Here is a 72,089-nt window from a genome sequence, read left to right as displayed (position 1 = left end):
TGTATCCCTTGGATCTTCTTATTGACGATGAAACACAGAAATTGCATCCGAATTTAATACAAATGGCACAATGTCGACTTAAGTACAAGAGGACTGACACTCTCACTTTCTATGATTTGAACCTCTCCTGTGAGTCCAGTTTTAGATTCCGATGATTTACTTAAGGTTTACTGTAACCCTTGGACATTCTTATTGACGATGAAACACAGAAATTGCATCCGAATTTAATACAAAAGGCACAATACCGAATTAGGTACAAGAGGAGAGACACTCTATTTTTCTATGATTTGAATCTCTCCTGTGAGTCCAGTTTTAGATTCCGATGCTTCACTTCAGTTTTACTGTATCGTTTGGACCTTCTTATTGACGATGAAACACAGAAATTGCATCCGAATTCAATACAAAAGGCACAATGCCGGCTTAAGTACAAGAAGACTGACATTCTAACTTTCTATGATTTGAACCTCTCCTGTGAGTCCAGTTGTAGATTCCGATGCTGCACTTCAGGTTTATTGTATCCCTTGGACCTTCTTATTGACGATGAAACACAGAAAGTGCATCCAAATTTAATACAAATGCCACAATGCCGACTTAAGTACAAGAGGACTGACACTCTCCCTTTCTATGATTTGAACCTTTCCTGTGAGTCAAGTTTTCGATTCCGATGCTTCACTTCAGGTTTACTGTACCCCTTGGACTTCTTATTGACGATGAAACCCAGAAATTGCACCCGAATTTAATACAAATGGCACAATGCCGACTTAAGTACAAGAGGACTGGCACTTCAACTTTCTATGATTTGAATCTCTCCTGTGAGTCCAGTTTTAGATTCCGATGCTTCACTTCAGGTTTACTGTATCCCTTGGACCTTCTTATTGACGATGAAACACAGAAAATGCATCCGAATTTGATACAAATGCCACAATGCCGACATAAGTACAAGGGGACTGACACACTCCCTTTCTATGATTTGTACCTTTCTTGTGAGTCCAGTTTTAGATTCCGATGCTTCACTTCAGGTATACTGTATACCTTGCACCTTCTTATTGACGATGAAACACAGAAATTGCATCCGAAATTAATACAAAAGGCACAATGCCGACTTAAGTAAAAGAGGACTGACACTCTAACGTTCTATGATTTGAACCTCTCCTGTGAGTTCAGTTTTAGATTCCGATGATTTACTTAAGGTTTACTGTATCCCTTGTACCTTCTTATCGACGATAGAACACAGAAATTACATCCGAATTTAATACAAAAGGCACAATACCGAATTAGGTACAAGAGGAGAGACACTCTAACTTTCTATGATTTGAATCTCTCCTGTAAGTACAGTTTTAGATTCCGATGCTTCACTTCAGTTTTACTGTATCCTTTGGACCTTCTTATTGACGATGAAACACAGAAATTGCATCGGAATTAAATTCAAAAGGCACAATGCCGACCTAAGTAGAAGAGAACTGACACTCTCACTTTCTATGATTTGAACCTCACCTGTGAGTCCAGTTTTAGATTCCGATGATTTACTTAAGGTTTACTGTATCCCTTGGACCTTCTTATCGACGATAAAACACAGAAATTACATCCGAATTTAATACAAAAGGCACAATGCCGACTTAAGTAAAAGAGGACTGGCACTCTAACTTTCTATGATTTGAACCTCTCCTGTGAGTCCAGTTTTGGATTCCGATGCTTCACTTCAGGTTTACTGTATCCCTTGGATCTTCTTATTGACGATGAAACACAAAAATTGCATCCGAATTTCATACAAATGGCACAATGTCGACTTAAGTACAAGAGGACTGACACTCTCACTTTCTATGATTTGAACCTCTCCTGTGAGTCCAGTTTTAGATTCCGATGATTTACTTAAGGTTTACTGTATCCCTTGGACCTTCTTATTGACGATGAAACACAGAAATTGCATCCGAATTTAATACAAAAGGCACAATACCGAATTAGGTACAAGAGGAGAGACACTCTATTTTTCTATGATTTGAATCTCTCCTGTGAGTCCAGTTTTAGATTCCGATGCTTCACTTCAGTTTTACTGTATCGTTTGGACCTACTTATTGACGATGAAACACAGAAATTGCATCCGAATTCAATACAAAAGGCACAATGCCGGCTTAAGTACAAGAGGACTGACATTCTAACTTTCTATGATTTGAACCTCTCCTGTGATTCCAGTTGTAGATTCCGATGCTGCACTTCAGGTTTATTGTATCCCTTGGACCTTCTTATTGACGATGAAACACAGAAAGTGCATCCAAATTTAATACAAATGCCACAATGCCGACTTAAGTACAAGAGGACTGACACTCTCCTTTTCTATGATTTGAACCTTTCCTGTGAGTCAAGTTTTCGATTCCGATGCTTCACTTCAGGTTTACTGTACCCCTTGGACTTCTTATTGACGATGAAACCCAGAAATTGCACCCGAATTTAATACAAATGGCACAATGCCGACTTAAGTACAAGAGGACTGACACTTCAACTTTCTATGATTTGAATCTCTCCTGTGAGTCCAGTTTTAAATTCCGATGCTTCACTTCAGGTTTACTGTATCCCTTGGACCTTCTTATTGACGATGAAACACAGAAAATGCATCCGAATTTGATACAAATGCCACAATGCCGACATAAGTACAAGGGGACTGACACACTCCCTTTCTATGATTTGTACCTTTCTCGTGAGTCCAGTTTTAGATTCCGATGCTTCACTTCAGGTTTACTGTATACCTTGCACCTTCTTATTGACGATGAAACACAGAAATTGCATCCGAATTTAATACAAAAGGCACAATGCCGACTTAAGTACAAGAGGACTGTCATTCTAACTTTCTATGATTAGAACCTCTCCTGTGAGTCCTGTTTTAGATTCCGATGCTTCACTTCAGGTTTACTGTATCCCTTGGACCTTCTTATTGACAATGAAACACAGAAATAGCATCGAAATTAAATTCAAAAGGCACAATGCCGACTTAAGTAAAAGAGGACTGACACTCTAACTTTCTATGATTTGAACCTCTCCTGTGAGTCCAGTTTTTAGACTCCGATGCTTCACTTCAGGTTTACTGTATCGCTTGGACCTTCTTATTGACGATGAAACACAGAAATTGCATCCGAATTTAATACAAATGGCACAATGTCGACTTAAGTACAAGAGGACTGACACTCTCACTTCCTATGATTTGAACCTCTCCTGTGAGTCCAGTTTTAGATTCCGATGCTTCACTTCAGGTTTACTGTATACCTTGCACTTTCTTATTGACGATGAAACACAGAGTTTGCATCCGAATTTAATACAAACGGAACAATGCCGACTTAAATACAAGAGGAATGACACTCTAATTTTCTATGATTTGAACCTCTAATGTGAGTCCAGATTTGGATTCCGATGCTTCACTTCAGGTTTATTGTATCCCTTGGACCTTCTTATTGACGATGAAACACAGAAATTGCATCTGAATTTAATACAAATGCCACAATGCCGACTTAAGTACAAGAGGACTGACACTCTCACTTTCTATGATTTGAAGCTCTCCAGTGAGTCCAGTTTTAGATTCCGATGCTTCTCTTCAGGTTTACTGTATACCTAGCACCTTCTTATTGACGATGAAACACAGAAATTGCACCCGAATTCAATACAAAAGGCACAATGCCGACCTAAGTACAAGAGGACTGACAATCTAACTTTCTATGATTTGAACCTCTCCTGTGAGTCCAGTTTTAGAGTCCGATGCTTCACTTCAGGTTTACTGTATCCCTTGGACCTTCTTATTGACGATGACACACAGAAATTGCACCCGAATTTAATACAAAAGGCACAATACCGACTCAGGTACAAGAGGGGTTACACTCTAACTTTCTATGATTTGATCCTCTCCTGTGAGTCCCGTTTTAGATTCCGATGCTTCACTTCAGGTTTATTGTATCCCTTGGACCTTCTTATTGACGATGAAACACAGAAATTGCATCCAAATTTAATACAAATGCCACAATGCCGACTTAAGTACAAGAGGACTGACACTCTCACTTTCTATGATTTGAACCTTTCCTGTGAGTCAAGTTTTTGATTCCGGTGCTTCACTTCACGTTTACTGTACCCCTTGGACCTTCTTATTGACGATGAAACCCAGAAATTGCACCCGAATTTAATATAAATGGCACAATGCCAACTTAAGTACGAGAGGACTGACACTCTCACTTACTATGATTTGAACCTCTTCTGTGAGTCCAGTTTTATATGCCGATGCTTCACTTCAGGTTTACTGTATCCCTTGGACCTTCTTATTGACGATGAAACACAGAAATTGCATCGGAATTAAATTCAAAACGCACAATGCCGACTTAAGTAAAAGAGGAATGACACTCTCACTTTCTCTGATTTGAACCTCTCCTGTGAGTCCAGTCTTAGATTCCGATGCTTCACTCCAGGTTTACTGTATCCCTTGGACCTTCTTATTGACGATGAGACACAGAAATTGCATCGGAATAAAATTCAAAAATCACAATGCCGACTTAACAACAAGAGGACTGACATGCTAACTTTCTATGATTTGAACTTCTTCTGTGAGTCCAGTTTTAGATTCCGATGCTTCACTTCAGGTTTTCTGTATCCCATGGACCTTCTTATTGACGATGAAACACAGAGTTTGCATCCGAAATTAATACAAAAGGCACAATGCCGACTTAAGTAAAAGAGGACTGACACTCTAACGTTCTATGATTTGAACCTCTCGTGTGAGTTCAGTTTTAGATTCCGATGATTTACTTAAGGTTTACTGTATCCCTTGGACCTTCTTATCGACGATAAAACACAGAAATTACATCCGAATTTAATACAAAAGGCACAATACCGAATTAGGTACAAGAGGAGAGACACTCTAACTTTCTATGATTTGAATCTCTCCTGTAAGTACAGTTTTAGATTCCGATGCTTCACTTCAGTTTTACTGTATCCTTTGGACCTTCTTATTGACGATGAAACACAGAAAGTGCATCGGAATTAAATTCAAAAGGCACAATGCCGACCTAAGTAGAAGAGAACTGACACTCTCACTTTCTGTGATTTGAACCTCACCTGTGAGTCCAGTTTTAGATTCCGATGATTTACTTAAGGTTTACTGTATCCCATGGACCTTCTTATCGACGATAAGACACAGAAATTACATCCGAATTTAATACAAAAGGCACAATGCCGACTAAAGTAAAAGAGGACTGACACTCTAACTTTCTATGATTTGAACCTCTCCTGTGAGTCCAGTTTTAGATTCCGATGCTTCACTTCAGGTTTACTGTATCCCTTGGATCTTCTTATTGACGATGAAACACAGAAATTGCATCCGAATTTAATACAAATGGCACAATGTCGACTTAAGTACAAGAGGACTGACACTCTCACTTTCTATGATTTGAACCTCTCCTGTGAGTCCAGTTTTAGATTCCGATGATTTACTTAAGGTTTACTGTATCCCTTGGACCTTCTTATTGACGATGAAACACAGAAATTGCATCCGAATTTAATACAAAAGGCACAATACCGAATTAGGTACAAGAGGAGAGACACTCTATTTTTCTATGATTTGAATCTCTCCTGTGATTCCAGTTTTAGATTCCGATGCTTCACTTCAGTTTTACTGTATCGTTTGGACCTTCTTATTGACGATGAAACACAGAAATTGCATCCGAATTCAATACAAAAGGCACAATGCCGGCTTAAGTACAAGAGGACTGACATTCTAACTTTCTATGATTTGAACCTCTCCTGTGAGTCCAGTTGTAGATTCCGATGCTGCACTTCAGGTTTATTGTATCCCTTGGACCTTCTTATTGACGATGAAACACAGAAAGTGCATCCAAATTTAATACAAATGCCACAATGCCGACTTAAGTACAAGAGGACTGACACTCTCACTTTCTATGATTTGAACCTTTCCTGTGAGTCAAGTTTTTGATTCCGATGCTTCACTTCAGGTTTACTGTACCCCTTGGACTTCTTATTGACGATGAAACCCAGAAATTGCACCCGAATTTAATACAAATGGCACAATGCCGACTTAAGTACAAGAGGACTGACACTTCAACTTTCTATGATTTGAATCTCTCCTGTGAGTCCAGTTTTAGATTCCGATGCTTCACTTCAGGTTTACTGTATCCCTTGGACCTTCTTATAGACGATGAAACACAGAAATTGGATCCGAATATAATACAAAAATCACAATGGCGACTAAAGTACAAGAGGACTGACACTCTCACTCCCTTTGATTTGAACCCCTCCGGTGAGTCCAGTTTTTGATTCCGATGCTTCACTTCAGGTTTACTGTATCCCTTGGACCTTCTTATTGACGATGAAACACAGAAATTGCATCCGAATTTAATACAAATGCCACAATGCCGACTTAAGTACAAGAGGACTGACACTCTCAATTTCTATGATTTGAACCTCTCCAGTGAGTCCAGTTTTAGATTGCGATGCTTCTCTTCAGGTTTACTGGATATCTTGCACCTTCTTATTGACAATGAATCACAGAAATTGCACCCGAATTTAATACAAATGGCACAATGCCGACTTAAGTACAAGAGGACTGACACTTCAACTTTCTATGATTTGAATCTCTGCTGTGAGTCCAGTTTTAGATTCCGATGCTTCACTTCAGGTTTACTGTATCCCTTCTACCTTCTTATTGACGATGAAACACAGAAATTGGATCCGAATATGATACAAAAATCACAATGGCGACTAAAGTACAAGAGGACTGACACTCTCACTCTCTTTGATTTGAACCCCTCCGGTGAGTCCAGTTTTTGATTCCGCTGCTTCACTTCAGGTTTACTGTATCCCTTGGACCTTCTTATTGACGATGACACACAGAAATTGCTCCCGAATGTAATACAAAAGGCACAATACCGACTCAAGTACAACGGGAGTGACATTATAACTTTCTATGATTTGAACCTCTCCTGTGAGTCCAGTTTTAGATTCCGATGCTTCACTTCAGGTTTATTGTATCCCTTGGACCTTCTTATTGACGATGAAACACAGAAATTGCATCCAAATTTAATACAAATGCCACAATGCCGACTTAAGTACAAGAGGACTGACACTCTCACTTTCTATGATTTGAACCTCTCCTGTGAGTCCAGTTTTAGATTCCGATGCTTCACTTCGGGTTTACTGTACCCCTTGGACCTTCCCATTGACGATGAAACCCAGAAATTGCACCCGAATTTAATACAAATGGCACAATGCCGACTTAAGTACAAGAGGACTGACACTCTAACTTTCTATGATTTGAATCTCTTCTGTGAGTCCATTTTTTGATTCCGAAGCTTCACTTCAGGTTTACTGTATCCCTTGGACCTTCTTATTGACGATGAAACACAGAATTTGCATCCGAATTTAATACAAAAGGCACAATACCGAATTAGGTACAAGAGGAGAGACACTCTAACATTCTATGATTTGAATCTCTCCTGTGAGTCCAGTTTTAGATTCCGATGTTTCACTTCGGTTTTACTGTATCCCTTGGACCTTCTTATTGACGATGAAACACAGAAAATGCATCCGAATTTGATACAAATGCCACAATGCCGACATAAGTACAAGGGGACTGACACACTCCCTTACTATGATTTGAACCATTCCTGTGAGTCCACTTTTAGATTCCGATGCTTCACTTCAGGTTTACTGTATACCTTGCACCTTCTTATTGACGATGAAACACAGAAATTGCATCCGAATTTAATACAAAAGGCACAATGCGACTTAAGTACAAGAGGACTGTCATTCTAACTTTCTATGATTTGAACCTCTCCTGTGAGTCCAGTTTTTAGATTCCGATGCTTCACTTCAGGTTTACTGTATCGCTTGGACCTTCTTATTGACGATGAAACACAGAAATTGCATCCGAATTTAATACAAATGGCACAATGTCGACTTAAGTACAAGAGGACTGACACTCTCACTTTCTATGATTTGAACCTCTCCTGTGAGTCCAGTTTTAGATTCCGATGCTTCACTTCAGGTTTACTGTATACCTTGCACTTTCTTATTGACGATGAAACACAGAGTTTGCATCCGAATTTAATACAAACGGAACAATGCCGACTTAAATACAAGAGGAATGACACTCTAACTTTCTATGATTTGAACCTCTAATGTGAGTCCAGATTTGGATTCCGATGCTTCACTTCAGGTTTGGTGTATCCCTTGGACCTTCTTATTGACGATGAAACACAGAAATTGCATCTGAATTTAATACAAATGCCACAATGCCGACTTAAGTACAAGAGGACTGACACTCTCACTTTCTATGATTTGAAGCTCTCCAGTGAGTCCAGTTTTAGATTCCGATGCTTCTCTTCATGTTTACTGTATACCTTGCACCTTCTTATTGACGATGAAACACAGAAATTGCACCCGAATTCAATACAAAAGGCACAATGCCGACCTAAGTACAAGAGGACTGACAATCTAACTTTCTATGATTTGAACCTCTCCTGTGAGTCCAGTTTTAGAGTCCGATGCTTCACTTCAGGTTTACTGTATCCCTTGGACCTTCTTATTGACGATGACACACAGAAATTGCACCCGAATTTAATACAAAAAGCACAATACCGACTGAGGTACAAGAGGGGTTACACTCTAACTTTCTATAATTTGATCCTCTCCTGTGAGTCCCGTTTTAGATTCCGATGCTTCACTTCAGGTTTATTGTATCCCTTGGACCTTCTTATTGACGATGAAACACAGAAATTGCATCCAAATTTAATACAAATGCCACAATGCCGACTTAAGTACAAGAGGACTGACACTCTCACTTTCTATGATTTGAACCTTACCTGTGAGTCAAGTTTTTGATTCCGATGCTTCACTTCACGTTTACTGTACCCCTTGGACCTTCTTATTGACGATGAAACCCTGAAATTGCACCCGAATTTAATATAAATGGCACAATGCCGACTTAAGTACAAGAGGACTGACACTCTCACTTTCTATGATTTGAATCTCTTCTGTGAGTCCAGTTTTATATGCCGATGCTTCACTTCAGGTTTACTGTATCCCTTGGACCTTCTTATTGACGATGAGACACAGAAATTGCATCGGAATTAAATTCAAAAATCACAATGCCGACTTAACAACGAGAGGACTGACACTCTAACTTTCTATGATTTGAACTTCTTCTGTGAGTCCAGTCTTATATTCCACTGTTTCACTTCAGGTTTTCTGTATCCCTTGGACCTTCTTATTGACGATGAACCACAGAAATTGCATCCGAATTTAATACAAAAGGCACAATGCCGACTTAAGTACAAGAGGACTGACATTCTAACTTTCTACGATTAGAACCTCTCCTGTGAGTCCTGTTTTAGATTCCGATGCTTCACTTCAGGTTTACTGTAACCCTTGGACCTTCTTATTGAAAATGAAACACAGAGATAGCATCGGAATTAAATTCAAAAGGCACAATGCCTACTTAAGTAAAAGAGGACTGACAATCTAACTTTCTATGATTTGAACCTCACCTGTGAGTCCAGTTTTAGATTCCGATGCTTCACTTCAGGTTTACTGTATCCCCTGGACCATCTCATTGACGATGAAACACAGAAATTGCATCCGAATTTAATACAAATGGCACAATGTCGACTTAAGTACAAGAGGACTGACACTCTCACTTTCTATGATTTGAACCTCTCCTGTGAGTCCAGTATTAGATTCCGATGCTTCACTTCAGGTTTACTGTATACCTTGCACTTTCTTATTGACGATGAAACACAGAGTTTGCATCCGAATTTAATACAAAAGGCACAATGCCGACTTAAATACAAGAGGACTGACACTCTAACTTTCTATGATTTGAACCTCTCCTGTGAGTCCAGTTTTGGATTCCGATGCTTCACTTCAGGTTTACTGTATCCCTTGGACGTCCTTATTGACGATGAAACACAGAAATTGCATCCGAATTTAATACAAATGCCACAATGCCGGCTTAAGTACAAGAGGACTGACATTCTAACTTTCTATGATTTGAACCTCTCCTGCGAGTCCAGTTATAGAGTCCGATGCTTCACTTCAGGTTTACTGTATCCCTTGGACCTTCTTATTGACGATGACACACAGAAATTGCATCCAAATTTAATACAAATGGCACAATGCCGACTTAAGTACAAGAGGACAGACACTCTCACTTTCTATGATTTGAACCTCTCGTGTGAGTCCAGTTTTAGATTCCGATGCTTCACTTCAGGTTTACTGCACCCCTTGGACTTCTTATTGACGATGAAACCCAGAAATTGCACCCGAATTTAATACAAATGGCACAATGCCTACTTAAGTACAAGTGGAGTGACACTCTAACTTTCTATGATTTGAACCTCTCCTGTGAGTCCAGTTTTAGATTCCGATGCTTCACTTCAGGTTTATTGTATCCCTTGGACCTCCTTATTGACGATGAAACACAGAAAGTGCATCCAAATTTAATACAAATGCCACAATGCCGACTTAAGTACAAGAGGACTGACACTCTCACTTTCTATGATTTGAACCTTTCCTGTGAGTCAAGTTTTTGATTCCGATGCTTCACTTCAGGATTACTGTACCCCTTGGACTTCTTATTGACGATGAAACCCAGAAATTGAACCCGAATTTAATACAAACGGAACAATGCCGACTTAAATACAAGAGGAATGATACTCTAACTTTCTATGATTTGAACCTCTAATGTAAGTCCAGATTTGGATTCCGATGCTTCACTTCAGGTTTACTGTATCCCTTGGACCTTCTTATTGACGATGAAACACAGAAATTGCATCTGAATTTAATACAAATGCCAAAATGCCGATTTAAGTACAAGATGACGGACACTCTCACTTTCTATGATTTGAAGCTCTCCAGTGAGTCCAGTTTTAGATTCCGATGCTTCTCTTCAGGTCTACTGTATACCTTGCACCTTCTTATTGACGATGAAACACAGAAATTGCACCTGAATTCAATACAAAAGGCACAATGCCGACCTAAGTACAAGAGGACTGACAATCTAACTTTCTATGATTTGAACCTCTCCTGTGAGGCCAGTTTTAGAGTCCGATGCTTCACTTCAGGTTTACTGTATCCCTTGGACCTTCTTATTGACGATGACGCACAGAAATTGCACCCGAATTTAATACAAAAGGCACAATACCGACTCAGGTACAAGAGGAGTTACACTCTAACTTTCTATGATTTGATCCTCTCCTGTGAGTCCCGTTTTAGATTCCGATGCTTCACTTCAGGTTTATTGTATCCCTTGGACCTTCTTATTGACGATGAAACACAGAAATTGCATCCAAATTTAATACAAATGCCACAATGCCGACTTAAGTACACGAGGACTGACACTCTCACTTTCTATGATTTGAACCTTTCCTGTGAGTCAAGTTTTTGATTCCGATGCTTCACTTCACGTTTACTGTACCCCTTGGACCTTCTTATTGACGATGAAACCCAGAAATTGCACTCGAATTTAATATAAATGGCACAATGCCGACTTAAGTACAAGAGAACTGACACTCTCACTTTCTATGATTTGAACCTCTTCTGTGAGTCCAGTTTTATATGCCGATGCTTCACTTCAGGTTTACTGTATCCCTTGGACCTTCTTATTGACAATGAAACACAGAAATTGCATCGGAATTAAATTCAAAACGCACAATGCCGACTTAAGTAAAAGAGGACTGACACTCTCACTTTCTATGATTTGAGCCTCTCCTGTGAGTCCAGTCTTAGATTCCGATGCTTCACTCCAGGTTTACTGTATCCCTTGGACCTTCTTATTGACGATGAAACACAGAAATTGCATCGGAATTAAATTCAAAAATCACAATGCCGACTTAACAACAAGAGGACTGACACTCTAACTTTCTATGATTTGAACTTCTTCTGTGAGTCCAGTTTTAGATTCCGTTTCTTCACTTCAGGTTTTCTGTATCCCTTGGACCTTCTTATTGACGATGAAACACAGAGTTTGCATCCGAAATTAATACAAAAGGCACAATGCCGACTTAAGTACAAGAGGACTGACACTCTAACTTTCTATGATTTGAACCTCTCCTGTGAGTCCAGTTTTAGATTCCGATGATTTACTTAAGGTTTAGTGTATCCCTTGGACCTTCTTATTGACGATAAAACACAGAAATTACATCCGAATTTAATACAAAAGGCACAATACCGAATTAGGTACAAGAGGAGAGACACTCTAACTTTCTATGATTTGAATCTCTCCTGTGAGTACAGTTTTAGATTCCGATGCTTCACTTCAGTTTTACTGTATCCTTTGGACCTTCTTATTGATGATGAAACACAGAAATTGCGTCGGAATAAAATTCAAAAGGCACAATGCCGACCTAAGTAGAAGAGAACTGACACTCTCGTTTTCTATGATTTGAACCTCACCTGTGAGTCCAGTTTTAGATTCCGATGCTTCACTTCAGGTTTAATGTATCCCTTGGACCTTCTTATTGATGATGAAACACAGAAAATGCATCCGAATTTGATACAAATGCCACAATGCCGACATAAGTACAAGAGGACTGACACTCTCCATTTCTGTGATTTGAACCTTTCCTGTGAGTCCAGTTTTAGATTCCGATGCTTCACTTCAGGTTTACTGTATACCTTGCACCTTCTTATTGACGATGAAACACAGAAATTGCATCCGAATTCAAAACAAAAGGCACAATGCCGGCTTAAGTACAAGAGGACTGACATTCTAACTTTCTATGATTTGAACCTCTCCGGCGAGACCAGTTTTAGAGTCCGATGCTTCACTTCAGGTATACTGTATCCCTTGGACCTTCTTATTGATGATGACACACAGAAATTGCACCCGAATTTAATACAAAAGGCTCAATACTGACTCAAGTACTAGAGGAGTGACACTCTAACTTTCTATGATTTGAACCTCTCCTGTGAGTCCAGTTTTAGATTCCGATGCTTCACTTCAGGATTATTGTATCCCTTGGACCTTCTTATTGACGATGAAACACAGAAAGTGCATCCAAATTTAATACAAATGCCACAATGCCGACTAAAGTACAAGAGGACTGACACTCTCACTTTCTATGATTTGAACCTTTCCTGTGAGTCAAGTTTTTGATTCCGATGCTTCACTTCAGGTTTCCTGCACCCCTTGGACTTCTTATTGACGATGAAATCCAGAAATTGCACCCAAATTTAATGCAAATGGCACAATGCCGACTTAAGTACAAGAGGACTGACACTCTCACTTTCTATGATTTGAATCTCTCCTGTGAGTCCAGTTTATGATTCCGATGCTTCACTTCAGGTTTACTGTATCCCTTGGACCTTCTTATTGACGATGAAACACAGAAATTTTATCCGAATATAATACAAAAATCACAATGGCGACTAAAGTACAGGAAAACTGACACTCTCACTCTCTTTGATTTGAACCTCTCCGGTGAGTCCAGTTTTTGATTCCGATGCTTCACTTCAGGTTTACTGTATCCCTTGGACCTTCTTATTGACGATGAAACACAGAAATTGCATCCGAATTTAATACAAATGCCACAATGCCGACTTAAGTGCAAGAGGACTGACACTCTCAATTTCTTTGATTTGAACCTCTCCAGTGAGTCCAGTTTTAGATTCCGATGCTTCTCTTCAGGTTTACTGGATACCTTGCACCTTCTTATTGACGATGAAACACAGAAATTGCATCCGAATTTAATACAAAAGGCACAATGCCGACTTAAGTACAAGAGGACTGACATTCTAACTTTCTATGATTTGAACCTCTCCTGTGGGTCCAGTTTTAGAGTCCGATGCTTCACTTCTGGTTTACTGTATCCCTTGGACCTCCTTATTGACGATGAAACACAGAAATTTCATCCGAATATAATACTAAAAACACAATACCGACTTAAGTACAAGAGGGGTGACACTCTAACTTTCTATGATTTGAACCTCTCCTGTGAGTCCACTTTTAGATTCCGATGTCTCACTTCAGGTGTAGTGTATCCCTTGGACCTTCTTATTGACGATGAAACACAGATATTGCATCCGAATTTAATACAAATGGCACAATGTCGACTTAAGTACAAGAGGACTGACACTCTCAATTTCTATGATTTGAACCTCTCCTGTGAGTCCAGTTTTAGATTCCGATGCTTCACTTCAGGTTTACTGTATACCTTGCACTTTCTTATTGACGATGTAACACAGAGTTTGCATCCGTATTTAATACAAAACGCACAATGCCGACTTAAATACAAGAGGACTGACACTCTAACTTTCTATGATTTGAACCTCTCCAGTGTGTCCAGTTTTGGATTCCGATGCTTCACTTCGGGTTTACTGTATAGCTTGGACCTTCTTATTGACGATGAAACACAGAAATTGCATCCGAAATTAATACAAATGCCACAATGCCAACTTAAGTACAAGAGGACTGACACTCTCACTTTCTATGATTTGAACCTCTCCAGTGAGTCCAGTTTTAGATTCCGATGCTTCTCTTCAGGTTTACTGTATACCTTGCACCTTCTTATTGACGATGAAACACAGAAATTGCACCCGAATTCAATACAATAGGCACAATGCCGACTTAAGTACAAGAGGACTGACATTCTAATTTTCTATGATTGGAACCTCTCCTGTGAGTCCAGTTTTAGATTCCGATGCTTCACTTCAGGTTTACTGCATCCCTTGGACCTTCTTATTGACGATGAAACACAGAAATTGCATCCGAAATTAATACAAATGCCACAATGCCGACTTAAGTACAAGAGGAGTGACACTCTAACTTTCTATGAATTGAACCTCTCCTGTGAGTCCAGTTTTAGATTCCGATGCTTCACTTGAGGTTTATTGTATCCCTTGGACCTTCTTATTGACGATGAACCACAGAAATTGCATCCAAATTTAATACAAATGCCACAATGCCGACTTAAGTACAAGACGACTGACACTCTCAGTTTCTATGATTTGAACCTTTCCTGTGAGTCAAGTTTTTGATTCCGTTGCTTCACTTCAGGTTTACTGTACCCCTTGGACCTTCTTATTGACGATGAAACCCAGAAATTTCACCCGAATTTAATACAAATGGCACAATGCCGACTTAAGTACAAGAGGACTGACACTCTCACTTTCTATGATTTGAACCTCTCCTGTGAGTCCAGTTTTAGATTCCAATGCTTCACTTCAGGTTTACTGCATCCCTTGTACCATCTTATTGACGATGAAACACAGAAATTGCATCGGAATTAAATTCAAAACGCACAATGCCGACTTAAGTAAAAGGGGACTGACACTCTCACTTTCTATGATTTGAACCTCTCCTGTGAGTCCAGTCTTAGATTCCGATGCTTCACTCCAGGTTTACTGTATCCCTTGGACCTTCTTTTTGACGATGAAACACAGAAATTGCAACGGAATTAAATTCAAAAATCACAATGCCGACTTAACTACAAGAGGACTGACGTTCTAACTTTCTATGATTTGAACTTCTTCTGTGAGTCCACTTTTAGATTCCGATGCTTCACTTCAGGTTTACTGTATCCCTTGGACCTTCTTATTGACGATGAAACACAGAGTTTGCATCCGAAAATAATACAAAAGGCCAATGCCGACTTAAGTACAAGAGGACTGACACTCTAACTTTCTATGATTTGAACCTCTCCTGTGAGTACAGTTTTAGATTCCGATGATTTACTTAAGGTTTACTGTATCCCTTGGACCTTCTTGTTGACGACGAAACACTGAAATTGCATCCGAATTTAATACAAAAGGCACAATACCGAATTAGGTACAAGAGGAGAGACACTCTAACTTTCTATGATTTGAATCTCTCCTGTGAGTCCAGTTTTAGATTCCGATGCTTCACTTCAGTTTTACTGTATCCTTTGGACCTTCTTATTGACGATGAAACACAGAAATTGCATCGTAATTAAATTCAAAAGGCACAATGCCGACCTAAGTAGAAGAGAACTGACACTCTCACCTTCTATGATTTGAACCTCTCCTGTGAGTCCAGTTTTCGATTCCGATGCTTCACTTCAGGTTTAATGTATCCCTTGCACCTTCTTATTGACGATGAGACACAGAAAATGCATCCGAATTTGATACAAATGCCACAATGCCGACATAAGTACAAGAGGACTGACACACTCCCTTTCTATGATTTGAACCTTTCCTGTGAGTCCAGCTTTAGATTCCGATGCTTCACTTCAGGTTTACTGTATACCTTGCTCCTTCTTATTTACGATGAAACACAGAAATTGCACCAGAATTTAATACAAAAGGCACAATGCCGACTTAAGTACAAGAGGACTGACATTCTAACTTTCTATGATTAGAACCTCTCCTGTGAGTCCTGTTTTATATTCCGATGCTTCACTTCAGGTTTACTGTATCCCTTGGACCTTCCTATTGACAATGAAACACAGAAATAGCATCGGAATTAAATTCAAAAGTCACAATGCCGACTTAAGTAAAAGAGGACTGACACTCTAACTTTCTATGATTTGAACCTCTCCTGTGAGTCCAGAGTTTAGATTCCGTTGCTTCACTTCAGATTTTCTGTATCCCTTGGACCTTCTTATTGACGATGAAACACAGAAATTGCATCCGAATTTAATACAAATGGCACAATGTCGACTTAAGTACAAGAGGACTGGCACTCTCACTTTCTATGATTTGAACCTCTCCTGTGAGTCCAGTTTTAGAGTCCGATGCTTCACTTCAGGTTTACTGTATCCCTTGGACCTTCTTATTGACGATGACACACAGAAATTGCACCCGAATTTAATACAAAAGGCACAATACCGACTCAGGTAACTCTAACTTTCTATGATTTGATCCTCTCCTGCGAGTCCCGTTTTAGATTCCGATGCTTCACTTCAGGTTTATTGTATCCCTTGGACCTTCTTATTGACGATGAAACCCAGAAATTGCACCCGAATTTAATATAAATGGCACAATGCCGACTTAAGTACAAGAGGACTGACACTCTCACTTTCTATGATTTGAACCTCTCCTGTGAGTCCAGTTTTAGATTCCGAAGCTTCACTTAAGGTTTAATGTATCCCTTGTACCTTCTTATTGACGATGAAACACAGAAAATGCATCCGAATTTGATACAAATGCCACAATGCCGACATAAGTACAAGAGGACTGACACTCTCCCTTTCTATTATTTGAACCTTTCCTGTGAGTCCAGTTTTAGATTCCGATGCTTCACTTCAGGTTTACTGTATACCTTGCACCTTCTTATTGACGATGAAACACAGAAATTGTATCCGAAGTTAATACAAAAGGCACAATGCCGCCCTAATTACAAGAGGACTGACATTCTAACTTTCTATGATTAGAACCACTCCTGTGAGTCCTGTTTCAGATTCCGATGCTTCACTTCAGGTTTACTGTATCCCTTGGCCTTCTTATTGACAATGAAACACAGAAATAGCATCGGAATTAAATTCAAAAGGCACAATGCCGACTTAAGTAAAAGAGGACTGACACTCTAACTTTCTATGATTTGAACCTCTCCAGTGAGTCCAGTTTTAGATTCCGATGCTTCACTTCAGGTTTACTGTATACCTTGCACCTTCTTATTGACGATGAAACACAGAGTTTGCATCCGAATTTAATACAAAAGGCACAATGCCGACTTAAATACAAGAGGACTGACACTCTAACTTTCTATGATTTGAACCTCTCCTGTGAGTCCAGTTTTGGATTTCAATGCTTCACTTCAGGTTAACTGTATCCCTTGGACCTTCTGATTGACGATGAAACACAGAAATTGCATCCGAATTTAATACTAAAGGCACAATGGCGACTTCAGTACGAGAGGACTGACACTCTCACTTTCTATGATTTGAACCTCTCCTGTGAGTCCAGTTTTGGATATCTATGCTTCGCTTCAGGTTTACTGTATTCCTTGGACCTTCTGATTGACGATGAAACACAGAAATTTCATCCGAATTTAATACAAATGGCACAATGGCGACTTAAGTACAAGAGGGCTGACATTCTAATTTTCTATGATTTGAACCTCTCCTGTGAGTCCAGTTTTAGATTCCGATGCTTCACTTCAGGTTTACTGTATCCCTTGGACCTTCTTATTGACGATGACACACAGAAATTGCACCCGAATTTAATACAAAAGGCACAATACCGACTCAAGTACAAGAGAAGTGACACTCTAACTTTCTATGATTTGAACCTCTCCTGTGAGTCCAGTTTTAGATTCCGATGCTTCACTTCAGGTATATTGGATCCCTTGGACCTTCTTATTGTCGATGAAACCCAGAAATTGCACCCGAATTTAATACAAATGGCACAATGCCGACTTAAGTACAAGAGGACTGACACTCTCACATTCAATGATTTGAACCTCTCCTGTGAGTCCAGTTTTAGATTCCGATGCTTCACTTCAGGATTACTGTATCCCTTGGACTTTCTTATCGACGATGAAACACAGAAATTGCATCGGAATTAAATTCAAAACGCAATATGCCGACTTAAGTAAAAGAGGACTGACACTCTCACTTTCTATGATTTGAACCTCTCCTGTGAGTCCAGTCTTAGATTCCGATGCTTCACTCCAGGTTTACTGTATCCCTTGTACCTTCTTATTGACGATGAAACACAGAAATTGCAACGGAATTAAATTCAAAAATCACAATGCCGACTTAACTACAAGAGGACTGACAATCTAACTTTCTATGATTTGAACTTCTTCTGTGAGTCCAGTTTTAGATTCCGATGCCTCACTTCAGGTTTACTGTCTTCCTTGGACCTTCTTATTGACGATGAAACACAGAAATTGCTTCCGAATTTAATACAAAAGGCACAATACCGAATTAGGTACAAGAGGAGAGACACTGTAACTTTCTATGATTTCAATCTCTCCTGTGAGTCCAGTTTTAGATTCCCATGGTTCACTTCAGTTTTACTGTATCCTTTGGACCTTCTTATTGACGATGAAACACAGAAATTGCATCGGAATTAAATTCAAATGGCACAATGCCGACCTAAGTAGAAGAGAACTGACACTCTCACTTTCTATGATTTGAACCTCTCCTGTGAGTCCAGTTTTAGATTCCGATGCTTCACTTCAGGTTTGATGTATCCCTTGGACCTTCTTATTGACGATGAAACACAGAAAATGCATCCGAATTTGATACAAATGCCACAATGCCGACATAAGTACAAGAGGACTGAGACTCTCCCTTTCTATGATTTGAACCATTCCTGTGAGTCCAGTTTTAGATTCCGATGCTTCACTTCAGGTTTACTGTATACCTTGCACCTTCTTATTGACGATGAAACACAGAAATTGTCTCCGAAGTTAATACAAAAGGCACAATGCCGCCTTAAGTACAAGAGGACTTACATTCTAAATTTCTATGATTAGAACCACTCCTGTGAGTCCTGTTTTACATTCCGATGCTTCACTTCAGGTTTACTGTATCCCTTGGCCTTCTTATTGACAATGAAACACAGAAATAGCATCGGAATGAAATTCAAAAGGCACAATGCCGACTTAAGTAAAAGAGGACTGACACTCTAACTTTCTATGATTTGAACCTATCCTGTGAGTCCAGTTTTAGATTCCGACGCTTCACTTCAGGTTTACTGTATCCCTTGGACCTTCTTATTGACGATGAAACACAGAAATTGCATCCGAATTTGATACAAATGGCACAATGTCGACTTAAGTACAAGAGGACTGACACTCTCACATTCTATGATTTGAACCTCTCCTGTGAGTCCAGTTTTAGATTCCGATGCTTCACTTCAGGTTTACTGTATACCTTGCACCTTCTTATTGACGATGAAATACAGAGTTTGCATCCGAATTTAATACAAAAGGCACAATGGCGACTTAAGTACAAGAGGGCTGACATTCTAACTTTCTATGATTTGAACCTCTCCTGTGAGTCCAGTTTTAGAGTCCGATGCTTCACTTCAGGTTTACTGTATACCTTGCACCTTCGTATTGACGATGAAACACAGAGTTTGCATACGAATTTAATACAAAAGGCACAATGCCGACTTAAATACAAGAGGACTGACACTCTAACTTTCTATGATTTGAACCTCTCCTGTGAGTCCAGTTTTGGATTTCCATGCTTCACTTCAGGTTTACTGTATCCCTTGGACCTTCTGATTGACGATGAAACACAGAGTTTGCATCCGAATTTAATACAAAAGGCACAATGGCGACTTCAGTACGAGAGGACTGACACTCTCACTTTCTATGATTTGAACCTCTCCTGTGAGTCCAGTTTTGGATTTAAATGCTTCACTTCAGGTTTACTGTATCCCTTGGACCTTCTGATTGACGATGAAACACAGAAATTGCATCCGAATGTAATACAAAAGGCACAATGGCGACTTAAGTACAAGAGGGCTGACATTCTAACTTTCTATGATTTGAACCTCTCCTGTGAGTCCAGTTTTAGAGTCCGATGCTTCACTTCAGGTTTACTTTATCCCTTGGACCTTCTTATTGACGATGACACACAGAAATTGCACCCGAATTTAATACAAAAGGCACAATACCGACTCAAGTACAAGAGGAGTGACACTCTAACTTTCTATGATCTCAACCTCTCCTGTGAGTCCAGTTTTAGATTCCGATGCTTCACTTTAGGTCTATTGGATCCCTTGGACCTTCTTATTGACGATGAAACCCAGAAATTGCACCCGAATTTAATACAAATGGCACAATGCCGACTTAAGTACAAGAGGACTGACACTCACACATTCTATGATTTGAACCTCTCCTGTGAGTCCAGTTTTAGATTCCGATGCTTCACTTAAGGATTACTGTATCCCTTGGACTTTCTTATTGACGATGAAACACAGAAATTGCATCGGAATTAAATTCAAAACGCACAATGCCGACTTAAGTAAAAGAGGACTGACACTCTCACTTTCTATGATTTGAACCTCTCCTGTGAGTCCAGTCTTAGATTCCGATGCTTCACTCCAGGTTTACTGTATCCCTTGTACCTTCTTATTGACGATGAAACACAGAAATTGCAACGGAATTAAATGCAAAAATCACAATGCCGACTTAACTAGAAGTGGACTGACACTCTAACTTTCTATGATTTGAACTTCTTCTGTGAGTCCAGTTTTAGATTCCGATGCCTCACTTCAGGTTTACTGTATCCCTTGGACCTTCATATTGACGATGAAACACAGAGTTTGCATCCGAAATTAATACAAAAGGCACAATGCCGACTTAAGTACAAGAGGACTGACACTCTAACTTTCTATGATTTGAACCTCTCCTGTGAGTCCAATTTAGATTCCGATGATTTACTTAAGGTTTACTGTATCCCTTGGACCTTCTTATTGACGATGAAACACAGAAATTGCATCCGAATTTAATACAAAAGGCACAATACCGAATTAGGTACAAGTGGAGAGACACTCTAACTTTCTATGATTTGAATCTCTCCTGTGAGTCCAGTTTTAGATTCCCATGCTTCACTTCAGTTTTACTGTATCCTTTGGACCTTCTTATTGACGATGATACACAGAAATTGCATCGGAATTCAATTCAAATGGCACAATGCCGACCTAAGTAGAAGAGAACTGACACTCTCACTTTCTATGATTTGAACCTCTCCTGTGAGTCCAGTTTTAGATTCCGATGCTTCACTTCAGGTTTGATGTATCCCTTGGACCTTCTTATTGACGATGAAACACAGAAAATGCATCCAAATTTGATACAAATGCCACAATGCCGACATAAGTACAAGAGGACTGACACTCTCCCTTTCTATGATTTGATCCTCTCCTGTGAGTCCAGTTTTAGATTCCGATGCTTCACTTCAGGTTTACTATATACCTTGCACCTTCTTATTGACGATGAAACACAGATATTGCATCCGAATTTAATACAAAGGCACAATGCCGACTTAAGTACAAGAGGACTGACATTCTAACTTTCTATGATTAGAACCTCTCCTGTGAGTCCTGTTTTAGATTCCGATGCTTCACTTCAGGTTTACTGTATTCCTTGGACCTTCTTATTGACAATGAAACACAGAAATAGCATCGGAATTAAATTCAAAAGGCACAATGCCGACTTAAGTAAAAGAGGACTGACACTCTAACTTTCTATGATTTGAACCTCTCCTGTGAGTCCAGTTTTAGATTCCGATGCTTCACTTCAGGTTTACTGTATACTTTGGACCTTCTTATTGACGATGAAACACAGAAATTGCATCCGAATTTAATACAAATGGCACAATGTCGACTTAAGTACAAGAGGACTGACACTCTCACTTTCTATGATTTGAACCTCTCCTGTGAGTCCAGTTTTTGATTCCGATGATTCACTTCAGGTTTACTGTATACCTTGCACCTTCTTATTGACGATGAAACACAGAGTTTGCATCCGAATTTAATACAAAAGGCACACTGCCGACTTAAATACAAGAGGACTGACACTCTAACTTTCTATGATTTGAACCTCTCCTGTGAGTCCAGTTTTGGATTCCGATGCTTCACTTCAGGTTTACTGTATCCCTTGGACCTTCTTATTGACGATGAAACACAGAAATAGCATCCGAACTTAATTCAAAAGGCCCAATGCCGACTTAAGTACAAGAGGACTGACACTCTTACTTTTTATGATTTGAACCTCTCCTGCGAGTCCAGTTTTAGATTCCGATGCTTCACTTCAGGTTTGCTGTATACCTTGCACCTTCTTATTGACTATGAGACACAGAAATTGCATCCGAATGTAATACAAAAGGCATAATGCCGACTTAAGTACAAGAGGAATGACATTCTAACTCTCTATGTTTAGAACCTCTCCTGTGAGTCCAGTTTTAGATTCCAATGCTTCACTTATGGTTTACTGTATCCCTTGGACCTTATTATTGACAATGAAATACAGAAATACCAACGGAATTGAATTCAAAAGGCACAATGCCGACTTAAGTAAAAGAGGACTGACACTCTAACATTCTATGATTTGAACCTCTCCTGTGAGTCCAGTTTTAGATTCCGAGGCTTCACTTCAGGTTTACTGTACCCCTTGGACCTTCTTATTGACGATGAAACCCAGAAATTGCACCCGAATTTAATACAAATGGCACAATGCCGACTTAAGTAGAAGAGGACTGACACTCTCACATTCTATGATTTGAACCTCTCCTGTGAGTCCAGTTTTAGATTCCGATGCTTCACTTCAGGATTACTGTATCCCTTGGACCTTCTTATTGACGATGAAACACAGAAATTGCATCGGAATTAAATTCAAAACGCACAATGCCGACTTAAGTAAAAGAGGACTGACACTCTCACTTTCTATGATTTGAACCCCTCCTGTGAGTCCAGTCTTAGATTCCGATGCTTCACTAAAGGTTTACTGTATCCCTTGGACCTTCTTATTGACGATGAAACACAGAAATTGCAACGGAATTAAATTCAAACATCACAATGCCGACTTAACTACAAGAGGACTGAAATTCTAACTTTCTATGATTAGTACCTCTCCTGTAAGTCCTGTTTTAGATTCCGATGATTTACGTCAGGTTTACTGTATCCCTTGGACCTTCTTATTGACGATGAAACACAGAAATTGCATCCGAATTTAATACAAAAAGCATAATACCGAATTAGGTACAAGAATAGAGACACTCTAACTTTCTATGATTTGAATCTCTCCTGTGAGTCCAGTTTTAGATTCCGATGCTTCACTTCAGTTTTACTGTATCCTTTGGAACTTCTTATTGACGATGAAACACAGAAATTGCATCGGAATTAAATTCAAATGGCACAATGCCGACCTAAGTAGAAGAGAACTGACACTCTCACTTTCTATGATTTCAACCTCTCCAGTGAGTCCAGTTTTAGATTCCGATGCTTCACTTCAGGTTTGATGTATTCCTTGGACCTTCTTATTGACGATGAAACACAGAAAATGCATCCGAATTTGATACAAATGCCACAATGCCGACATAAGTACAAGAGGACTGACACTCTCCCTTTCTATGATTTGAACCTTTCCTGTGAGACCAGTTTTAGATTCCGATGCTTCACTTCAGGTTTACTATATGCCTTGCACATTCTTATTGACGATGAAACACAGAATATGCATCCGAATTTAATACAAAAGGCACAATGCCGACTTAAGTACAGGAGGACTGACATTCTAACTTTCTATGATTAGAACCTCTCCTGTGAGTCCTGTTTTAGATTCCGATGCTTCACTTCAGGTTTACTGTATTCCTTGGACCTTCTTATTGATAAAGAAACACAGAAATAGCATCGGAATTAAATTCAGAAGGCACAACGCCGACTTAAGTAAAAGAGGACTGACACTCTAACTTTCTATGATTTGAACCTCTCCTGTGAGTCCAGTTTTAGATTCCGATGCTTCACTTCAGGTGTACTGTATCCCTTGGACCTTCTTATTGACGATGAAACACAGAAATTGCATCGGAATTAAATTCAAATGGCACAATGCCGACCTAAGTAGAAGAGAACTGACACTCTCACTTTCTATGATTTGAACCTCTCCAGTGAGTCCAGTTTTAGATTCCGATGCTTCACTTCAGGTTTGATGTATTCTTTGGACCTTCTTATTGACGATGAAACACAGAAATTGCATCCGAATTTAATACAAAAGGCAGAATGCCGACTTAAGTACAAGAGGACTGACATTCTAAATTTCTATGATTAGAACCTCTCCTGTGAGTCCTGTTTTAGATTCCGATGCTTCACTTCAGGTTTACTGTATTCCTTGGACCTTCTTATTGACAATGAAACACAGAAATAGCATCGGAATTAAATTAAAAAGGCACAATGCCGACTTAAGTAAAAGAGGACTGACACTCTAACTTTCTATGATTTGAACCCCTCCTGTGAGTCCAGTTTTAGATTCCGATGCTTCACTTCAGGTTTACTGTATCCCTTGGACCTTCTTATTGACGATGAATCACAGAAATTGCATCCGAATTTAATACAAATTGCATAATGTCGACTTAAGTACAAGAGGACTGACACTCTCACTTTTTGTGATTTGAACCTCTCCTGCGAGTCCAGTTTTAGATTCCGATGCTTCACTTCAGGTTTACTGTATACCTTGCACCTTCGTATTGACGATGATACACAGAAATTGCATCCGAATGTAATACAAAAGGCACAATACCGACTTAAGTACAAGAGGAATGACATTCTAACTTTCTATGATTAGAACCTCTCCTGTGAATCCAGTTTTAGATTCCAATGCTTCACTTCAGGTTTACTGTATCCCTTGGACCTTCTTATTGACGATGAAACACAGAAATTGCATCTGAATTTAATACAAATGCCACAATGCCGACATAAGTACAAGAGGACTGACACTCTCACTTTCTATGATTTGAACCTCTCCTGTGAGTCCAGTTTTAGATTCCGATGCTTCACTTCAGGTTTACTGTATACCTTGCACCTTCTTATTGACGATGAAACACAGAAATTGCACCCTAATTCAATACAAAAGGCACAATGCCGACCTAAGTACAAGAGGACTGACAATCTAACTTTCTATGATTTGAACCTCTCCTGTGAGTCCAGTTTTAGAGTCCGAAGCTTCACTTCAGGTTTACTGTATCCCTTGGACCTTCTTATTGACGATGACACACAGAAATTGCACCCGAATTTAATACAAAAGGCACAATACCGACACAGGTAACTCTAACTTTCTATGATTTGATCCTCTCCTGTGAGTCCCGTTTTAGATTCCGATGCTTCACTTCAGGTTTATTGTATCCCTTGGACCTTCTTATTGACGATGAAACACAGAAATTGCATCGGTATTAAATTCAAAACGCACAATGCCGACTTAAGTAAAAGAGGACTGACACTCTCACTTTCTATGATTTGAACCTCTCCTGTGAGTCCAGTCTTAGATTCCGATGCTTCACTCCAGGTTTACTGTATCCCTTGGACCTTCTTATTGACGATGAAACACAGAAATTGCATCGGAATTAAATTCAAAAATCACAATGCCGACTTAACTACAAGAGGACTGACACTCTAACTTTCTATGATTTGAACATCTTCTGTGAGTCCAGTTTTAGATTCCGATGCTTCACTTCAGGTTTTCTGTGTCCCTTGTACCTTCTTATTGACGATGAAACACAGAGTTTGCATCCGAAATTAATACAAAAGGCACAATGCCGACTTAAGTACAAGAGGACTGACACTCTAACTTTCTATGATTTGAACCTCTCCTGTGAGTCCAGTTTTAGATTCCGATGATTTACTTAAGGTTTACTGTATCCCTTGGACCTTCTCATTGACGATAAAACACAGAAATTGCATCCAAATTTAATACAAGAGGCACAATACCGAATTAGGTACATAAGGAGAGACACTCTAACTTTCTATGATTTGAATCTCTCCTGTGAGTACAGTTTTAGATTCCGATGCTTCACTTCAGTTTTACTGTATCCTTTGGACCTTTTTATTCACGATGAAAGAGAGAAATTGCATCGGAATTAAATTCAAAAGGCACAATGCCGACCTAAGTAGACGAGAACTGACACTCTCACTTTCTATGATTTGAACCTCTCCTGTGAGTCCAGTTTTAGATTCCGATGCTTCACTTCAGGTTTAATGTATCCCTTGGACCTTCTTATTGACGATGAAACCCAGAAATTGCGCCCGAATTTAATACAAATGGCACAATGCCGACTTAAGTACAAGAGGACTGACACTCTCACATTCTATGATTTGAACCTCTCCTGTGAGTCCAGTTTTAGATTCCGATGCTTCACTTCAGGATTACTGTATCCCTTGGACTTTCTTATTGACGATGAAAGACAGAAATTGCATCGGAATTAAATTCAAAACGCACAATGCCGACTTAAGTAAAAGAGGACTGACACTTTCACTTTCTATGATTTGAACCTCTCCTGTGAGTCCAGTCTTAGATTCCGATGCTTCACTCCAGGTTTACTGTAAACCTTGTACCTTCTTATTGACGATGAAACACAGAAATTGCAACGGAATTAAATTCAAAAGGCACAATGCCGACCTAAGTAGACGAGAACTGACACTCTCACTTTCTATGAATTGAACCTCTCCTGTGAGTCCAGTTTTAGATTCCGATGCTTCACTTCAGGTTTAATGTATCCCTTGGACCTTCTTATTGACGATGAAACACAGAAAATGCATCCGAATTTGATACAAATGCCACAATGCCGACATAAGTACAAGAGGACTGACACTCTCCCTTTCTATGATTAGAACCTTTCCTGTGAGTCCAGTTTTAGATTCCGATGCTTCACTTCAGGTTTACTGTATACCTTGCACCTTCTTATTGACGATGAAACACAGAAATTGTATCCGAAGTTAATACAAAAGGCACAATGCCGCCTTAAGTACAAGAGGACTGACATTCTAACTTTCTATGATTAGAACCACTCCTGCGAGCCCTGTTTCAGATTCTGATGCTTCACTTCAGGTTTACTGTATCCCTTGGCCTTCTTATTGACAATGAAACACAGAAATAGCATCGGAATTAAATTCAAAAGGCACAATGCCGACTTAAGTAAAAGAGGACTGACACTCTCACTTTCTATGATTTGAACCTCTCCTGTGAGTCCTGTCTTAGATTCCGATGCTTCACTCCAGGTTTACTGTATCCCTTGTACCTTCTTATTGACGATGAAACACAGAAATTGCAACGGAATTAAATTCAAAAATCACAATGCCGACTGAACTACAAGAGGACTGACACTCTAACTTTCTATGATTTGAACCTCTCCTGTGAGTCCAGTTTTGGATTTCGATGTTTCACTTCAGGTTTACTGTATCCCTTGGACCTTCTGATTGACGATGAAACACAGAAATTGCATCCGAATTTAATACAAAAGGCACAATGGCGACTCAAGTACAAGAGGAGTGACACTCTAACTTTCTATGATCTCAACCTCTCCTGTGAGTCCAGTTTTAGATTCCGATGCTTCACTTTAGGTTTACTGTATCCCTTGGACCTTCTTATTGACGATGAAACCCAGAAATTGCACCCGAATTTAATACAAATGGCACAATGCCGACTTAAGTACAAGAGGACTGACACTCTCACATTCTATGATTTGAACCTCTCCTATGAGTCCTGGTTTAGATTCCGATGCTTCACTTCAGGATTACTGTATCCCTTGGACTTTCTTATTGACGATGAAACACAGAAATTGCATCGGAATTAAATTCAAAAACGCACAATGCCGACTTAAGTAAAAGAGGACTGACACTCTCACTTTCTATGATTTGAACCTCTCCTGTGAGTCCTGTCTTAGATTCCGATGCTTCACTCCAGGTTTACTGTATCCCTTGTACCTTCTTATTGACGATGAAACACAGAGTTTGCATCCGAATTTAATACAAAAGGCACAATGCCGACTTAAATACAAGAGGACTGACACTCTAACTTTCTATGATTTGAACTTCTTCTGTGAGTCCAGTTTTAGATTCCGATGCCTCACTTCAGGTTTACTGTATCCCTTGGACCTTCTTATTGACGATGAAACACAGAGTTTGCATCCGAATTTAATACAAAAGGCACAATGCCGACTTAAATACAAGAGGACTGACACTCTAACTTTCTATGATTTGAACCTCTCCTGTGAGTCCAGTTTTAAATTCCGATGCTTCACTTCAGGTTTACTGTATCCCTTGGACCTTCTTATTGACGATGAAACACAGAAATAGCATCCGAATTTAATACAAAAGGCACAATGGCGACTTAAGTACAAGAGGACTGACACTCTTACTTTTTATGATTTGAACCTCTCCTGCGAGTCCAGTTTTTGATTCCGATGATTCACTTCAGGTTTACTGTATACCTTGCACCTTCTTATTGACGATGAAACACAGAGTTTGCATCCGAATTTAATACAAATGGCACAATGCCGACTTAAATACAAGAGGACTGACACTCTAACTTTCTATGATTTGAACCTCTTCTGTGAGTCCAGTTTTGGATTCCGATGCTTCACTTCAGGTTTACAGTATCCCTTGGACCTTCTTATTGACGATGAAACACAGAAATAGCATCCGAATTTAATACAAAAGGCACAATGGCGACTTAAGTACAAGAGGACTGACACTCTTACTTTTTATGATTTGAACCTCTCCTGCGAGTCCAGTTTTAGATTCCGATGCTTCACTTCAGGTTTACTGTATACCTTGCACCTTCTTATTGACGATGAAACAGAGAAATTGCATCCGAATGTAATACAAAAGGCACAATGCCGACTTAAGTAAAAGAGGACTGACACTCTAACTTTCTATGATTTCCACCACTCCTGTGAGTCCACTTTTAGATTCCGATGCTTCACTTTAGGTTTATTGTATCCCTTGGACCTTCTTATTGACGATGAAACACAGAAATTGCATTCAAATTTAATACAAATGCCACAATGCGGACCTAAGTACAAGAGGACTGACACTCTCACTTTCTTTGATTTGAACCTTTCCAGTGAGTCAAGTTTTTTATTCCGATGCTTCACTTCATATTTACTGTACCCCTTGGACCTTCTTATTGACGATGAAACACAGAAATTGCATCCGAATTTAATACAAAAAGCATAATACCGAATTAGGTACAAGAATAGAGACACTCTAACTTTCTATGATTTGAATCTCTCCTGTGAGTCCAGTTTTAGATTCCGATGCTTCACTTCAGTTTTACTGTATCCTTTGGAACTTCTTATTGACGATGAAACACAGAAATTGCATCGGAATTAAATTCAAATGGCACAATGCCGACCTAAGTAGAAGAGAACTGACACTCTCACTTTCTATGATTTCAACCTCTCCAGTGAGTCCAGTTTTAGATTCCGATGCTTCACTTCAGGTTTGATGTATTCCTTGGACCTTCTTATTGACGATGAAACACAGAAAATGCATCCGAATTTGATACAAATGCCACAATGCCGACATAAGTACAAGAGGACTGACACTCTCCCTTTCTATGATTTGAACCTTTCCTGTGAGACCAGTTTTAGATTCCGATGCTTCACTTCAGGTTTACTATATGCCTTGCACATTCTTATTGACGATGAAACACAGAAATTGCATCCGAATTTAATACAAAAGGCACAATGCCGACTTAAGTACAGGAGGACTGACATTCTAACTTTCTATGATTAGAACCTCTCCTGTGAGTCCTGTTTTAGATTCCGATGCTTCACTTCAGGTTTACTGTATTCCTTGGACCTTCTTATTGATAAAGAAACACAGAAATAGCATCGGAATTAAATTCAGAAGGCACAACGCCGACTTAAGTAAAAGAGGACTGACACTCTAACTTTCTATGATTTGAACCTCTCCTGTGAGTCCAGTTTTAGATTCCGATGCTTCACTTCAGGTGTACTGTATCCCTTGGACCTTCTTATTGACGATGAAACACAGAAATTGCATCGGAATTAAATTCAAATGGCACAATGCCGACCTAAGTAGAAGAGAACTGACACTCTCACTTTCTATGATTTGAACCTCTCCAGTGAGTCCAGTTTTAGATTCCGATGCTTCACTTCAGGTTTGATGTATTCTTTGGACCTTCTTATTGACGATGAAACACAGAAATTGCATCCGAATTTAATACAAAAGGCAGAATGCCGACTTAAGTACAAGAGGACTGACATTCTAAATTTCTATGATTAGAACCTCTCCTGTGAGTCCTGTTTTAGATTCCGATGCTTCACTTCAGGTTTACTGTATTCCTTGGACCTTCTTATTGACAATGAAACACAGAAATAGCATCGGAATTAAATTAAAAAGGCACAATGCCGACTTAAGTAAAAGAGGACTGACACTCTAACTTTCTATGATTTGAACCCCTCCTGTGAGTCCAGTTTTAGATTCCGATGCTTCACTTCAGGTTTACTGTATCCCTTGGACCTTCTTATTGACGATGAATCACAGAAATTGCATCCGAATTTAATACAAATTGCATAATGTCGACTTAAGTACAAGAGGACTGACACTCTCACTTTTTGTGATTTGAACCTCTCCTGCGAGTCCAGTTTTAGATTCCGATGCTTCACTTCAGGTTTACTGTATACCTTGCACCTTCGTATTGACGATGAAACACAGAAATTGCATCCGAATGTAATACAAAAGGCACAATACCGACTTAAGTACAAGAGGAATGACATTCTAACTTTCTATGATTAGAACCTCTCCTGTGAATCCAGTTTTAGATTCCAATGCTTCACTTCAGGTTTACTGTATCCCTTGGACCTTCTTATTGACGATGAAACACAGAAATTGCATCTGAATTTAATACAAATGCCACAATGCCGACATAAGTACAAGAGGACTGACACTCTCACTTTCTATGATTTGAACCTCTCCTGTGAGTCCAGTTTTAGATTCCGATGCTTCACTTCAGGTTTACTGTATACCTTGCACCTTCTTATTGACGATGAAACACAGAAATTGCACCCTAATTCAATACAAAAGGCACAATGCCGACCTAAGTACAAGAGGACTGACAATCTAACTTTCTATGATTTGAACCTCTCCTGTGAGTCCAGTTTTAGAGTCCGAAGCTTCACTTCAGGTTTACTGTATCCCTTGGACCTTCTTATTGACGATGACACACAGAAATTGCACCCGAATTTAATACAAAAGGCACAATACCGACACAGGTAACTCTAACTTTCTATGATTTGATCCTCTCCTGTGAGTCCCGTTTTAGATTCCGATGCTTCACTTCAGGTTTATTGTATCCCTTGGACCTTCTTATTGACGATGAAACACAGAAATTGCATCGGTATTAAATTCAAAACGCACAATGCCGACTTAAGTAAAAGAGGACTGACACTCTCACTTTCTATGATTTGAACCTCTCCTGTGAGTCCAGTCTTAGATTCCGATGCTTCACTCCCGGTTTACTGTATCCCTTGGACCTTCTTATTGACGATGAAACACAGAAATTGCATCGGAATTAAATTCAAAAATCACAATGCCGACTTAACTACAAGAGGACTGACACTCTAACTTTCTATGATTTGAACATCTTCTGTGAGTCCAGTTTTAGATTCCGATGCTTCACTTCAGGTTTTCTGTATCCCTTGTACCTTCTTATTGACGATGAAACACAGAGTTTGCATCCGAAATTAATACAAAAGGCACAATGCCGATTTAAGTACAAGAGGACTGACACTCTAACTTTCTATGATTTGAACCTCTCCTGTGAGTACAGTTTTAGATTCCGATGCTTCACTTCAGTTTTACTGTATCCTTTGGACCTTTTTATTCACGATGAAAGAGAGAAATTGCATCGGAATTAAATTCAAAAGGCACAATGCCGACCTAAGTAGACGAGAACTGACACTCTCACTTTCTATGATTTGAACCTCTCCTGTGAGTCCAGTTTTAGATTCCGATGCTTCACTTCAGGTTTAATGTATCCCTTGGACCTTCTTATTGACGATGAAACCCAGAAATTGCTCCCGAATTTAATACAAATGGCACAATGCCGACTTAAGTACAAGAGGACTGACACTCTCACATTCTATGATTTGAACCTCTCCTGTGAGTCCAGTTTTAGATTCCGATGCTTCACTTCAGGATTACTGTATCCCTTGGACTTTCTTATTGACGATGAAAGACAGAAATTGCATCGGAATTAAATTCAAAACGCACAATGCCGACTTAAGTAAAAGAGGACTGACACTTTCACTTTCTATGATTTGAACCTCTCCTGTGAGTCCAGTCTTAGATTCCGATGCTTCACTCCAGGTTTACTGTATCCCTTGTACCTTCTTATTGACGATGAAACACAGAAATTGCAACGGAATTAAATTCAAAAGGCACAATGCCGACCTAAGTAGACGAGAACTGACACTCTCACTTTCTATGAATTGAACCTCTCCTGTGAGTCCAGTTTTAGATTCCGATGCTTCACTTCAGGTTTAATGTATCCCTTGGACCTTCTTATTGACGATGAAACACAGAAAATGCAGCCGAATTTGATACAAATGCCACAATGCCGACATAAGTACAAGAGGACTGACACTCTCCCTTTCTATGATTAGAACCTTTCCTGTGAGTCCAGTTTTAGATTCCGATGCTTCACTTCAGGTTTACTGTATACCTTGCACCTTCTTATTGACGATGAAACACAGAAATTGTATCCGAAGTTAATACAAAAGGCACAATGCCGCCTTAAGTACAAGAATACTGACATTCTAACTTTCTATGATTAGAACCACTCCTGCGAGCCCTGTTTCAGATTCTGATGCTTCACTTCAGGTTTACTGTATCCCTTGGCCTTCTTATTGACAATGAAACACAGAAATAGCATCGGAATTAAATTCAAAAGGCACAATGCCGACTTAAGTAAAAGAGGACTGACACTCTCACTTTCTATGATTTGAACCTCTCCTGTGAGTCCTGTCTTAGATTCCGATGCTTCACTCCAGGTTTACTGTATCCCTTGTACCTTCTTATTGACGATGAAACACAGAAATTGCAACGGAATTAAATTCAAAAATCACAATGCCGACTGAACTACAAGAGGACTGACACTCTAACTTTCTATGATTTGAACCTCTCCTGTGAGTCCAGTTTTGGATTTCGATGTTTCACTTCAGGTTTACTGTATCCCTTGGACCTTCTGATTGACGATGAAACACAGAAATTGCATCCGAATTTAATACAAAAGGCACAATGGCGACTCAAGTACAAGAGGAGTGACACTCTAACTTTCTATGATCTCAACCTCTCCTGTGAGTCCAGTTTTAGATTCCGATGCTTCACTTTAGGTTTACTGTATCCCTTGGACCTTCTTATTGACGATGAAACCCAGAAATTGCACCCGAATTTAATACAAATGGCACAATGCCGACTTAAGTACAAGAGGACTGACACTCTCACATTCTATGATTTGAACCTCTCCTATGAGTCCAGGTTTAGATTCCGATGCTTCACTTCAGGATTACTGTATCCCTTGGACTTTCTTATTGACGATGAAACACAGAAATTGCATCGGAATTAAATTCAAAAACGCACAATGCCGACTTAAGTAAATGAGGACTGACACTCTCACTTTCTATGATTTGAACCTCTCCTGTGAGTCCTGTCTTAGATGCCGATGCTTCACTCCAGGTTTACTGTATCCCTTGTACCTTCTTATTGACGATGAAACACAGAAATTGCAACGGAATTAAATTCAAAAATCACAATGCCGACTGAACTACAAGAGGACTGACACTCTAACTTTCTATGATTTGAACTTCTTCTGTGAGTCCAGTTTTAGATTCCGATGCCTCACTTCAGGTTTACTGTATCCCTTGGACCTTCTTATTGACGATGAAACACAGAGTTTGCATCCGAATTTAATACAAAAGGCACAATGCCGACTTAAATACAAGAGGACTGACACTCTAACTTTCTATGATTTGAACCTCTCCTGTGAGTCCAGTTTTAAATTCCGATGCTTCACTTCAGGTTTACTGTATCCCTTGGACCTTCTTATTGACGATGAAACACAGAAATAGCATCCGAATTTAATACAAAAGGCACAATGGCGACTTAAGTACAAGAGGACTGACACTCTTACTTTTTATGATTTGAACCTCTCCTGCGAGTCCAGTTTTTGATTCCGATGATTCACTTCAGGTTTACTGTATACCTTGCACCTTCTTATTGACGATGAAACACAGAGTTTGCATCCGAATTTAATACAAATGGCACAATGCCGACTTAAATACAAGAGGACTGACACTCTAACTTTCTATGATTTGAACCTCTTCTGTGAGTCCAGTTTTGGATTCCGATGCTTCACTTCAGGTTTACAGTATCCCTTGGACCTTCTTATTGACGATGAAACACAGAAATAGCATCCGAATTTAATACAAACGGCACAATGGCGACTTAAGTACAAGAGGACTGACACTCTTACTTTTTATGATTTGAACCTCTCCTGCGAGTCCAGTTTTAGATTCCGATGCTTCACTTCAGGTTTACTGTATACCTTGCACCTTCTTATTGACGATGAAACAGAGAAATTGCATCCGAATGTAATACAAAAGGCACAATGCCGACTTAAGTAAAAGAGGACTGACACTCTAACTTTCTATGATTTCCACCACTCCTGTGAGTCCACTTTTAGATTCCGATGCTTCACTTTAGGTTTATTGTATCCCTTGGACCTTCTTATTGACGATGAAACACAGAAATTGCATTCAAATTTAATACAAATGCCACAATGCGGACCTAAGTACAAGAGGACTGACACTCCCACTTTCTTTGATTTGAACCTTTCCAGTGAGTCAAGTTTTTTATTCCGATGCTTCACTTCATATTTACTGTACCCCTTGGACCTTCTTATTGACGATGAAACCCAGAAATTGCACCCGAAGTTAATACAAATGGCACAATGCCGACTTAAGTAGAAGAGGAATGACACTCTCACATTCTATGATTTGAACCTCTCCTGTGAGTCCAGTTTTAGATTCCGATGCTTCACTTCAGGATTACTGTATCCCTTAGACCTTCTTATTGACGATGAAACACAGAAATTGCATCGGAATTAAATTCAAAACGCACAATGCCGACTTAAGTAAAAGAGGACTGACACTCTCACTTTCTATGATTTGAACCTCTCCTGTGAGTCCAGTGTTAGATTCCGATGCTTCACTTCAGGTTTACTGTATCCCTTGGACCTTCTTATTGACGATGAAACACAGAAATTGCAACGGAATTAAATTAAAAAATCACATTGCCGACTTAACTGCAAGAGGACTGACACTCTAACTTTCTATGATTTGAACTTCTTCTGTGAGTCCAGTTTTAGATTCCGATGCTTCACTTCAGGTTTACTGTATCCCTTGGACCTTCTTATTGACGATGAAACACAGAAATTGCATCCGAATTTAATACAAAAATCACAATGGCTACTTAAGTACAAGAGGACTGACAATCTCCCTTTCTATGATTTGAACATCTCCTGTGAGTCCAGTTTTAGATTCCGATGCTTCACTTCAGGTTTACTGTATCCCTTGGACCTTCTTATTGATGATGAAACACAGAAATTGCATCGGATTTAAATTCTAAACGTACAATGCCGACATAAGTGAAAGAGGACTGACACTCTCACTTTCTATGATTTGTACATCTCCTGTGAGTCCAGTTTTAGATTCCGATGCTTCACTTCAGGTTTACTGTATCCCTTGGACCTTCTTATTGACGATGAAACAGAGAAATTGCATCCGAATTTAATACAAAACCCACAACACCGAATTAGGTACAAGAATAGAGACACTCTAACTTTCTATGATTTGAATCTCTCCTGTGAGTCCAGTTTTAGATTCCGATGCTTCACTTCAGTTTTACTGTACCCTTTGGAACTTCTTATTGACGATGAAACACAGAAATTGCATCGGAATTAAATTCAAATGGCACAATGCCGCCCTAAGTAGAAGAGAACAGACACTCTATCTTTCTATGATTTGAACCTCTCCAGTGAGTCCAGTTTTAGATTCCGATGCTTCACTTCAGGTTTGATGTATCCCTTGGACCTTCTTATTGACGATGAAACACAGAAAATGCATCCGAATTTGATACAAATGCCACAATGCCGACATAAGTACAAGAGGACTGACACTCTCACTTTCTATGATTTGATCCTCTCCTGTGAGACCGGTTTTAATTTCCGATGCTTCAATTCAGGTTTACTGTATACCTTGCACTTTCTTATTGACGATGAAACATAGAAATTGAATCGGAATATAATACAAAAGGCACAATGCCGACTTAAGTAAAAGAGGACTGACACTCTGACATTCTATGATTTGAATCTCTCCTGTGGGTCCAGTTTTTGATTCCGATGCTTCACTTCAGGTTTACTGTTTCCCTTGGACCTTCTTATTGACGATGAAACACTGAAAATGCATCCGAATTTAATACAAAAGGCACAATGCCGACGTAAGTACAAGAGGACTGACATTCTAACTTTCTATGATTTGAACCTCTCCTGTGAGTCCAGTTTTAGATTCCGATGCTTCACTTCTGGTTTACTGTATACCTTACACCTTCTTATTGACGATGAAACACAGAAAATGCATCCGAATTTAATACAAAAGGCACAATGCCGACTTAAGTACAAGAGGACTGACATTCTAACTTGCTATGATTTGAACCTCTCCTGTGAGTCCAGTTTTAGATTCCGATGCTTCACTTCAGGTTTACTGTATACCTTGCACCTTCTGTTTGACGATGAAACACAGAAATTGCATCAGAATTTAATACAAAAGGCACAATGCCGACTTAAGTAAATGAGGACTGACACTCTAACTTTCTATGATTTGAACCTCTCCTGTGAGTCCAGTTTCAGATTCTGATGCTTCACTTCAGGTTTACTGTATCCCTCGGACCTTCTTATTGACGATGAAACACAGAAATTGCATCGGAATTTAATACAAAAGGCACAATGCCGACTTAAGTAAAAGAGGACTGACACTCTGACATTCTATGATTTGAATCTCTCCTGTGGGTCCAGTTTTTGATTCCGATGCTTCACTTCAGGTTTACTGTTTCCCTTGGACCTTCTTATTGACGATGAAACACAGAATTTGCATCGGAATTAAATTCAAATCGCACAATGCAGAGTTAAGTACAAGAGGAATGACACTCTAACTTTCTATGATTTGAACCTCTCCTGTGAGTCCAGTCTTAGATTCCGATGCTTTACCTAAGGTTTACTGTATCCCTTGGACCTTCTTATTGATGATGAAACACAGAAATTACATCAGAATTTAATACAAAAGGCATAATACCGACTCAAGTACAAGAGGAGTGACACTCTATCTTTCAATGATTTGAATCTCTCCTGTGAGTCCAGTTTTAGATTCCGATGCTTCACTTCAGGTTTACTGTATCCCTTGGACCTTCTCATTGGCGATGAAACAGAAATTGCATCGGAATTAAATTCAAAAGGCACAATGCCGATAAGTAGAAGAGGACTGACACTCTCACTTTCTATGATTTGAACCTCTCCTGTGAGTCCAGTTTTAGATTCCGATGCTTCACTTCAGGTTTTCTGTATACCTTGCAGCTTTTTATTGACGATGAAACATAGAAATTGCATCGGAATTTAATAGAAAAGGCACAATGCCGACTTAAGTAAAAGAGGACTGACACTCTAACTTTCTATGATTTGAACCTCTCCTGTGAGTCCAGTTTTAGATTCCGATGCTTCACTTCAGGTTTATTGTATCCCTTGGACATTCTTATTGACGATGAAACACAGAAATTGCATCCGAATTCAATACAATTGCCACAATGCCGACTTAAGTACAAGAGGACTGACACTCTCACTTTCTATGATTTGAACCTTTCCTGTGAGTCCAGTTTTTGATTCCGATGCTTCACTTCAGGTTTCCTGTATCCCTTGGACCTTCTTATTGACGATGAAACACAGAATTTGCATCGGAATTAAATTCAAAACGCACAATGCAGACTTAAGTAAAAGAGGACTGACACTCTCATTTTCTATGATTTGATCCTCTCCTGTGAGTCCAGTCTTAGATTCCAATGCTTCATTCCAGGTTTACTGTATCGCTTGGACCTTCTTATTGACAATGAAACACAGAAATTGCATCGGAATTAATTTCAAAAATCACAATGCAGAGTTAAGTACAAGAGGAATGACACTCTAGCTTTCTATGATTTGAATCTCTCCTGTGAGTTCAGTTTTAGATTCCGATGCTTCACTTCAGGTTTACTATATCCTTTGGACCTTCTTATTGATGATGAAACACAGAAATTGCATCGGAATTAAATTCAAAAGGCACAATGCCGACCTACGTAGAAGAGGACTGACACTCTCACTTTCTATGATTAGAACCTCTCATGTGAGTCCAGTTTTAGATTCCGATGCTTCACTTCAGGTTTACTGTATCCCTTGGACCTTCTTATTGACGATGAAACACAGAATTTGCACCCGAATTTAATACAAATGGCACAATGCCGACTTAAGTACAAGAGGACTGACACTCTCACTTTCTATGATTTGAACCTCTCCTGTGAGTCCAGTTTGAGATTCCGAAGCTTCACTTCAGGTTTACTGTATCCCTCGGACCTTCTTATTGACGATGAAACACAGAAATTGCATCCGAATTTAATACAAAAGGCACAATGGCGACTTAAGTACAAGACTACTGACACTCTCACTTTCTATGATGTGAACCTCTCCTGTGAGTCCAGTTTCAGATTCCGATACTTCACTTCAGGTTTACTGCATCCCTTTCACCTTCTTATTGACGATGAAACACAGAAATTGCATCGGAATTAAATTCAAAATGCACAATACCGACTTAACTACAAGAGGACTGCCACTCTCACTTTCTATGATTTGAACCTCTCCTATGAGTCCAGTTTTAGATCCCGATGCTTCACTTCAGGTTTACTGTTTCCCGTGGACCTTTTCATTGACGATGAAACACAGAGTTTCCATCCAAATTTAATACAAAAGTATATTGCCGACCTAAGTACAAGAGGACTGACAATCTTACATTCTATGATTTGAACCTCTCCTGTGAGTCCAGTTTTTGATTCCGATGTTTCACTTCAGGTTTACTATATCCTTTGGACCTTCTTATTGACAATGAAACATAGAAATTGCATCGGAATTTAATGCAAAAGCCACAATGTCGACTTAAATAAAAGAGGACTAACACTCTAACATTCTATGATTTGAACCTCTCCTTTGAGTCCAGTTTTAGATTCCGATGCTTCACTTCTGGTTTACTGTATCCGTTGGACCTTCTTATTGATGATGAAACACAGAAATTGCATCCGAATTTAATACAAATGGCACAATGTCGACTTAAGTACAAGAGGACTGACACTCTCACTTTCTATGATTTGAACCTCTCCTGTGAGTCCAGTTTTAGATTCCGATGCTTCACTTCAGGTTTACAGTATACCTTGCACCTTCTTATTGACGATGAAACACAGAAATTGCATCCGAATTTAATACAAAAGGCACAATACCGACTCAAGTACAAGAGGAGTGACACACTAACTTTCAATGATTTGAATCTCTCCTGTGAGTCCAGTTTTAGACTCCGATGCTTCACTTCAGGTTTACTGTATCCCTTGGACCTTATTATTGACGATGAAACAGAAATTGCAACAGAACTAAATTCAAAAGGCACAATGCCAATAAGTAGAAGAAGACTGACACTCTCACTTTCTATGATTTCAACATCTCCTGTGAGTCCAGTTTTAGTTTCCGATGCTTCACTTCAGGTTTACTGTATACCTTGCACCTTTTTATTGACGATGAAACATAGAAATTGCATCGGAATTTAATACAAAATGCACAATGCCGACTTAAGTAAAAGAGGACTGACAATCTAACTTTCTATGATTTGAACCTCTCCTGTGAGTCCTGTTTTAGATTCCGATGCTTCACTTCAGGTTTATTGTATCCCTTGGCCATTCTTATTGACGATGAAACACAGAAAGTGCATCCGAATTCAATACATATGCCACAATTCCGACTTAAGTACAAGAGGACTGACACTCTCACTTTCTATGATTTGAACCTCTCCTGTGAGTCCAGTTTTTGATTCCGATGCTTCACCTCAGGTTTACTGTATCCCTTGGACCTTCTTATTGACGATGAATCACAGAACTTGCATCGGAATTAAATTCAAAACGCACAATGCCGACTTAAGTAAAAAAGGACTGACACTCTCATTTTCTATGATTTGAACCTCTCCTGTGAGTTCAGTCTTAGATTCCAATGCTTGATTCCAGGTTTACTGTATCCCTTGGACCTTCTTATTGACGATGAAACACAGAAATTGCATCGGAATTAAATTCAAAAATCACAATGCAGAGTTAAGTACAAGACGAATGACACTTTAACTTTTTTGATTTGAACCTCTCCTGTGAGTCCAGTTTTAGATTCCGATGCTTCACTTCAGGTTTACTGTATCCTTTGGACCTTCTTATTGACGATGAAACACAGAATTTGCATCGGAATTAAATTCAAAACGCACAATGCCGACTTAAGTAAAAGAGGACTGACACTCTCATTTTCTATGATTTGAACCTCTCCTGTGAGTCCAGTCTTAGATTCCAATGCTTCATTCCAGGTTTACTGTATCCCTTGGACCTTCTTATTGACAATGAAACAGAGAAATTGCATCGGAATTAATTTCAAAAATCTCAATGCAGAGTTAAGTACAAGAGGATTGACACTTTAACTTTTTTGATTTGAACCTGTCCTGTGAGTCCAGTTTTAGATTCCGATGCTTTACTTATGGTTTACTGTATCCCTTGGACCTTCTTATTGATGATGAAACACAGAAATTGCATCCGAATTTATTACAAAAGGCACAATACCAACTTAAGTACAAGAGGAGTGACACTCTAGCTTTCTATGATTTGAATCTCTCCTGTGAGTTCAGTTTTAGATTCCGATGCTTCACTTCAGGTTTACTATATCCTTTGGACCTTCTTATTGACGATGAAACACAGAAATTGCATCGGAATGAAATTCAAAAGGCACAATGCCGACCTAAGTAGAAGAGGACTGACACTCTCACTTTCTATGATTTGAACCTCTCCTGTGAGTCCAGTTTTAGATTCCGATGCTTCACTTCAGGTTTACTGTATCCCTTGGACCTGCTTATTGACGATGAAACACAGAAATTGCACCCGAATTTAATACAAATGGCACAATGCCGACTTAAGTACAAAAGGACTGACACTCTCACTTTCTATGATTTGAACCTCTCCTGTGAGTCCAGTTTGAGATTCCGAAGCTTCACTTCAGGTTTACTGTATCCCTCGGACCTTCTTATTGACGATGAAACACAGAAATTGCATCCGAATTTAATACAAAAGGCACAATGGCGACTTAAGTACAAGACTACTGACACTCTCACTTTCTATGATGTGAACCTCTCCTGTGAGTCCAGTTTCAGATTCCGATACTTCACTTCAGGTTTACTGCATCCCTTTCACCTTCTTATTGACGATGAAACACACAAATTGCATTGGAATTAAATTCAAAATGCACAATACCGACTTAACTACAAGAGGACTGCCACTCCCACTTTCTATGATTTGAACCTCTCCTATGAGTCCAGTTTTAGATCCCGATGCTTCACTTCAGGTTTACTGTTTCCCTTGGACCTTTTTATTGACGATGAAACACAGAGTTTCCATCCAAATTTAATACAAACGGTACAATGACGACTTAAGTACAAGACTACTGACACTCTCACTTTCTATGATGTGAACCTCTCCTGTGAGTCCAGTTTTAGATCCCGATGCTTCACTTCAGGTTTACTGTTTCCCTTGGACCATTTTATTGACGATGAAACACAGAGTTTGCATCCAAATTTAATGCAAAAGCCACAATGCCGACTTAAATAAAAGAGGACTAACACTCTAACTTTCTATGATTTGAACCTCTCCTTTGAGTCCAGTTTTAGATTCCGATGCTTCACTTCAGGTTTACTGTATCCCTTGGACCTTCTTATAGACAATGAAACACAGAAATTGCATCCGAATTTAATACAAATGGCACAATGTCGACTTATGTACAAGAGGACTGACACTCTCACTTTCTATGATTTGAAGCTCTCCTGTGATTCCAGTTTTAGATTCCGATGCTTCACTTTAGGTTTACTGTATCCCTTGGACCTTCTTATTGACGATGAAACACAGAAATTGCATCAGAATTTATTACAAAAGGCACAATGCCGACTTAAGTAAAAGAGGACTGACACTCTAACATTCTATGATTAGAACCTCTCCTGCGAGTGCAGTTTTAGATTCCGATGCTTCACTTAAGGTTTACTGTATCCCTTGGACCTTCTTATTGACGATGAAACACATAAATTTCATCCGAATTTAATACAAAAGGCACAATACCGACTCAAGTACAAGAGGAGTGACACTCTAACTTTCAATGATTTGAATCTCTCCTGTGAGTCCAGTTTTAGACTCCGATGCTTCACTTCAGGGTTACTATATCCCTTGGACCTTCTTAATGACGATGAAACACAGAAATTGCATCGGAATTAAATTCAAAAGACACAATGCCGACTTAAGTAGAAGAGGACTGACACTCTCACTTTCTATGATTTGAACCTTTCCTGTGAGTCCAGTTTTTGATTCCGATGCTTCACTTCAGGTTTCCTGTATCCCTTGGACCTTCTTATTGACGATGAAACACAGAATTTGCATCGGAATTAAATTCAAAACGCACAATGCCGACTTAAGTAAAAGAGGACTGACACTCTCATTTTCTATGATTTGAACCTCTCCTGTGAGTCCAGTCTTAGATTCCAATGCTTCATTCCAGGTTTACTGTATCCCTTGGACCTTCTTATTGACAATGAAACACAGAAATTGCATCGGAATTAATTTCAAAAATCACAATGCAGAGTTAAGTACAAGAGGAATGACATTTTAACTTTTTTGATTTGAACCTGTCCTGTGAGTCCAGTTTTAGATTCCGATGCTTTACTTATGGTTTACTGTATCCCTTGGACCTTCTTATTGATGATGAAACACAGAAATTGCATCCGAATTTATTACAAAAGGCACAATACCAACTTAAGTACAAGAGGAGTGACACTCTAGCTTTCTATGATTTGAATCTCTCCTGTGAGTTCAGTTTTAGATTCCGATGCTTCACTTCAGGTTTACTATATCCTTTGGACCTTCTTATTGACGATGAAACACAGAAATTGCATCGGAATGAAATTCAAAAGGCACAATGCCGACCTAAGTAGAAGAGGACTGACACTCTCACTTTCTATGATTTGAACCTCTCCTGTGAGTCCAGTTTTAGATTCCGATGCTTCACTTCAGGTTTACTGTATCCCTTGGACCTTCTTATTGACGATGAAACACAGAAATTGCACCCGAATTTAATACAAATGGCACAATGCCGACTTAAGTACAAAAGGACTGACACTCTCACTTTCCATGATTTGAACCTCTCCTGTGAGTCCAGTTTGAGATTCCGAAGCTTCACTTCAGGTTTACTGTATCCCTCGGACCTTCTTATTGACGATGAAACACAGAAATTGCATCCGAATTTAATACAAAAGGCACAATGGCGACTTAAGTACAAGACTACTGACACTCTCACTTTCTATGATGTGAACCTCTCCTGTGAGTCCAGTTTCAGATTCCGATACTTCACTTCAGGTTTACTGCATCCCTTTCACCTTCTTATTGACGATGAAACACACAAATTGCATCGGAATTAAATTCAAAATGCACAATACCGACTTAACTACAAGAGGACTGCCACTCCCACTTTCTATGATTTGAACCTCTCCTATGAGTCCAGTTTTAGATCCCGATGCTTCACTTCAGGTTTACTGTTTCCCTTGGACCTTTTTATTGACGATGAAACACAGAGTTTCCATCCAAATTTAATACAAAAAGGTACAATGACGACTTAAGTACAAGAGGACTGACACTCTTACATTCTATGATTTGAACCTCTCCTGTGAGTCCAGTTTTTGATTCCGATGTTTCACTTCAATTTTAATGTATTGCTTGGACCTTCTTATTGACTATGAAACACAGGAATTGCATCCGAATTTAATACAAATGGCACAATGTCGACTTAAGTACAAGAGGACTGTCACTCTCACTTTCTATGATTTGAACCTCTCCTGTGAGTCCAGTTTTAGATTCCGATGCTTCACTTCAGATTTACAGTATACCTTGCACCTTCTTATTGACGATGAAACACAGAAATTGCATCCGAATTTAATACAAAAGGCACAATACCGACTCAAGTACAAGAGGAGTGACACACTAACTTTCAATGATTTGAATCTCTCCTGTGAGTCCAGTTTTAGACTCCGATGCTTCACTTCAGGTTCACTGTATCCCTTGGACCTTATTATTGACGATGAAACAGAATTTGCAACGGAATTAAATTCAAAAGGCACAATGCCGATAAGTAGAAGAGGACTGACACTCTCACTCTCTATGATTTGAACATCTCCTGTGAGTCCAGTTTTAGATTCCGATGCTTCACTTCAGGTTTACTATATACCTTGCACCTTTTTATTGACGATGAAACATAGAAATTGCATCGGAATTTAATACAAAAGGCACAATGCCGACTTAAGTAAAAGAGGACTGACACTCTAACTTTCTATGATTTGAACCTCTCCTGTGAGTCCAGTGTTAGATTCCGATGCTTCACTTCAGGTTTATTGTATCCCTTGGCCATTCTTATTGACGATGAAACACAGAAAGTGCATCCGAATTCAATACAAATGCCACAATTCCGACTTAAGTACAAGAGGACTGACACTCTCACTTTCTATGATTTGAACCTCTCCTATGAGTCCAGTTTTAGATCCCGATGCTTCACTTCAGGTTTACTGTTTCCCTTGGACCATTTTATTGACGATGAAACACAGAGTTTGCATCCACATTAAATGCAAAAGCCACAATGCCGACTTAAATAAAAGAGGACAAACACTCTAACTTTCTATGATTTGAACCTCTCCTTTGAGTCCAGTTTTAGATTCCGATGCTTCACTTCAGGTTTACTGTATCCCTTGGACCTTCTTATTGACAATGAAACACAGAAATTGCATCCGAATTTAATACAAATGGCACAATGTCGACTTATGTACAAGAGGACTGACACTCTCACTCTCTATGATTTGAACATCTCCTGTGAGTCCAGTTTTAGATTCCGATGCTTCACTTCAGGTTTACTATATACCTTGCACCTTCTTATTGACGATGAAACACAGAACTTGCATCGGAATTAAATTCAAAACGCACAATGCCGACTTAAGTAAAAGAGGACTGACACTCTCATTTTCTATGATTTGAATCTCTCCTGTGAGTCCAGTCTTAGATTCCAATGCTTCATTCCAGGTTTACTGTCTCCCTTGGACCTTCTTATTGACGATGAAACACAGAAATTGCATCGGAATTAAATTCAAAAATCACAATGCAGAGTTAAGTACAAGACGAATGACACTTTAACTTTTTTAATTTGAACCTCTCCTGTGAGTCCAGTTTTAGATTCCGATGCTTCACTTCAGGTTTACTGTATCCCTTGGACCTTCTTATTGACGATGAAACACAGAAATTGCACCCGAATTCAATACAAATGGCACAATGCCGACTTAAGTACAAGAGGACTGACACTCTCACTTTCTATGATTTGAACCTCTCCTGTGAGTCCAGTTTCAGATTCCGATTCATCACTTCAGATTTACTGTATCCCTTGGACCTTTCTAATTGACGATGAAACACAGAGTTTGCATCCGAATTTAATACAAAAGTCACAATGCCAACTTAAGTACAAAAGGACTGACACTCTAACTTTCTATGATTTCAACCACTCCTGTGAGTCCAGTTTGAGATTCAAAAGCTTCACTTCAGGTTTACTGTATCCCTTGGACCTTCTTATTGACGATGAAACACAGAAATTACATCCGAATTTAATACAAAAGGCACAATGACGACTTAAGTACAAGACTACTGACACTCTCACTTTCTATGATGTGAACCTCTCCTGGGAGTCCAGTTTCAGATTCCGATACTTCACTTCAGGTTTACTGCATACCTTGCACCTTCTTATTGACGATGAAACACAGAAGTTGCATCGGAATTAAATTCAAAATGCACAATACCGACTTAACTACAAGAGGACTGCCACTCTCACTTTCTATGATTTGAACCTCTCCTATGAGTCCAGTTTTAGATCCCGATGCTTCACTTCAGGTTTGCTGTTTCCCTTGGACCATTTTATTGACGATGAAACACAGAGTTTGCATCCACATTAAATGCAAAAGCCACAATGCCGACTTAAATAAAAGAGGACAAACACTCTAACTTTCTATGATTTGAACCTCTCCTTTGAGTCCAGTTTTAGATTCCGATGCTTCACTTCAGGTTTACTGTATCCCTTGGACCTTCTTATTGACAATGAAACACAGAAATTGCATCCGAATTTAATACAAATGGCACAATGTCGACTTATGTACAAGAGGACTGACACTCTCACTTTCTATGATTTGAAGCTCTCCTGTGATTCCAGTTTTAGATTCCGATGCTTCACTTTAGGTTTACTGTATCCCTTGGACCTTCTTATTGATGATGAAACACATAAATTGCATCCGAATTTAATACAAAAGGCACAATACCGACTCAAGTACAAGAGGAGTGACACTCTAACTTTCAATGATTTGAATCTCTCCTGTGAGTCCAGTTTTAGACTCCGATGCTTCACTTCAGGGTTACTATATCCCTTGGACCATCTTAATGACGATGAAACACAGAAATTGCATCGGAATTAAATTCAAAAGACACAATGCCGACTTAAGTAGAAGAGGACTGACACTATCACTTTCTATGATTTGAACCTCTCCTGTGAGTCCAGTTTTAGATTCCGATGCTTCACTTCTGGTTTACTGTATACCTTGCACCTTCTTATTGACGATGAAACACAGAAATTGTATCGGAATTAAATTCAAAAGGCACAATGCCGACTTAAGTACAAGAGGACTGATACTCTCACTTTGTTTGATTTGAACCTCTCCTGTGAGTCCAGTTTTAGATACCGATGCTTCCCTTCAGGTTTACTATATCCCTTGGACATTCTTATTGACGATGAAACACAGAGTTTTCATCCGAATTTAATACAAAAGGTACAATGCCGACTTAAGTACAAGAGGACTGACACTCTAACTTTTTTGATTTGAACCTCTCCTGTGAGTCCAGTTTTAGATTCCGATGCTTCACTTCAGGTTTACTGTATCCCTTGGACCTTCTTATTGACGATGAAACACAGAAATTGCACCCGAATTTAATACAAATGGCACAATGCCGACTTAAGTACAAGAGGACTGACACTCTCACTTTCTATGATTTGAACCTCTCCTGTGAGTCCAGTTTCAGATTCCGATTCATCACTTCAGATTTACTGTATCCCTTGGACCTTTCTAATTGACGATGAAACACAGAATTTGCATCCAAATTTAATACAAAAGTCACAATGCCGACTTAAGTACAAAAGGACTGACACTCTAACTTTCTATGATTTGAACCACTCCTGTGAGTCCAGTTTGAGATTCCGAAGCTTCACTTCAGGTTTACTGTATCCCTTGGACCTTCTTATTGACGATGAAACACAGAAATTACATCCGAATTTAATACAAAAGGCACAATGACGACTTATGTACAAGACTACTGACACTCTCACTTTCTATTATGTGAACCTCTCCTGTGAGTCCAGTTTCAGATTCCGATACTTCACTTCAGGTTTACTGCATACCTTGCACCTTCTTATTGACGATGAAACACAGAAATTGCATCGGAATTAAATTCAAAATGCACAATACCGACTTAACTACAAGAGGACTGCCACTCTCACTTTCTATGATTTGAACCTCTCCAATGAGTCCAGTTTTAGATCCCGATGCTTCACTTCAGGTTTACTGTTTCCCTTGGACCATTTTATTGACGATGAAACACAGAGTTTGCATCCAAATTTAATGCAAAAGCCACAATGCCGACTTAAATAAAAGAGGACTATCACTCTAACTTTCTATGATTTGAACCTCTCCTTTGAGTCCAGTTTTGGATTCCGATGCTGCACTTCAGGTTTGCTGTATCCCTTGGACCTTCTTATTGACAATGAAACACAGAAATTGCATCCGAATTTAATACAAATGGCACAATGTCGACTTATGTACAAGAGGACTGACACTCTCACTTTCTATGATTTGAAGCTCTCCTGTGATTCCAGTTTTAGATTCCGATGCTTCACTTTAGGTTTACTGTATCCCTTGGACCTTCTTATTGACGATGAAACACAGAAATTGCATCAGAATTTATTACAAAAGGCACAATGCCGACTTAAGTAAAAGAGGACTGACACTCTAACATTCTATGATTAGAACCTCTCCTGCGAGTGCAGTTTTAGATTCCGATGCTTCACTTAAGGTTTACTGTATCCCTCGGACCTTCTTATTGACGATGAAACACATAAATTGCATCCGAATTTAATACAAAAGTCACAATACCGACTCAAGTTCAAGAGGAGTGACACTCTAACTTTCAATGATTTGAATCTCTCCTGTGAGTCCAGTTTTAGACTCCGATGCTTCACTTCAGGGTTACTATATCCCTTGGACCTTCTTAATGACGATGAAACACAGAAATTGCATCGGAATTAAATTCAAAAGACACAATGCCGACTTAAGCAGAAGAGGACTGACACTCTCACTTTCTATGATTTGAACCTTTCCTGTGAGTCCAGTTTTTGACTCCGATGCTTTACTTCAGGTTCCTGTATCCCTTGGACCTTCTTATTGACGATGAAACACAGATTTTGCATCGGAATTAAATTCAAAACGCACAATGCCGACTTAAGTAAAAGAGGACTGACACTCTCATTTTCTATGATTTGAACCTCTCCTGTGAGTCCAGTCTTAGATTCCAATGCTTCATTCCAGGTTTACTGTATCCCTTGGACCTTCTTATTGACAATGAAACACAGAAATTGCATCGGAATTAATTTCAAAAATCACAATGCAGAGTTAAGTACAAGAGGAATGACACTTTAACTTTTTTGATTTGAACCTGTCCTGTGAGTCCAGTTTTAGATTCCGATGCTTTACTTATGGTTTACTGTATCCCTTGGACCTTCTTATTGATGATGAAACACAGAAATTGCATCCGAATTTATTACAAACGGCACAATACCAACTTAAGTACAAGAGGAGTGACACTCTAGCTTTCTATGATTTGAATCTCTCCTGTGAGTTCAGTTTTATATTCCGATGCTTCACTTCAGGTTTACTATATCCTTTGGACCTTCTTATTGACGATGAAACACAGAAATTGCATCGGAATTAAATTCAAAAAGCACAATGCCGACCTAAGTAGAAGAGGACTGACACTCTCACTTTCTATGATTTGAACCTCTCCTGTGAGTCCAGTTTTAGATTCCGATGCTTCACTTCAGGTTTACTGTATCCCTTGGACCTTCTTATTGACGATGAAACACAGAAATTGCACCCGAATTTAATACAAATGGCACAATGCCGACTTAAGTACAAAAGGACTGACACTCTCACTTTCTATGATTTGAACCTCTCCTGTGAGTCCAGTTTTAGATTCCGATGCTTCACTTCAGATTTACAGTATACCTTGCACCTTCTTATTGACGATGAAACACAGAAATTGCATCCGAATTTAATACAAAAGGCACAATACCGACTCAAGTACAAGAGGAGTGACACACTAACTTTCAATGATTTGAATCTCTCCTGTGAGTCCAGTTTTAGACTCCGATGCTTCACTTCAGGTTTACTGTATCCCTTGGACCTTATTATTGACGATGAAACAGAAATTGCAACGGAATTAAATTCAAAAGGCACAATGCCGATAAGTAGAAGAGGACTGACACTCTCACTTTCTATGATTTGAACATCTCCTGTGAGTCCAGTTTTAGATTCCGATGCTTCACTTCAGGTTTACTGTATACCTTGCACCTTTTTATTGACGATGAAACATAGAAATTGCATTGGAATTTAATACAAAAGGCACAATGCCGACTTAAGTAAAAGAGGACTGACACTCTAATTTTCTATGATTTGAACCTCTCCTGTGAGTCCAGTGTTAGATTCCGATGCTTCACTTCAGGTTTATTGTATCCCTTGGCCATTCTTATTGACGATGAAACACAGAAAGTGCATCCGAATTCAATACAAATGCCACAATTCCGACTTAAGTACAAGAGGACTGACACTCTCACTGTCTATGATTTGAACCTCTCCTGTGAGTCCAGTTTTTGATTCCGATGCTTCACTTCAGGTTTACTGTATCCCTTGGACCTTCTTATTGACGATGAAACACAGAACTTGCATCGGAATTAAATTCAAAACGCACAATGCCGACTTAAGTAAAAGAGGACTGACACTCTCATTTTCTATGATTTGAACCTCTCCTGTGAGTCCAGTCTTAGATTCCAATGCGTCATTCCAGGTTTACTGTCTCCCTTGGACCTTCTCATTGACGATGAAACACAGAAATTGCATCGGAATTAAATTCAAAAATCACAATGCAGAGTTAAGTACAAGACGAATGACACTTTAACTTTTTTGATTTGAACCTCTCCTGTGAGTCCAGTTTTAGATTCCGATGCTTCACTTCAGGTTTACTGTATCCCATGGACCTTCTTATTGACGATGAAACACAGAAATTGCACCAGAATTTAATACAAATGGCACAATGCCGACTTAAGTACAAGAGGACTGACACTCTCACTTTCTATGATTTGAACCTCTCCTGTGAGTCCAGTTTCAGATTCCGATTCATCACTTCAGATTTACTGTATCCCTTGGACCTTTCTAATTGACGATGAAACACAGAGTTTGCATCCGAATTTAATACAAAAGTCACAATGCCGACTTAAGTACAAAAGGACTGACACTCTAACTTTCTATGATTTGAACCACTCTTTTGAGTCCAGTTTGAGATTCAAAAGCTTCACTTCAGGTTTACTGTATCCCTTGGACCTTCTTATTGACGATGAAACACAGAAATTACATCCGAATTTAATACAAAAGGCACAATGACGACTTAAGTACAAGACTTCTGACACTCTCACTTTCTATGATGTGAACCTCTCCTGTGAGTCCAGTTTCAGATTCCGATACTTCACTTCAGGTTTACTGCATACCTTGCACCTTCTTATTGACGATGAAACACAGAAGTTGCATCGGAATTAAATTCAAAATGCACAATACCGACTTAACTACAAGAGGACTGCCACTCCCACTTTCTATGATTTGAACCTCTCCTATGAGTCCAGTTTTAGATCCCGATGCTTCACTTCAGGTTTACTGTTTCCCTTGGACCATTTTATTGACGATGAAACACAGAGATTGCATCCAAATTTAATGCAAAAGCCACAATGCCGACTTAAATAAAAGAGGACTGACACTCTAACTTTCTATGATTTGAACCTCTCCTTTGAGTCCAGTTTTAGATTCCGATGCTTCACTTCAGGTTTACTGTATCCCTTGGACCTTCTTATTGACAATGAAACACAGAAATTGCAGCTGAATTTAATACAAATGGCACAATGTCGACTTATGTACAAGAGGACTGACACTCTCACTTTCTATGATTTGAAGCTCTCCTGTGATTCCAGTTTTAGATTCCGATGCTTCCCTTTAGGTTTACTGTATCCCTTGGACCTTCTTATTGACGATGGAACACAGAAATTGCATCAGAATTTATTACAAAAGGCACAATGCCGACTTAAGTAAAAGAGGACTGACACTCTAACATTCTATGATTAGAACCTCTCCTGCGAGTGCAGTTTTAGATTCCGATGCTTCACTTAAGGTTTACTGTATCCCTTGGACCTTCTTATTGACGATGAAACACATAAATTGCATCCGAATTTAATACAAAAGGCACAATACCGACTCAAGTACAAGAGGAGTGACACTCTAACTTTCAATGATTTGAATCTCTCCTGTGAGTCCAGTTTTAGACTCCGATGCTTCACTTCAGGGTTACTATATCCCTGGGACCTTCTTAATGTCGATGAAACACAGAAATTGCATCGGAATTAAATTCAAAAGACACAATGCCGACTTAAGTAGAAGAGGACTGACACTATCACTTTCTATGATTTGAACCTCTCCTGTGAGTCCAGTTTTAGATTCCGATGCTTCACTTCTGGTTTACTGTATACCTTGCACCTTCTTATTGACGATGAAACACAGAAATTGTATCGGAATTAAATTCAAAAGGCACAATGCCGACTTAAGTACAAGGGGACTGACACTCTCACTTTGTTTGATTTGAACCTCTCCTGTGAGTCCAGTTTTAGATACCGATGCTTCCCTTCAGGTTTACTATATCCCTTGGACATTCTTATTGACGATGAAACACAGAGTTTGCATCCGAATTTAATACAAAAGGTACAATGCCGACTTAAGTACAAGAGGACTGACACTCTAACTTTCTATGATTTGAACGTCTCCTGTGAGTCCAGTTTAAGATTCCGATGCTTCACTTCAGGTGTACTGTATCCCTTGGATCTTCTTATTGACGATGAAACACAGAAATTGCATCCGAAATTAATACAAAAATCACAATGGCGACTTAAGTACAAGAGGACTGACACTCTAACTTTCTATGATTTGAACGTCTCCTGTGAGTCCAGTTTTAGACTCCGATGCTTCACTTCAGGTTTACTGTATCCCTTGGACCTTATTATTGACGATGAAACAGAAATTGCAACGGAATTAAATTCAAAAGGCACAATGCCGTTAAGTAGAAGAGGACTGACACTCTCACTTTCTATGATTTGAACATCTCCTGTGAGTCCAGTTTTAGATTCCGATGCTTCACTTCAGGTTTACTGTATACCTTGCACCTTTTTATTGACGATGAAACACAGAAAGTGCATCCGAATTCAAAACAAATGCCACAATTCCGACTTAAGTACAAGAGGACTGACACTCTCACTGTCTACGATTTGAACCTCTCCTGTGAGTCCAGTTTTTGATTCCGATGCTTCACTTCAGGTTTACTGTATCCCTTGGACCTTCTTATTGACGATGAAACACAGAACTTGCATCGGAATTAAATTCAAATGCACAATGCCGACTTAAGTAAAAGAGGACTGACACTCACATTTTCTATGATTTGAACCTCTCCTGTGAGTCCAGTCTTAGATTCCAATGCTTCATTCCAGGTTTACTGTCTCCCTTGGACCTTCTTATTGACGATGAAACACAGAAATTGCATCGGAATTAAATTCAAAAATCACAATGCAGAGTTAAGTACAAGACGAATGACACTTTAACTTTTTTGATTTGAACCTCTCCTGTGAGTCCAGTTTTAGATTCCGATGCTTCACTTCAGGTTTACTGTATCCCTTGGACCTTCTTATTGACAATGAAACACAGAAATTGCATCCGAATTTAATACAAATGGCACAATGTCGACTTATGTACAAGAGGACTGACACTCTCACTTTCTATGATTTGAAGCTCTCCTGTGATTCCAGTTTTAGATTCCGATGCTTCACTCTAGGTTTACTGTATCCCTTGGACCTTCTTATTGACGATGAAACACAGAAAATGCATCAGAATTTATTACAAAAGGCACAATGCCGACTTAAGTAAAAGAGGACTGACACTCTAACATTCTATGATTAGAACCTCTCCTGCGAGTGCAGTTTTAGATTCCGATGCTTCACTTAAGGTTTACTGTATCCCTTGGACCTTCTCATACACGATGAAACACATAAATTGCATCCGAATTTAATACAAAAGGCACAATACCGACTCAAGTACAAGAGGAGTGACACTCTAACTTTCAATGATTTTAATCTCTCCTGTGAGTCCAGTTTTAGACTCCGATGCTTCACTTCAGGGTTACTATATCCCTGGGACCTTCTTAATGACGATGAAACACAGAAATTGCATCGGAATTAAATTCAAAAGACACAATGCCGACTTAAGTAGAAGAGGACTGACACTATCACTTTCTATGATTTGAACCTCTCCTGTGAGTCCAGTTTTAGTTTCCGATGCTTCACTTCTGGTTTACTGTATACCTTGCACCTTCTTATTGACGATGAAACACAGAAATTGTATCGGAATTAAATTCAAAAGGCACATTGCCGACTTAAGTACAAGAGGACTGACACTCTCACTTTGTTTGATTTGAACCTCTCCTGTTTGTCCAGTTTTAAATACCGATGCTTCCCTTCAGGTTTACTATATCCCTTGGGCATTCTTATTGACGATGAAACACAGAGTTTGCATCCGAATTTAATACAAAAGGTACAATGCCGACTTATGTACAAGAGGACTGACACTCTAACTTTCTATGATTTGAACGTCTCCTGTGAGTCCAGTTTAAGATTCCGATGCTTCACTTCAGTTTTACTGTATCCCTTGGACCTTCTTATTGACGATGAAACAAAGAAATTTCATCCGAATATAATACAAATGCAACAATGCCGACTTAAGTACAAGAGGACTGACATTCTAACTTTCTATGATTTGAACCTCTCCTGTGAGTCCAGTTTCAGATTCCGATGCATCATTTCAGGTTTACTGTATCCCTTGGACCTTCTAATTGACGATGAAGCAGAGAGTTTGCATCCAAATTTAATACAAAAGGTACAATGCCGACTTAAGTACAAGAGGACTGACACTCTTACTTTATATGATTTGAACCTCTCCTGTGAGTCCAGTTTTAGATTCCGATGTTTCACTTCAGGTTTACTGTATTCCTTGGACCTTCTTATTGACTATGAAACACAGGAATTGCATCCGAATTTAATACAAATGGCACAATGCCAACTTAAGTACAAGAGGACTAACCTTCTAACTTTCTATGATTTGAACCTCTCCTGTGAGTCCAGTTTTAGATTCCGATGCTTCACTTCAGGTTTAGTGTATCCCTTGGACCTTCTTATTGACGATGAAACACAGAGTTTGATTCCGAAATTAATACAAAAGGCACAATGCCGACTTAAGTACAAGAGGACTGACACTCTAACTTTCTATGATTTGAACCTCTCCTGTGAGTCCAGTTTTAGATTCCGATGTTTCACTTCAGGTTTACTGTATTCCTTGGACCTTCTTATTGACTATGAAACACAGGAATTGCATCCGAATTTAATACAAATAGCACAATGCCAACTTAAGTACAAGAGGACTGACACTCTCTCTTTCTATGATTTGAACCTCTCCTGTGAGTCCGGTTTTAAATTCCGATGCTTCACTTCAGGTTTACTGTACACGTTGCACCGTCTTATTGACGATGAAACATTGAAATTGCATCGGAATTTAATGCAAACGCCACAATGCCGACTTAAATAAAAGAGGACTAACACTCTAACTTTCTATGATTTGAACCTCTCCTGTGAGTACAGTTTTAGATTCGGATGCTTCACTTCAGGTTTACTGTATCCCTTGGACCTTCTTATTGACGATGAAACACAGAAATTGCATCAGAATTTAATACAAAAGGCACAATGCCGACTTAAGTAAAAGAGGACTGACACTCTAACATTCAATGATTAGAACCTCTCCTGCGAGTGCAGTTTTAGATTCCGATGCTTCACTTAAGGTTTACTGTTCCCCTTGGACCTTCTTATTGACGATGAAACACATAAATTGCATCCGAATTTAATACAAAAGGCACAATACCGACTCAAGTACAAGAGGACTGACACTCTCACTTTCTATGATCTGAAGCTCTTCTGTTAGTCCAGTTTTAGATTCTGATGCTTTACTTCAGTTTAACTGTATCCCTTGGACCTTCTTATTGACGATGAAACACAGAAATTTCATCCGAATTTAATACAAATGCAACAATGCCTACTTAAGTACAAGAGGATTGACATTCTAACTTTCTATGATTTGAACCTCTCCTGTGAGTCCAGTTTCAGATTCCGATGCATCACTTCAGGTTTACTGTATTCCTTGGACCTTCTTATTGACTATGAAACACAGGAATTGCATCCGAATTTAATACAAATGGCACAATGCCAACTTAAGTACAAGAGGACTGACCCTCTCTCATTCTAAGATTTGAACCTCTCCTGTGAGTCCGGTTTTAAATTCCGATGCTTCACTTCAGGTTTACTGTATACCTTGCACCTTCTTATTGACGATGAAACATAGAAAATGCATCGGAATTTAATGCAAAAGCCACAATGGCGACCTAAATAAAAGAGGACTAACCTTCTAACTTTCTATGATTTGAAACTCTCCTGTGAGTCCAGTTTTAGATTCCGATGTTTCACTTCAGGTTTACTGTATTCCTTGGACCTTCTTATTGACTATGAAACACAGGAATTGCATCCGAATTTAATACAAATGGCACAATGCCAACTTAAGTACAAGATGACTGACCCTCTCTCATTCTAAGATTTGAACCTCTAGTGTGAGTCCGGTTTTAAATTCCGATGCTTCACTTCAGGTTTACTGTATACCTTGCACCTTCTTATTGACGATGAAACATAGAAAATGCATCGGAATTTAATGCAAAAGCCACAATGGCGACTTAAATAAAAGAGGACTAACCTTCTAACTTTCTATGATTTGAAACTCTCCTGTGAGTCCAGTTTTAGATTCCGATGCTTCACTTCAGGATTAGTGTATCCCTTGGACCTTCTTATTGACGATGAAACTCAGAGTTTGATTCCGAAATTAATACAAAAGGCACAATGCCGACTTAAGTACAAGAGGACTGACACTCTAACTTTCTATGATTTGAACCTCTCCTGTGAGTCCAGTTTTAGATTCCGATGTTTCAGTTCAGGTTTACTGTATTCCTTGGTCCTTCTTATTGACTATGAAACACAGGAATTGCATCCGAATTTAATACAAATGGCACAATGCCAACTTAAGTACAAGAGGACTGACACTCTCTCTTTCTATGATTTGAACCTCTCCTGTGAGTCCGGTTTTCAATTCCGATGCTTCACTTCAGGTTTACTGTATACCTTGCACCTTCTTATTGACGATGAAACATAGAAATTGCATCGGAATTAAATTCAAAACGCACAATGCCGACTTAAGTAAAAGAGGACTGACACTCTCATTTTCTATGATTTGAACCTCTCCTGTGAGTCCAGTCTTAGATTCCAATGCTTCATTCCAGGCCCACTGTATCCCTTGGACCTTCTTATTGACGATGAAACACAGAAATTGCATCGGAATTAAATTCAAAAATCACAATGCAGAGTTAAGTACAAGAGGAATTACACTCTAACTTTCTACGATTTGAACCTCTCCTGTGAGTCCAGTTTTAGATTCCGATGCTTCACTTCAGGTTTACTGTATCCCTTGGACCTTCTTATTGACGATGAAACACAGTTTTTGCATCCGAAATTAATACAAAAGGCACAATGCCGACTTAAGTACAAGAGGAGTGAGACTCTAGCTTTCTATTATTTGAATCTCTCCTGTGAATTCAGTTTTAGATTCCGATGCTTCACTTCAGGTTTACTATATCCTTTGGACCTTCTTATTGACGATGAAACACAGAAATTGCATCGGAATTAAATTCAAAAGGCACAATGCCGACCTAAGTAGAAGAGGACAGACACTCTCACTTTCTATGATTTGAACCTCTCCTGTGAGTCCAGTTTTAGATTCCGATGCTTCACTTCAGGTTTACTGTATCCCTTGGACCTTCTTATTGACGATGAAACACAGAAATTGCACCCGAATTTAATACAAATGGCACAATGCCAACTTAAGTAAAAGAGGACTAACCTTCTAACTTTCTATGATTTGAACCTCTCTTGTGAGTCCAGTTTTAGATTCCGATGCTTCACTTCAGGTTTAGTGTATCCCTTGGACCTTCTTATTGACGATGAAACACAGAGTTTGATTCCGAAATTAATACAAAAGGCACAATGCCGACTTAAGTACAATAGGACTGACACTCTAACTTTCTATTATTTGAACCTCTCCTGTGAGTCCAGTTTTAGATTACGATGTTTCACTTCAGGTTTACTGTATCCCTTGGACCTTCTTATTGACTATGAAACACAGGAATTGCATCCGAATTTAATACAAATAGCACAATGCCAACTTAAGTACAAGAGGACTGACACTCTCTCTTTCTATGATTTGAACCTCTCCTGTGAGTCCAGTTTTAGATTCCGAAACTTCACTTCAGGTTTACTGTATCCCCTGGATCTTCTTATTGACGATGAAACACAGAAATTGCATCCGAATTTAATACAAAAATCACAATGGCGACTTAAGTACAAGAGGACTGACACTCTCACTTTCTATGATCTGAAGCTCTTCTGTTAGTCCAGTTCTCGATTCCGATGCTTTACTTCAGTTTAACTGTATCCCTTGGACCTTCTTATTGACGATGAAACACAGAAATTTCATCCGAATTTAATACAAATGCAACAATGCCTACTTAAGTACAAGAGGACTGACATTCTAACTTTCTATGATTTGAACCTCTCCTGTGAGTCCAGTTTCAGATTCCGATGCATCACTTCAGGTTTACTGTATCCCTTGGACCTTCTAATTGACGATGAAACACAGTGTTTGCATCCAAATTTAATACAAAAGGTACAATGCCGACTTAAGTACAAGAGAACTGACACTCCTACTTTATATGATTTGAACCTCTCCTGTGAGTCCAGTTTTAGATTCCGATGTTTCACTTCAGGTTTACTGTATTCCTTGGACCTTCGTATTGACTATGAAACACAGGAATTGCATCCGAATTTAATACAAATGGCACAATGCCAACTTAAGTACAAGAGGACTGACCCTCTCTCATTCTATGATTTGAACTTCTCCTGTGAGTCCGGTTTTAAATTCCGATGCTTCACTTCAGGTTTACTGTATACCTTGCACCTTCTTATTGACGATGAAACATAGAAATTGCATCGGAATTTAATGCAAAAGCCACAATGGCGACTTAAATAGAAGAGGACTAACCTTATAACTCTCTATGATTTGAACCTCTCCTGTGAGTCCAGTTTTAGATTCCGATGTTTCACTTCAGGTTTACTGTATTCCTTGGTCCTTCTTATTGACTATGAAACACAGGAATTGCATCCGAATTTAATACAAATGGCACAATGCCAACTTAAGTACAAGAGGACTGACACTCTCTCTTTCTATGATTTGAACCTCTCCTGTGAGTCCGGTTTTCAATTCCGATGCTTCACTTCAGGTTTACTGTATACCTTGCACCTTCTTATTGACGATGAAACATAGAAATTGCATCGGAATTAAATTCAAAACGCACAATGCCGACTTAAGTAAAAGAGGACTGACACTCTCATTTTCTATGATTTGAACCTCTCCTGTGAGTCCAGTCTTAGATTCCAATGCTTCATTCCAGGTTTACTGTATCCCTTGGACCTTCTTATTGACGATGAAGCACAGAAATTGCATCGGAATTAAATTCAAAAATCACAATGCAGAGTTAAGTACAAGAGGAATGACACTCTAACTTTCTACGATTTGAACCTCTCCTGTGAGTCCAGTTTTAGATTCCGATGCTTCACTTCAGGTTTCGTGTATCCCTTGGACCTTCTTATTGACGATGAAACACAGTTTTTGCATCCGAAATTAATACAAAAGGCACAATGCCGACTTAAGTAAAAGAGGACTGACACTCTAACTTTCTATGATTTGAACCTCTCCTGTGAGTCCAGTTTTAGATTCCGATGCTTTACTTAAGCTTTACTGTATCCCTTGGACCTTCTTATTGACGATGAAACACAGAAATTGCATCCGAATTTAATACAAAAGGCTCAATACCGACTTAAGTACAAGAGGAATGAGACTCTAACTTTCTATGATTTGAATCTCTCCTGTGAATTCAGTTTTAGATTCCGATGCTTCACTTCAGGTTTACTATATCTTTTGGACCTTCTTATTGACGATGAAACACAGAAATTGCATCGGAATTAAATTCAAAAGGCACAATGCCGACCTAAGTAGAAGAGGACAGACACTCTCACCTTCTATGATTTGAACCTCTCCTGTGAGTCCAGTTTTAGATTCCGATGCTTCACTTCAGGTTTACTGTATCCCTTGGACCTTCTTATTGACGATGAAACACAGAAATTGCACCCGAATTTAATACAAATGGCACAATGCCGACTTAAGTACAAGAGGACTGACACTCTCACTTTCTATGATATGAACCTCTCCTGTGGGTCCAGATTCAGATTCAAATGCATAACTTCAGGTTTACTGTATCCCTTGGACCTTCTAATTGACTATGAAACACAGAGTTTGCATCCGAATTTAATACAAAAGTCACAATGCCGACTTAAGTACAAAAGGACTGACACTCTAACTTTCTATGATTTGAACTTCTCCTGTGAGTCCAGTTTGAGATTCCGAAGCTTCACTTCAGGTTTACTGTATCCCTTGGACCTTCTTATTGACGATGAAACACAGAAATTGCATCCGAATCAAATACAAAAGGCACAATCGCGACATAAGTACAAGACTAATGACACTCTCACTTTCTATGATGTGAACCTCTCCTGTGAGTCCAGTTTTAGATTCCGATGTTTCACTTCAGGTGTACTGTATTCCTTGGACCTTCTTATTGACTATGATACACAGGAATTGCATCCGAATTTAATACAAATGGCACAATGCCAACTTAAGTACAAGAGGACTGACACTCAGTCTTTCTATGATTGAACCTCTCCTGTGAGTCCGGTTTTAAATTCCGATGCTTCACTTCCGGTTTACTGTATACCTTGCACCTTCTTATTGACGATGAGACATAGAAATTGCATCGGAATTTAATGCAAAAGCCACAATGCCGACTTAAATAAAAGAGGACTAACACTCTCTCTTTCTATGATTTGAACCTCTCCTGTGAGTCCGGTTTTCAATTCCGATGCTTCACTTCAGGTTTACTGTATACCTTGCACCTTCTTATTCACGATGAAACATAGAAATTGCATCGGAATTAAATTCAAAACGCACAATGCCGACTTAAGTAAAAGAGGACTGACACTCTCATTTTCTATGATTTGAACCTCTCCTGTGAGTCCAGTCTTAGATTCCAATGCTTCATTCCAGGCTTACTGTATCCCTTGGACCTTCTTATTGACGATGAAACACAGAAATTGCATGGGAATTAAATTCAAAAATCACAATGCAGAGTTAAGTACAAGAGGAATTACACTCTAACTTTCTACGATTTGAACCTCTCCTGTGAGTCCAGTTTTAGATTCCGATGCTTCACTTCAGGTTTACTGTATCCCTTGGACCTTCTTATTGACGATGAAACACAGTTTTTGCATCCGAAATTAATACAAAAGGCACAATGCCGACTTAAGTACAAGAGGAGTGAGACTCTAGCTTTCTATGATTTGAATCTCTCCTGTGAATTCAGTTTTAGATTCCGATGCTACACTTCAGGTTTACTGTATCCTTTGGACCTTCTTATTGACGATGAAACACAGAAATTGCATCGGAATTAAATTCAAAAGGCACAATGCCGACCTAAGTAGAAGAGGACAGACACTCTCACTTTCTATGATTTGAACCTCTCCTGTGAGTCCAGTTTTAGATTCCGATGCTTCACTTCAGGTTTACTGTATCCCTTGGACCTTCTTATTGACGATGAAACACAGAAATTGCACCCGAATTTAATACAAATGGCACAATGCCAACTTAAGTACAAGAGGACTAACCTTCAAACTTTCTATGATTTGAACCTCTCTTGTGAGTCCAGTTTTAGATTCCGATGCTTCACTTCAGGTTTAGTGTATCCCTTGGACCTTCTTATTGACGATGAAACACAGAGTTTGATTCCGAAATTAATACAAAAGGCACAATGCCGACTTAAGTACAAGAGGACTGACACTCTAACTTCCTATTATTTGAACCTCTCCTGTGAGTCCAGTTTTAGATTCCGATGTTTCACTTCAGGTTTACTGTATCCCTTGGACCTTCTTATTGACTATGAAACACAGGAATTGCATCCGAATTTAATACAAATAGCACAATGCCAACTTAAGTACAAGAGGACTGACACTCTCTCTTTCTATGATTTGAACCTCTCCTGTGAGTCCAGTTTTAGATTCCGAAACTTCACTTCAGGTTTACTGTATCCCTTGGATCTTCTTATTGACGATGAAACACAGAAATTGCATCCGAATTTAATACAAAAATCACAATGGCGACTTAAGTACAAGAGGACTGACACTCTCACTTTCTATGATCTGAAGCTCTTCTGTTAGTCCAGTTCTAGATTCCGATGCTTTACTTCAGTTTAACTGTATCCCTTGGACCTTCTTATTGACGATGAAACACAGAAATTTCATCCGAATGTAATACAAATGCAACAATGCCTACTTAAGTACAAGAGGACTGACATTCTAACTTTCTATGATTTGAACCTCTCCTGTGAGTCCAGTTTCAGATTCCGATGCATCACTTCAGGTTTACTGTATCCCTTGGACCTTCTAATTGACGATGAAACACAGAGTTTGCATCCAAATTTAATACAAAAGGTACAATGCCGACTTAAGTACAAGAGAACTGACACTCTTACTTTATATGATTTGAACCTCTCCTGTGAGTCCAGTTTTAGATTCCGATGTTTCACTTCAGGTTTACTGTATTCCTTGGACCTTCGTATTGACTATGAAACACAGGAATTGCATCCGAATTTAATACAAATGGCACAATGCCAACTTAAGTACAAGAGGACTGACCCTCTCGCATTCTATGATTTGAACCTCTCCTGTGAGTCCGGTTTTAAATTCCGATGCTTCACTTCAGGTTTACTGTACACCTTGCACCTTCTTATTGACGATGAAACATAGAAATTGCATCGGAATTTAATGCAAAAGCCACAATGGCGACTTAAATAAAAGAGGACTAACCTTCTAACTTTCTATGATTTGAACCTCTCCTGTGAGTCCAGTTTTAGATTCCGATGTTTCACTTCAGGTTTACTGTATTCCTTGGTCCTTCTTATTGACTATGAAACACAGGAATTGCATCCGAATTTAATACAAATGGCACAATGCCAACTTAAGTACAAGAGGACTGACACTCTCTCTTTCTATGATTTGAACCTCTCCTGTGAGTCCGGTTTTCAATTCCGATGCTTCACTTCAGGTTTACTGTATACCTTGCACCTTCTTATTGACGATGAAACATAGAAATTGCATCGGAATTAAATTCAAAACGCACAATGCCGACTTAAGTAAAAGAGGACTGACACTCTCATTTTCTATGATTTGAACCTCTCCTGTGAGTCCAGTCTTAGATTCCAATGCTTCATTCCAGGTTTACTGTATCCCTTGGACCTTCTTATTGACGATGAAACACAGAAATTGCATCGGAATTAAATTCAAAAATCACAATGCAGAGTTAAGTACAAGAGGAATGACACTCTAACTTTCTACGATTTGAACCTCGCCTGTGAGTCCAGTTTTAGATTCCGATGCTTCACTTCAGGTTTCGTGTATCCCTTGGACCTTCTTATTGACGATGAAACACAGTTTTTGCATCCGAAATTAATACAAAAGGCACAATGCCGACTTAAGTAAAAGAGGACTGACACTCTAACTTTCTATGATTTGAACCTCTCCTGTGAGTCCAGTTTTAGATTCCGATGCTTTACTTAAGCTTTACTGTATCCCTTGGACCTTCTTATTGACGATGAAACACAGAAATTGCATCCGAATTTAATACAAAAGTCTCAATACCGACTTAAGTACAAGAGGAATGAGACTCTAGCTTTCTATGATTTGAATCTCTCCTGTGAATTCAGTTTTAGATTCCGATGCTTCACTTCAGGTTTACTATATCTTTTGGACCTTCTTATTGACGATGAAACACAGAAATTGCATCGGAATTAAATTCAAAAGGCACAATGCCGACCTAAGTAGAAGAGGACAGACACTCTCACCTTCTATGATTTGAACCTCTCCTGTGAGTCCAGTTTTAGATTCCGATGCTTCACTTCAGGTTTACTGTATCCCTTGGACCTTCATATTGACGATGAAACACAGAAATTGCACCCGAATTTAATACAAATGGCACAATGCCGACTTAAGTACAAGAGGACTGACACTCTCACTTTCTATGATATGAACCTCTCCTGTGAGTCCAGATTCAGATTCCAATGCATAACTTCAGGTTTACTGTATCCCTTGGACCTTCTAATTGACTATGAAACACAGAGTTTGCATCCGAATTTAATACAAAAGTCACAATGCCGACTTAAGTACAAAAGGACTGACACTCCAACTTTCTATGATTTGAACCTCTCCTGTGAGTCCAGTTTGAGATTCCGAAGCTTCACTTCAGGTTTACTGTATCCCTTGGACCTTCTTATTGACGATGAAACACAGAAATTGCATCCGAATTTAATACAAAAGGCACAATCGCGACATAAGTACAAGACTAATGACACTCTCACTTTCTATGATGTGAACCTCTCCTGTGAGTCCAGTTTTAGATTCCGATGTTTCACTTCAGGTGTACTGTATTCCTTGGACCTTCTTATTGACTATGATACACAGGAATTGCATCCGAATTTAATACAAATGGCACAATGCCAACTTAAGTACAAGAGGACTGACACTCAGTCTTTCTATGATTTAACCTCTCCTGTGAGTCCGGTTTTAAATTCCGATGCTTCACTTCAGGTTTACTGTATACCTTGCACCTTCTTATTGACGATGAGACATAGAAATTGCATCGGAATTTAATGCAAAAGCCACAATGCCGACTTAAATAAAAGAGGACTAACACTCTAACTTTCTATGATTTGAACCTCTCCTGCGAGTCCAGTTTTAGATTCCGATGCTTCACGTAAGGTTTACTGTATCCCTTGGACCTTCTTATTGACGATGAAACACAGAATTTGCATCGGAATTAAATTCAAAACGCACAATGCCGACTTAAGTAAAAGAGGACTGACACTCTCATTCTCTATGATTTGAACCTCTCCTGTGAGTCCAGTCTTAGATTCCAATGCTTCATTCCAGGTTTACTGTATCCCTTGGACCTTCTTATAGACGATGGATCACAGAGTTTGCATCCAAAATTAATGCAAAAGGCGCAATGCCGACTTAGGTACAAGAGGACTGACACTCTAACTTTCTATGATTTGAACCTCTCCTGTGAGTCCAGTTTTAGGTTCCGATGCTTTACTTAAGGTTTACTGTATCCCTTGGACCTTCTTATTGACGATGACACACAGAAATTGCAACCGAATTTAACACAAAAGGCACAATACCGACTTAAGTACAAGAGGAGTGACACTCAAGCTTTCTATGATTTGAATCTCTCCTGTGAGTTCAGTTTTAGATTCCGATGTTTCACTTCAGGTATACTATATCCTTTGGACCTTCTTATTGACGATGAAACACAGAAATTGCATCGGAATTAAATTCAAAAGGCACAATGCCGACCTAAGTAGAAGAGGACAGACACTCTCACTTTCTATGATTTGAACCTCTCCTGTGAGTCCAGTTTTAGATTCCGATGCTTCACTTCAGGTTTACTGTATCCCTTGGACCTTCTTATTGACGATGAAACACAGAAATTGCACCCGAATTTAATTCAAATGGCACAATGCCGACTTAAGTACGAGAGGACTGACACTCTCACTTTCTATGATTTGAACCTTTCCTGTGAGTCCAGTTTCAGATTCCGATGCATCACTTCAGGTTTACTGTATCCCTTGGACCTTCTAATTGACGAAGAAACACAGAGTTTGCATCCGAATTTAATACAAAAGTCACAACGCCGACTTAAGTACAAAAGGACTGACTCTCTAACTTTCTATTATTTGAACCTCTCCTGTGAGTCCAGTTTGTGATTCCGAAGCTTCACTTCAGGTTTAGTGTATCTATGAATTCAACCTCTCCTGTGAGTCCAGCTTCAGATTCCGATGCATCACTTCAGGTTTACTGTATCTCTTGGACCTTCTAATTGACGATGAAACTCAGAGTTTACATCCGAATTTAATACAAAAGTCACAATGCCGACTTAAGTACAAAAGGACTGACTCTCTAACTTTCTATGATTTGAACCTCTCCTGTGAGTCCAGTTTGAGATACCGAAGCTTCACTTCAGGTTTACTGTATCCCTTGGACCTTCTTATTGACGATGAAACACAGATATTGCATCCGAATTTAATACAAAAAGCACAATGGCGACTTAAGTACAAGACTACTGACACTCTCACTTTCTATGATTTGAACCTCTCCTGTGAGTCCAGTTTCAGATTCCGATACTTCACTTCAGGTTTACTGAGTACCTTGCACCTTGTTATTGACGATGAAACTCAGAAATTGCATCGGAATTAAATTCAAAATGCACAATACCGACTTAACTACAAGAGGACTGCCACTCTCACTTTCTATGATTTGAACCTCTCCTATAAGTCCAGTTATAGATCCCGATGCTTCACTTCAGGTTTACTGTATCCCTTGGACCTTTTTATTGACGATGAAACACAGAGTTTGCATCCAAATTTAATACAAAAGGTACAATGCCGACTTAAGTACAAGAGGACTGATACTCTTACTTTCTATGATTTGAACCTCTCCTGTGAGTCCAGTTTTAGATTCCGATGCTTCACTTAAGGTTTACTGTATTCCTTGGACCTTCTTATTGACTATGAAGCACAGGAATTGCATCCGAATTTAATACAAATGGCACAATGCCAACTTAAGTACAAGATGACTGACACTCTCTCTTTCTATGATTTGAATCTCTCCTGTGAGTCCGGTTTTAAATTCCGATGCTTCACTTCAGGTTTACTGTATACCTTGCACCTTCCTATTGACGATGAAACATAGAAATTACATCGGAATTTAATGCAAAAGCCACAATGCCGACTTAAATAAAAGAGGTCTAACACTCTAACTTTCTATGATTTGAACCTCTCCTGTAAGTCCAGTCTTAGATTCCGATGCTTCACTTTAGGTTTACTGTATCTCTTGGACCTTCTTATTGACGATGAAGCATGGCACAATGTCGACTTAAGTACAAGCGGACTGACACTCTCACTTTCTATGATTTGAACCGCTCCTGTGAGTCCAGTTTTAGATTCCGATGCTTCACTTCAGGTTTACAGTATACCTTGCACCTTCTTATTGACGAAGAAACACAGAAATTGCATCCGAATTTAATAGAAAAGGCACAATGCCGACTTAAGTACAAGAGGACAGACACTCTCACTTTCTATGATTTGACCTCTGCTGTGAGTCCAGTTTCAGATTCCGATGCATCACTTCAGGTTTACTGTATCCCTTGGACCTTCTAATTGACGATGAAACACAGAGTTTGCATCCGAATTTAATACAAAAGTCACAATGCCGACTTAAGTACAAAAGGACTGACTCTTTAACTTTCTATGATTTGAACCTCTCCTGTCAGTCCAGTTTGAGATTCCGAAGCTTCACTTCAGGTTTACTGTATCCCTTGGACCTTCTTATTGACGACGAAACACAGAAATTGCATCCGAATTTAATACAAAAGGCACAATGGCGACTTAAGTACAAGACTACTGACACTCTCACTTTCTATGATGTGAACCTCTCCTGTGAGTCCAGTTTCAGATTCCGATACTTCACTTCAGGTTTACTGAGTACCTTGCACCTTGTTATTGACGATGAAACACAGAAATTGCATCGGAATTAAATTCAAAATGCACAATTCCGACTTAACTACAACAGGACTGCCACTCTCACTTTCTATGATTTGAACCTCTCCTATGAGTCCAGTTATACATCCCGATGCATCACTTCAGGTTTACTGTATCCCTTGGACCTTCTTATTGACGATGAAACACAGAAATTGCATCGGAATTAAATTCAAAAATCACAATGCAGAGTTAAGTACAAGAGGAATGACACTCTAACTTTCTATGATTTGAACCTCTCCTGTGAGTCCACTTTTAGATTCCGATGCTTCACTTCGGGTTTACTGTATCCCTTGGACCTTCTTATTGACGATGAAACACAGAGTTTGCATCCAAAATTAATACAAAAGGCACAATGCCGACTTAAGTACAAGAGGACTGACACTCTAACTTTCTATGATTTGAACCTCTCCTATGAGTCCAGTTTTAGATTCCGATGTTTCACTTCAGGTTTACTATATCCTTTGGACCTTCTTATTGACGATGAAACACAGAAATTGCATCGGAATTAAATTCAAAATTCACAATGCCGACCTAAGTAGCAGAGGACAGACCCTCTCACTTTCTATGATTTCAACCTCTCCTGTGAGTCCAGTTTCAGATTCCGATACTTCACTTCATGTTTACTATATCCTTTGGGCCTTCTTATTGACGATAAAACACAGAAATTGCATCGTAATTAAATTCAAAAGGCACAATGCCGACTTAAGTACAAGAGGACTGACATTCTAACTTTCTATGATTCGAACCTCTCCTGTGAGTCCAGTTTCAGATTCCGATGCTTCACTTCAGGTTTACTGTATCCCTTGGACCTTCTTATTGACGATGAAACACAGACTTTGCATCCGAAATTAATACAAAAGGGAAAATGCCGACTTAAGTACAAGAGGACTGACAATCTAACTTTCTATGATATGAACCTCTCCTGTGAGTCCAGTTTTAGATTCCGATGTTTCTCTTCGGGTTTACTGTATTCCTTTGACCTTCTTATTGACTATGAAACACAGGAATTGCATCCGAATTTAATACAAATGGCACAATGCCAACTTAAGTACAAGTGGACTGACACTCTCTCTTTCTATGATTTGAACCTCTCCTGTGAGTCCGGTTTTAAATTCCGATGCTTCACTTCAGGTTTACTGTATACCATGCACCTTCTTATTGACGATGAAACATAGAAATTGCATCGGAATTAAATTCAAAACGCACAATGCCGACTTAAGTAAAAGAGGACTGACACTCTCATTTTCTATGATTTGAACCTCTCCTGTGAGTCCAGTCTTAGATTCCAATGCTTCATTCCAGGTTTACTGTATCCCTTGGACCTTCTTATTGACGATGAAACACAGAAATTGTATCGGAATTAAATTCAAAAATCACAATGCAGTGTTAAGTACAAGAGGAATGACACTCTAACTTTCTATGATTTGATCCTCTCCTGTGAGTCCAGTCTTAGATTCCGATGCTTCACTTCAGGTTTACTGTATCCCTTGGACCTTCGTATTGACGATGAAACACAGATTTTGCATCCGAAATTAATACAAAAGGCACAATGCCTACTTCAGTAAAAGAGGCCTGACACTCTAACTTTCTATGATTTGAACCTCTCCTGTGAGTCCAGTTTTAGATTCCGATGCTTTACTTAAGCTTTACTGTATCCCTTGGACCTTCATATTGACGATGAAACACAGAAATTGCATCCGAATTTAATACAAAAGGCACAATACCGACTTAAGTACATGAGGAGTGACACTCTCTCTTTCTATGATTTGAACCTCTCCTGTGAGTCCGGTTTTAAATTCCGATGCTTCACTTCAGGTTTACTGTATACCTTGCACCTTCTTATTGACGATGAGACATAGAAATTGCATCGGAATTTAATGCAAAAGCCACAATGCCGACTTAAATAAAAGAGGACTAACACTCTAACTTTCTATGATTTGAATCTCTCCTGTGAGTCCAGTTTTAGATTCCGATGCTTCACTTCAGGTTTACTGTATCCCTTGGACTTTCTTATTGACGATGAAACACAGAAATTGCATCCGAATTTATTACAAATGGCACAATGGCGACTTAAGTACAAGAGGACTGACACTCTCACTTTCTATGATTTGAACCTCTCCTGTGAGTCCAGTTTTAGATTCCGATGCTTCACTTCAGGTTTACTGTATCCCTTGGACCTTCTTATTGGCGATGAAACACAGAAATTGCATCCGAATTTAATACAAATGGCACAATGCCGACTTAAGTACAAGAGGACTGACACTCTCACTTTCTATGATTTGAACCACTCCTGTGAGTCCAGTTTTAGATTCCGATGTTTCACGTCAGGTGTACTGTATTCCTTGGACCTTCTTATTGTCTATGAAACACAGGAATTGCATCCAAATTTAATACAAATAGCACAATGTCAACTTAAGTACAACAGGACTGACACTCTCTCTTTCTATGATTTGAACCTCTCCTTTGAGTCCGGTTTTAAAATCCGATGCATCACTTCAGGTTTACTGTATACCTTGCACCTTCTTATTGACGATGAGAGATAGAAATTGCATCGGAATTTAATGCAAAAGCCACAATGCCGACTTAAATAAAAGAGGACTAACACTCTAACTTTCTATGATTTGAATCTCTCCATTGAGTCCAGTTTTAGATTCCGATGCTTCACTTCAGGTTTACTGTATCCCTTGGACCTTCTTATTGACGATGAAACACAGAAATTGCATCCGAATTTAATACAAATGGCACAATGTCGACTTAAGTACAAGAGGACTGACACTCTCACTTTCTATGATTTGAACCGCTCCTGTGAGTCCAATTTGAGATTCCGAAGCTTCACTTCAGGTTTACAGTATCCCTTGGACCTTCTTATTGACGATGAAACACAGAAATTGCATCCGCATTTAATACAAAAGGCACAATGGCGACTTATGTACAAGAATACTGACACTCTCACTTTCTATGATGTGACCCTCTCCTGTGAGTCCAGTTTTAGATTCCGATGTTTCACTTCAGGTGTACTGTATTCCTTGGACCTTCTTATTGACTATGAAACACAGGAACTGCATCCGAATTTAATACAAATGGCACAATGCCAACTTAAGTACAAGAGGACTGACACTCTCTCTTTCTATGATTTGAACCTCTCCTGTGAGTCCGGTTTTAAATTCCGATGCTTCTCCTCAGGTTTACTGTATACCTTTCACCTTCTTATTGACGATGAGACATAGAAATTGCATCGGAATTTAATGCAAAAGCCACAATGCCGAGTTAAATAAAAGAGGACTAACACTCTAACTTTCTATGATTTGAATCTCTCCTGTGAGTCCAGTTTTAGATTCCGATGCTTCACTTCAGGTTTACTGTATCCCTTGGACCTTCTTATTGACGATGAAACACAGAAATTGCATCCAAGTTTAATACAAATGGCAAAATGTCGACTTAAGTACAAGAGGACTGACACTCTCACTTTCTATGATTTGAATCGCTCCTGTGAGTCCAGTTTTAGATTCCGATGCTTCACTTCAGGTTTACAGTATACCTTGCTTCTTCTTATTGACGATGAAACTCAGAAATTGCATCCGAATTTAATACAAAAGGCACAATGGCGACTTATGTACAAGAATACTGACACTCTCACTTTCTATGATGTGACCCTCTCCTGTGAGTCCAGTTTTAGATTCCGATGTTTCACTTCAGGTGTACTGTATTCCTTGGACCTTCTTATTGACTATGAAACACAGGAACTGCATCCGAATTTAATACAAATGGCACAATGCCAACTTAAGTACAAGAGGACTGACACTCTCTCTTTCTATGATTTGAACCTCTCCTTTGAGTCC

Source organism: Schistocerca americana, chromosome 10 (genome assembly GCF_021461395.2).
Source record: "Schistocerca americana isolate TAMUIC-IGC-003095 chromosome 10, iqSchAmer2.1, whole genome shotgun sequence".
In the NCBI taxonomy this organism is placed as follows: domain Eukaryota; kingdom Metazoa; phylum Arthropoda; class Insecta; order Orthoptera; family Acrididae; genus Schistocerca; species Schistocerca americana.
Note: the sequence above shows the minus strand (reverse complement) of the source record.